This window comes from Nomascus leucogenys, chromosome 10 (assembly GCF_006542625.1).
Source record: "Nomascus leucogenys isolate Asia chromosome 10, Asia_NLE_v1, whole genome shotgun sequence".
Taxonomy (NCBI): domain Eukaryota; kingdom Metazoa; phylum Chordata; class Mammalia; order Primates; family Hylobatidae; genus Nomascus; species Nomascus leucogenys.
Genome location: NC_044390.1, coordinates 81,533,537 through 81,604,856, shown reverse-complemented (window position 1 = coordinate 81,604,856; position 71,320 = coordinate 81,533,537). Strand labels below are relative to the sequence as shown.

Sequence of the window (71,320 nt, the reverse complement as noted above, 5' to 3'; positions counted from 1 at the left end):
AAGTACAGTAAAAATACAGCATTATAATCTTAAGAGACCACTGTTGTATATGTGGTCCATCATTGACCTAAATGTCTTTACGTGGCATATGACTGTACTTTATTATATTATTTTTCCTCTCAACAACCACCTGAAGCTGATATTCTTATGAAACCCATTATACGGATTGAGAAACTGAGGCTGAGAAAGGTGAAGAGACTTATGTTCCCTAGTTCATAAGTCCTAGTTCTTAAAGTTCATTCAATTAGGAAGTGGCAGGGCTAGGATTTGGACACGTGGCAATGCCAAAGGCTTAACCACAATTATCCGGCTGCCTCTCTAAGCAATGTCCATTCCATTTGTCTACTCTCTCTTCAATTCCGAGTCACAATTTGGGTTTAGGTCTGCTCAAGCTACAATACAAACAAATTCTTCTACACGAGCCCAAGAGAGGGAAGTGGAGAGACTGGAGTTTAGAAAAACCGGTTTGAGAAGAGCCCAGCCAATGCTCCTTTTAAGTTGGCTTTTTCTCGCCTCCCTGAATCTCCTTTTCTGCCAGGAATCCAGTCCTTCTCCCTGCTCCTGGGAGCCTCCACCCAGGGAAAACAGGAGGTCAGAGTGTGGGCAACAGGCCAGCAAAATCAGCTAGAAACAGCTCTTTCTTTTCTACCAGTGACGGGTCCACACCCTGGATGCATAAATCCTTTATTTTATTTTTATTATTATTATAGCTCAGGGTCTAGCATGGGCCATAAACGGATTTAAGAGGCTGCTAGAGTATAGAATTTAATATAGTTAGCATCATTAAATAGTGGCACAGCAAACCCACTTGGGAAAGTCTGGACCCCACTATCCCTCTCCCCATCTCTTCTCACCTCCCTCCTGATTCCTCAAATTCTCCTGGCATACATTGCATAGGGGCAGCCCCTCTCTCCCAAAGGCAAAGGGCAGGGAAATTAAACAGGGAGGCAAGAAGGCCAAGGAGGGTGGCCTGAGTCACGTTTCCCTGGTGTCTGCAGCCCTGGTGGAGAGGGCATTGGGCAAATAATCAATTAGGGACACGGGGAGATGGGACAGAGCCTTCTAGATAAGCATGGGTTTTATCAGCCTATAAAAAGTACCACTTTCACTTATCTGCTGGCTCCTTCTCCAGGCTCCCGGGAAGAGGTGGAAAGGTAGGCAAAATAAAGGCCCAGGGGACATGGGAGGGGTAATCGGTGACGGGGGCCACTTGGGGCAGAAGGAGAGGAACTTTCTCAGGGAAGCAAGGCTCAGAAAGCCAGAAAACATGCTGCGGGGGAGGGGGATACTTTCCCCTGCAAACTGATCGCCATTCAGAATTATCTTCTTATTTTTATCGCCCAGAGAGAGGAGAGCTCCCTGGTCCTATGCACTTTATTGATTCCTTATGCCGATGGTCCCTGACTTATAATGGTTCAATTTATAATTTTCCAATTTCAGAATGGGTTTATCCGGGTATTAATTGCACTTTTGACTTGACAATATTTTCATCATATGATGAGCTTATTGGAACGTGACCCCATCTTAAGTCGAGGAGCATCTGTATATGTTTTGCATATGTCTCCCTGGGTTCGAGTCCATCTGCTATGACACCATTATATATTTTGTTTAACACATGTTTAACTAGTGTCAATTGCGGGAAGGGCATAATCCTGGATACTTGGGATGCGGTGTTGAAGGAAACAGCCATGACCTCTGTTTTTAGCAGCTTAGATTCCGAGGTGGAAACATCATAACTAAGCACATAACAAAAAACGACAGCAATACAGTGTGCATATTAGACGCCAAGTATTTTCTAAAAGCTTTATCTCTAGAAATTCACTTAATCCTCACAAATGCCCTAACAGAAGGGAGGACCACTCTTAGCCCCATTTTACAGAGAAGAAACTAATACATAAGCAAAATAATTTAGAAAATGTTTTTTTTTAACTTCCGGGGTACATGTGCAGGATGTGCAGGTTTGTTACATAAGGTAAATGTGTGCCACGGTGGTTTGCTCACCTGTCAATCCATCACTTTGGTATTAAGCCCAGGATGCATTAGCTCTTTTCTCTAATGCTCTCTCCCACCCTTGACCCTCCCCTGACAGGCCCCAGTGTGTATTGTTCCCCTCCCTGTGTCCATGTGTTCTCATTGTACAGCTCCCACTTATAAGTGAGAACATGTGGTGTTTGGTTTTTTGTTCCTGCGTTAGTTTGCTAAGGATAATGGTAAAATAACTTCTGATAGTGGTCAGTGCTATGAAATAAATAAAACAGGGTGATGAGATGGAGAGGGGTAATTTCAACGGCCAGTGGTCAGGGCTGGCCTCATGGAGGGGTTGGCCACAGAGGAGGCAGTTGTGAGGGGAGCTGGGAGTAGAGGGAACGGCATGTGCAAATGCCCTGGGGTAGGAGCAAAGGCTGGTACAAATGAGGATCAGAGAAGGAGCTGAGTGGAATGGAGAGGCAGAAAGGAGGGCAGGATGAGATAAGAGGGCAGGCGGGGGCCAGCTACTGCAAGGCCTTCCTGATACGGGAAAGAGTTGGGGTTTTATTCTAAGACTTTTTGTTTGTTTGTTTTGAGACAGGGTCTCACTCTGTCACCCAGGCTTGAGTGCAGTGGTGCAATCCTATCTCCCTGCAGCCTTGAGCTCCTGGCCTCAAGTAATCTTCCCACCTTGGTCTCCCAAAGTATTGAGATCCCAGGCATAAGCCATGGTGCCTGACCTTTGGAGGGTTGTGAACAGGATCAGGACATGAGCTGATGCTTCATTTTTGCTCAGTGGCAGGTAGCTCAGGCATCCTTGGGGGCTAGATGGGACCACTGGGTGGAAGGATGGTGATGGCAGTGGTGGTGCTGTGAGGAGAGGGAGTTAATGGGGTACAGGAATCTCCCAGAGGTCACTGTAGTGTGGTTTGCACTGGAGGCAGAAGAAAAGGGTCCCACTCTCAGCTTGCTTCGAACTCCTGGAGAACTGTAGCAATTCCCTTCACTCTCTGCACCTCTAGATCTCAGTTTCCTCATATATAAAATTAAAGAGTTGGACTAGTTACTGCTAAGGGACTATTCAGGTCCCACCCTCAAGGATGGGGCTGTGTCGAAGCCCTGGGACCTGAAGGGGTGGGCTGAGGACTGAGGATATGGCTGGAGATGGGCTTTTCTTCTGCCTGCTCCAAACCCACGTCTTTTTTCCTCCTGAATTGGTGGTTTCTAGTCTGAGTGGGACCTGTGGAATCAAGGGGTTCGCTCCAGGCTAACCTCACCATGCCAATGGGGAACAGTCTCTAATTGTGACCACACAATTCCTTCTGCCAGGCTGGGCAGGGGCAGCCCGCCTCCAAGTGTACCGGTGTGTGTGGCCACATAAGAGGATACATGAGGGTCTGAGGCTGATGCGTGGGGGACCCTGGGATGACGCAGTGACCGTGTGAATCCGGAATGAATGGATCTGAATGCGACCACGAGGGAATGCGTGGATCCAAGAGTATGCATGGGCTAGTGTCTGTGACTCAGGGGGAAGACCTGTAATTATGAGTGTGGCTGGTTTGGGACTGAGTGTGTGAGAGTGTGTGTGACTGCACGTGCACAGCTATGCACACAGCTATGAGTGCATGTGAGCTACTCCATGTAAGATGGGACCACGTTCCAATAAGCTCGTCGTGCGATGAAAATATTGTTAAGTCAAAAGTGCACTTAATACCCGGATAAACCCGTTCTGAAGTTGGAGAATTGTAAATCGAAGTCATTGTAAGTGTGCATATGCATGACCTTGGTTGTGGTGTGTGTGCCTGACACTGAAGGGGGATGGATATATACCGGGGGTGGAGGGCAGTGTGTGGTTATGAGTGAGGGTGGACAACAGGGAGTGTAAATGTGACTGTGAGTGTGTGTGTGACTGAACTGATGTGCATTTATGCACAGCTGTGAGCCTGTGGGTGGTTGTGTGACCAGGATTGTGTGTCTGAATCGGTGTGTATCTGTGGGTGTGTGCCTTTGTGTGACAGTATGTGTATGTGGCCAAAGAGGTGTATGTTTCTGGGTATTTGCCTATTGTGTGAGGCTGAGTGTTAGAGTATACATGTGTGTTTGTGCATATCAAAGATTCAGTGTGTTTCTGTGATGTGTTGCTGAACGTGACCATGAGAGCAGCAGTGGGTTTGTGATCAGGCCATATGTGTATAGGGGTGTGTGCATGTGTGGTTGTGTGTGACTTGGAATACTGGAATGTGCACGTGACTGTGTCTACGCATGTATGAATTCATATATTAATATATACATGTATTTTTACATATGTATAGTATATATGTTTATATGAATGTGTGATGAATATGGTGGCAGCTATGTGACAAAATTGCTGAACCTAGACACGTGGTGGGTGGCTGCCTGGCATGCTTGTGTGTGTGAGATAGAAAGGCTGCACCCGTATATAAAGTGGGTGGCTGTGCACGGCTGTGTGTGCTATAAGTGACTCCCAAGTGGCCGGGTCTGGGGCATCTCACTGCTTGACCTCTTGGGAACAGAGGGCTGAGGCGGTGGTGTCAGTGAGGGGCTGGGCCACCCGAAACAGGTGAACCAGCTTTCTCCCAGCCCTGTGGTGTCATAGGTGGCCGAGACCAGAGCATTGCTGCTGCTTTCAGCATGTGGCTGGTGGCTGGCAGAGGGATCAGCTCAGCAGTCCAGGTCTTTACCTAGCCCAGGAAAGATTTGCTGCAAGCAGCTGTCTCTAATCATGCCAGCCCTGGAGCTGTCACCCTGGTATCTATGGAGCAGCAGAAGCAAACCCTCCCTGGAGTCCACCAGGTCTGCGAACCCTCGGGGACAAGGTCAAAGGCTGCTTTGGGCAAAGGACTTGTGGGTAGCTAGACTGGTTCATCTGATCTCCTGGAATCAGCTTCCAAGAAGTACACGTAATCAGGATTTAGAGTCAACTCTCCTGTCCTTCTGGGACTGGGGAAGGCCCAGGAGGTGTGTGCAGGGGGAGCATGTGCACAGCTGGGGTGCAGGTGCTCTGCATGCCAGTAGGTGGGTTGTGCTTGTATATCACCTACTCACGCCTTTCACTCCACCTATGGAGGAAGTAACTGTGCCTCCAATACTGCAAAGGGTTGCATTTCTGCCCGTGTTCGTGCCCAGCATGGATCTTGCACCTGCTATTTCCAACCTGCTAATAGGAGAAGCGCTGTGGGGGCTTCCCCTGAGCGCTCGGGGACAGGGATGAAGTTGCACTGACAACACTGTCCTCTCCAATTCCCAGGCACCTTTTTCCCAGTTCCCAGGAAGTGGCTGTGGAATTTGCTTCCAAATATAGACTCGGGTGGCCCAGGCTGCTGCAGACAGCCCCTTTGGCCTCCCAGGCTGAATGGCAGAACAGTGATTGCCTTCCAGGAGGCCCAGGCCCACAGGCCTCGGCTTGGAGCTGTCGGTAAAAATAATAATCATAAAAGTGGCCAATAAAAGGGGGGGGCACTGAGCATTAGGTTATGAGCCCAGAAAACCATCTGACCCGAGGTGATGTTTGGGCGGTGGCTGCCCCACCCTCTAAACACCCACATACACACACACTCACACACACTGCCTTCCACAACGACACACAGGCTTACACAAACTCCCACCACACACATGCACAAGACCCCATGTTCCATAGGCTCACAGCTGTTTTCACATAAGGAGGTCCACAGAAAAAGTGCATAGGTAACAATTTTCGAAATGCCCCCTCTCAAGGAAGCACATGTAATGACACAGACACACGCAACTAACACAACAGCACAGAGACACGTAAAGCTCCCCCTCAAATGACTCAGTCCTATAGAAAGACTCCAGGACAATGCCATATTCGGCCACACAGAAAGCAGACACACAAGCCCACCTCTCCAGCTGGGCAGCCTGGACCCTCTGGTTTTGTTAGAAGGTGGAGATTGGGAGCATGGGCAGGAACGCTATAGGACTGGCCCTTGTCTTTAAGATTCAGTCTCCTGGGTCCTGGGCACTCATCAAGACTCACCCACGGGGACCAGGAACCAGGATGCGGGGCTCTTGTGGGAGCCGTTGCTAGTGAGCAGAGCAGGCTGAGAAATCTGGCAGGCACCCCAAACTTTGAGCCTGGTGTCTGCTAGCATGGGGGTGGCCTGGGCTGGGGGGTAGCCAGGATCCTGGAGATGAGGAAGGATCACCTGAGGGTGCCTCGGAGGGGATGCATTCTACTTGGAGGGGGAAAGACTCAGGCACTAAAAAAATGACTCCGAAGCAGGGAGGACACAGGTGGAGAAGGGTGGAGGGAATCGAAGGGAGGGAAGTGAGAGAGTGGGGATCCCTTGCACTTCCCTTTGAGGCGCTGCTCGAGGGGTTTGGATCTCAGAGACCCCCACTTTCTGAAGAAGTCATTTTCTTCCTAACTTGCAAGTGTGGCAGCCAGCGCTGCGCCCTGAGCAAACAGGCGGTGGGAAGAGCCTGAAACACCGGGAAGCGAAGGGAGCGCCTGGGGAGGCTGCAGGAGCGGCGCCAGCGGCAGGTCCCTCCGGGTGCCGAGTCTGGAGCCCCTATGAGGTCTGGGACTTTCTTGTCACCAATGGGGCCTGAGGCGGCAGGACTCCTCCGGCCCCAGGGAGAGCCACAGAGCAAAGACAGAAGAGCCGCGCCTGGCGCGTGCTGACCTGGCCGCAGAACGCAGTGCCCGGGAGGGGAAGGCCTGGAACCGGGAGGCCGAGCGGCCGCGTCCGACTACGAACTCCACACTTCACCGGGGCGCCCTCCGCAGACTAAGCCCGCAGCCGCTCCAGCACGCCGGGGCGCAGCCTCCACGTGTACTCGGGAACTGCTGGGAATCCCTTAAACGCTCTACCTGAAGGCGCGGGAGAGTAGGGAAAGGGAAGGAGCATTTCCAGCAGGGGCTGTGCGCATTTCCAGCAGGGGCTGTGTGACTTCGGGCAAGTCCTCACCCTCTCAGAGCCTAATTATTTGTTTTAAAAAAAAAAGTGGAACCGGGCACATCTCTGCCCGGCTCCATCCCACCCACCCATCTTCCTCCCTCAAAGCCAGGGGACAGTGTGTACTGGCCTTGAGGCTGTGATGAATGTGGGCCAGGATTTGGGAACAGAGCAGTGAGGTTTGGAAAGGAGAACATGAGCATCTTTCCATCCTCCCCCTGTCTTGCTTAATGCCAGTGAATCTGGGCTGTTTGCCCCCAGGCTCTCTTCTGGGGCCTCTGCTTCCTCAGTGGGAGTGGAGAGAAAAGACTGAGACATCACAAATGATCTGAGCCTTCACTCCGTGAGAGAAGGAGCCATTCCCCCAGGTTTTCAACTAAATGTGCTTTTCGATGCTGAAAAAGTGCCCTTTGCACTCCCCCAATCCAACAGACCTCTCCCCGGTTCCCCTTCCTGCCTTGATAGAGGAACCCTGACTTCTGATGGGTTCGAATCCCACCAGAGTGGGGCGGTGGCCAGAGTGCCAGAAACCTCTTCTGTAAGGTTGAGGAGAATTGAGTTCCCTTCTCATAGAGCAATTCAGAGCTAAATGTGTGAGCAAACCCAGGTTACAATGGCTCTTTCCTGGCCTGCCATAAATGTTAGCTATTATTGCACCTCAAATGCTAACAGATTTGTGAGCCTAAAATGCTCACGTTGCTCTCTTGGTGGCTGTGTAGACATAAGTAGGACTCTTCTAAAATATTAATGCAAAAATGCTGGGGAGGGAAGGAAACAGGAGGCCTTGGGTTAGAAACGGGAGCCTCTGTAGGCTGCCTGGGCTCTCAGAAGGGAAAGGAATGGGTGGAGGCACTACAGAGCCAGCCAGTGGCTTTGAGGGACATTAGATGTCCTGTCGGAAATACGGGGAAAGAAGTTAAATTTCGTCTTTCCTGAGCAGTCAGGAGAAAGATGGGGTTGGCAGCAGAATGGAAGAAAGCTGAGAGAGGACCCAGGGGAGGAGCCGCCCCCATCCCACCGCCAAAGACCCCTGTCGGCACCCGAGGCCTGGACGCCTTCTCTCTGTCACCCTTTCATTGCTGCCAAACACTGCAGGCGCAGTGCCTCTGAACTGGACACAAGAAAATCAGCCTGTATTATCCACTGTCCACCTCAAAATGAAAAGATCCACTTCCCCCTCCCCTCTGATAAACATTCAAGAGGAAAGCAATGCAATTAGAAAGATTATTTTAATGTTATTTCTATTACATCCACAATTGAAATTTCTTTTAAAAAAAAAGAAAAGGAGAATAATGTATTCTTTTCACTCCATTATCCCTTGCAGACATTAATGCCACAATTTCTAATGCTCAGGCTTTTCTCCTTCCATTTAGGAGAAATGGCCCCAGGCAAAGAAAAAGGTTGCCTGGACTGATGTGGGGAGCCTCCTATGCAGATAGGTGTAGTTAACAGATGTGAAGAGATTAAGTGACACCTAAAGTCCCAGGCTCCTGGCTGAGATGTTTGGGCCACGGGTTTCGATTAAGATACACCATAGGCTCCACACGATCGGCTCTGGGGTCAGCATTCTGAATTCAAAGACGGGGCTTTTGTTCAAGACCTGAACCCACCTGGTACAAAACCTCAATTTTCTCCCCTGTTTAAAAAAGGGGGCAGTTTTAAAAATCCGTGCTCTGTTGAACCCACTAAGGAGGCTTCAGAAAGTCAAGAACAATGGGCAGAAATGCTTTTCTGCGCAGCCAATTGCACGAATGTCTTCGGGGTACCCCATTGTTAAGAGCATTCGGTGGGACTTCCAGGTCGTCATGGTGACCAGGAAATTCAAGGTCCTTGCGGAAATAATCATCAGGAACTTTTCCACTGGAAACTTTGGTCAGTTGCTCGCCACAGAGAGCCTCTGTCAGTTGTTCCACCCCAATATGTTTTGGGTGTGATTTGGGAGAGGGAGCAAGGTGTCTGGGGTCCCTGCTTCTGGACCCTTCTGTCAGGATGTCACCAAAGGCCAGAAACCCAGCACCAGGGAGCCATAGGAGACTGGCTGGAGAGGAAGAAAAATTAGAGGTCTCGACCAACCAATTGTTTCAGTGACAGATCCTTCCAGATTGGGGTTTGGCCTCCCTCATCACCCACACCCCCACCTACCTCCCTTCACCTCCTCAAGATCATTACTAGAGTTTTCACTCACAGTTCCAGGCGGGGTGGCGGCCTCCACTCCCACCCATGTATACCAGAGCTCTGTAGCTGAGACCTGTAGTGTCCTCTCTCAAGAAAGTCTCTCCCCAAAAGAGAGGCATGAAGGATGTAGAGATTAGCTGTCCTGATTAAACTGGTGATTTCAGAGTCTCTTGACAACAGCATTTCAGGTTCTCTTGACCCAGCTGGGCCCAAGTCTGAAAGCCTGGTCAGACCTTAGGAATTTTTTAAAACAATGGCCTGGATGATTTTGGCCATTGCTTGAATATTGCCTGAATTGTTGGGTTGATGTGGAGGACATCAAGATGAGTTTTCATAAAGAGGGTAATTATGATTACAATTGCTATCTCCTTTGTTTTCTTTGCCGCTACAAATTCTGGATTTCTGCAGCATAGACTTGGAGACAGACCCACACCACTTCTCTTTAAATAAAGTGCTTTATGAAACATCAGATCGAATTCTCTCCAGTGGGGATGCCTTGCTCTGTGAGGCCTGGCTGGTTGGAAAGAGGCCCGCGGGCAGCCAGGACTGGAGTCGATGTTTCATCTCTGGTTTTGACTCTGGCCCTTTGAGCGAGCTTAACACGTGTGGATTTAATTTCCCTTTCTTTCTTGCTTCCTTTTCTTTCCCCCCACCCCCACCTTGTGAGGGAACAAGAAAAATAGTCTGCTCTGTCGACAGCGCGACACTGTTCCGTTTGCCAAAGAAAATTTGTCTTTCCAGAGTCCCAGAGAGCAGTGGGCTCCTATGTTTCCAACGAGCCCTTCAATTGAGGGAGGAGGTATCCAGACAGGCCCCCCACCTTCACCCCAGACCTAGACATATTAGTTCGAGTCTCTCTCTTGCAGGGTTACAGAGCTGGAATGCCCTATGTTTCCTCCCCCTACCCCAAACATTTTGGGAGACCTATCAGTGGGTTTTGACCTGCAGGATGGTTGAAGTTCTTAGGCTCAATGTGACCCTGGGGGGACTCCATGGTCTCCCAGATGGGACCCTCACCTTTCTAGGCTAGGCACTTGCCGAACTGGAGGAGATAAGAACAGTGGCATCCTTGTGTCCAAGCACCACTCGCTTCCACCTTTCTGCTCTTTGAAGTGTGTAAATTTTTAGCATTGGGATCCTTCTCAGCTGGGCCTCGAAATGACATCCCCTCTTCCAGTTCTCATTTCATTACCCTGAACAGGAAAAACAAAAAACAAAAACAAAGAAAAACCCAACCACCACCACTACCACAAAAAACCCTCACCCTCCAAACTTGGAGAGTAAAGAGGGCGATTATCATCTAAAGCACACGACGCAACACTAACATGAATGAAGAGAGCAGCAATAATAATTCTTGGTGGAAATATTGGAGGAGAGTATTGGATACTCCATAATCATAATAATAACAGCCAGTATTCTTCCCACATACTTCCGGTCAAAAGTGGGGAAACCAGAAACCGAATAAAACATTGGGAAGAGACATACTGTGTTCCTGGAAAAAATATAACTGAGCCAGATTTAACTGGGTGAGAGGGAAAGTGGCCCCCTTGAGAAACCAGGGAATGTCTCACCCTCAGACCGACCCTTTCTTTTGCAAATTGAATTGGTCAAAGTTTATTTTTGTCATCATTTCTATTGTTGTAATTCTTATTCATTTTCCCAGCCCCGTCCACACTTCTATTTTTCACCACCCCCACACCCCCAAGTTGCCACCGGGTCAGGTGGGGACATATGGGGACAGAAATAGAAGGGGATGCATTTTAAAGCGAGTTCTCTTTTGAGAGGAAAACAATGGGTAGTTTTGGAAGTGTCTTTCTTAAAAACGGAAGGAGAAAGCGAAGAAAAAAGTTATCAACAGCAATGGGCCCCTTTGGTTTGGGTTTTGACTTTTTAAAGAGGAACCTCTGCTGTCCTGTTGCAGTATTAAAATCAGAGCAGGAATTTTGCAAAATGAGAAAAATAAACTTCGGGAGGAAACCCAGCTGGGAGCAGGTTCGGGAAAGCGACAGTTCTCCGAAAGGCGGAAGGGAGGATGCGCGCTGTAGCCGGCTCCGGAGTTTACTGCCCAAACGCTTAGGGAAAAGAACGAGGATTCTCAAATCTAGTTGCGATCTCTCGTCTCTCCTTTATTCTGTTCGTGGTGCGGGCTTCGGAACGTCTGGGAAAGCCAGTATGTGAAGCTGGACTTGCAGAATCCTTTGAATGCCGGTCCAGGTGGCTGCAAGGCCCGCGGTCCGGGATGCCAGAGAAAGGAACCACACGGAAAAGACGCTACGCTCGGAGTTTCGCCTTTTCCTTGCAGCCCCAGCGGGGCCTAGGCCTCGGTTTCCGGCCCACCTCGGCTCAGAGGTCAAGTAGGAACTCATCTCGTCGAACTAGGGTTTGGGAGAAGGATTTCGGGTTGCGTTCTTGGCATCTGGGAGCAAACACGAGCCTCGGATTTGGGGACATATCGTTATTAACAACTTGGGAAACGAAAGCGAAGCTTGGGGCAGCCACTGCAGCCTGGCTGAGAGAAAGGACGCGGGTTGTGCTCTCTGGAAGCAAAGGGGTCTGCAGCCCAGCTGGCCTGGGAGCTTGTGGCCGGCGCTGGAAGCTGCCCGCTCTCCCCGCGGGCCTGACCTTGGCTCCCGCCGCAGCTCTGCCGGCCGACTGCCTCCCTGCACATTTTGCTGCCGTTCCAGGCCCGACAAGACTGGAGCCAGGCCACGCTTCGGAAAGCCCTGGGGGTTGGGGACGCGCAAAACCCAGAATCGAACTCCGAAGCTGAGGGCAAGCCCAGATTCAGACGTCCAGCTCCCTCGGGACCCCTTGGCGGAGAACTTACCCTTCCGGAAGGCCCGACGCTCTCCGGCTCTGTGCTGGGCAGGCCTAGCTCTTCTCTCGGCGCCACCAGGGGCGTCTACGCGGTACGTTTTGCAACTCAACCTAGTGGGTTTCCAGCGGTGCGCAAAAGTTTGCGCGCATCCACCACTGCGCTGCTTAGAAATTGTGCCCATTGATCAGACTAAAAATAATAGTCGTCGTGATTACAAAACAAAATAGAGTGCCTCGTGCCTCGGCGGGCCCTGGTGCAATAATTATTCTTTACAGAAATCACCTCTCTCCACTCCCACCCCTACTCCACCACCCACTCGCACCCCGCCCCTGCCGGGCCACTCTGGGACGAATTGCGTTCTTGGACCTTTCTCTCAGCAAGACACATTACGGAGAACTCCCTCTGTCTCGTGTCCCCTCCACGACAACCCAGTAATTATTTCTATGCAAGTCTGCAAGAGGGCACTGAGTTATCGCATTCCAAGCCTAACCAGCTAGAGCGGCGCCTCGATATTCATTTGCCAAGAGCTCCTCCGCGGGGGATTTTTTTTTTTTTTAATAATAAGTATCCCCTGCCTTATGCACGAGACCTCAGTCGCCCGGAACAACTCGATTTCCTTCCAATAGAGGTCTGAGGTGGACTCCCACCTCCCTTCGTGAAGAGTTCCCTCCTCTCCCCCTTCCTAAGAAAGTCGATCTTGGCTCTATTTGTGTCTTATGTTCATCACCATCATTTCTCCGGAGAAAGCCGGGTTGGTTTATGTCTTTATTTATTCCCGGGGCCGAGACGTCCGGGACTTGTGGCTGCGCAGACCCGGCACTGATGGGCGAAGACGGAGAGAAATTAACCTCTCGCCGCTTCCCCTCAGGCAAACGTGACAGCGCGCGGGCCGGTTGCGTGACTCGTGACGTCTCCAAGTCCTATAGGTGCAGCGGCTGGTAAGATAGTCGCTATCGCCTGGTTGCCTCTTTATTTTACTGGGGTATGCCTGGTAATAAACAGTAATATTTAATTTGTTGGAGACCACAAACCAACTTTGAGCTGGGAGGTACGTGCTCTTCTTGACAGACGTTGGAAGAAGACCTGGCCTAAAGAGGTCTCTTTTGGTGGTCCCTCTCAAAGTCTTCACCTGAGCCCTCCTCTCCAGCGAGGCGCACTCCTGGCTTTTGCGCTACGAAGAAGAGGTGGGATAGCTGGAGGTGAGTTTCGCCCTGGAGGACTAAGGGGGGAAATAGGTTTCTCTTTGCAGTTGGCCCTGCTTGGCTTTTCACCCCGTCTTGGTCTTGCTGAATCTTTCCTTGCTGTGCTGCTACTTTTCATGAATGAAATAAGAATGGCTTCGTGTGTCACCTGGCAAGAATGGATTCTCTGGAAAGGTTTGAAAATCCCTATTTTGCTTGGTGGCCCAGACCATCTGTGCTCAATGAACTAAGCAAATCTGGCTGGGCTATTACCTGGGAGAGTCCAGATTTTTCCTCTCTAGAGGGGCCTGAAGATTATTTATGGGAATTAATTTTATCCCCAAATCTCTGAGAACTTAAAGGGATTGGGAAGGTCTTTCTGAATTTCCCTTTCCCTCTACCGGAGATGTAGCAGTTCAGCCTCCTTCCGATGCCATGTTTGTTTTTTGTGTCTTCGGCCTAAGGTCGCCTTGTTAGCAAGCCCAAAGGCCTCCAAGCTGACCTGGAGGGTGAGGGTGTTTTCACAAATAAATAAATCGCCTGGGCAAAGATCTGTTTGCAAACAAACCTGGAAGGTGGAGTGAGCACCATAGCAAAGGAGGGCTGGCTTTCTCCCTGGTTGCCCCATATTTAGGGTTGGAGATTCTCCACTTTATCATTTTGCAGCAATGGCCTGGCCTGGGATTTTAGCAGAACAGCCACGGAGGGTTACACAGCTGCTGATCTCGGGACATTTCTCCTCCCTCCATCCCTTTCTCCAGACCTTGACTTGCAGGCCCAAGTCTCTTATCAGAACCCTAAAAAAATCAGGATGATGGGGGTACAGGAGGTAAGGATGGGAAACAGAACAGGACTCCTGACATTTACTCCAAGCACCAATATTTGGTGTCCCAATCTGGGTCTGCTCAGACTGAGACCTACTGACTGTGTTTATGCTTTTATTGACCTCTTCAACTCACCCTAAAAAAAAAAAAAAAAAAAAAAAAAAAAAAATTTCAGAGAGGGGAAGGGCAAGGAGAGGAGACCAGTGGAGATGAAAACCCTAGCCAGTCCCCAGTGACTGTTTGATTATTTTAATAAAACTGGGCACTGCCTTGTGTACACCTGGAGCAGGGGAGGTCTGGTGGCCCTACTGGGTGGGGGGTGGGGGCCCGCAGCGATTTCTTAGCATCTTTGATCTCGGCCCCCATCCCAATGCACCTTTACCCTGCCTTCACCCCAGAGTCGTTGAGAGTAGGGGTGATGAGTAGGGGGTGGAGGGGAGATGTCAGGAAGGCGAGCGCCGGCCAGGCGGGGTCAGGCAGCTCTCCTTCTCGAGGTCAGCGTTGGAGAGAATGTCTGCAAGGCTGCGGAGGCCCGCGGTGTGTTTGTGTGTGTGCGTCCAGACTCGGTTCTCTGCACCGCCAGCGTCACTGAGATTACTTCCCGGTTAGAAGCCGACCGCGTTTGAAATGATTTGTGCAGGAGTTTTTGCAGCCACCGCTTGCTCAGAGAAGCAGAGATGGATGGAGGTTGGGAAAGGGGTAGAGAGGAGGGAGTTATTGCAGGTCTGGGTTGAGAGTCGTATTGTGATTCGAGTGTTCGGGAAATCTAGTGGAAAAGTTGGGGGGGGAAGGGAGGACGGGAGGGTGGGAGGGAGAGAGAAGGGGGAGGGCGGCAGAGTGCAGTGGGAGCTAGTTGGATAGGCGATTTCAGTACTTTGTGAGCATCGAGGCAACCCAACGTCACTGTGCTCAGCTGAGTTGGCTTGTATTTCAGAGAGAGAGAGAGAGAGAGAGAGAGAGAGACTGACTCTTACCTCGAATTCGGGAACTTTAATCCTGAAGCTGCGCTCAGAAAGGACTTCGACCATTCACTGGGCTCCCAACTTTCCCTCCCTGGGGGTGTAAAGGAGGAGCGGGGCACTGAGATTATATGGTCCAGTGCTCTTGGAGGCTATTTTGTGTTCTTTGGCGCTTGCCAACTGGGAAGTATTTAGGGAGAGCAAGCGCACAGCGGAGGAGGTGTGTGTTGGCGGTGGGCAGTCGCCGCGGAGGCTCCAGCGGTAGGTGCGCCCTGGTAGGCGGCAGTAGCCGCTATTCTGGGTAAGCAGTAAACCCCGCATAAACCCCGGAGCCACCATGCCTGCTCCCCCGCCTCGCCGCCGGCTTCCCTGCTAGGAGCAGCAGAGGATGTGGTGAATGCACCGGCTTCACCGAACGAGGTAACCGTCCCGGCAGATGGCCCGGGAGGCTCAGGAGGGAGCTCGTCGGCCGAGTCGGCTGGGGCAGCGGGAATGGCGGATTCCAGCCCGGCTTTGCATTCTGCAGAGCGCAGCTTGGAGAGATTTTGCGCGGCTCGGAGCTCCCCGGCCAATGGAGTCCGGGAGGCCGCCGCGGCTGGCGGAGCGGCATTGAGGTTTGCAGAAGCACGGCCTGGTTCTGTCAAACCGCATCTTGTTCGCCTCCGCCAGCCCGGAGCTCCCCGGGACCCTGGCGAGGACGCGGGGTAGGATTCTCCCGGCGGCCGGCAGTGAATGGGAGCGCGTATGGGGGCGCCAGCCCTGCTTTCTTTTGTTGTGAGTAGGCTGCGGGGCTCCAGTCGCCGCCTCCCTGAAGCCCCGAGAAAGAGGCGAAGAAAGCTGCTTGCAAGTCAGGCCTCAGAAGCTGTCCTTCTCCTCGGCCCCATTTCTAGATCTCTGGCCACTGCAGATCAGGGTGGGATCTGGCCCCTTGCTTAAGCAAGGGGGCTAAAGTTTTGGAGGACCATCGCTTGTGCCCGCTTCCCAAAGTCTTCCCGTTCTAGGCGGAATTCCTACTTGAGTATAGAGGAGATTGGAAGGAGATCAGAGAGCAGGAGACAGGCTCATCGGGCTTGAACAGCTCTGCGGCAGTTATTTTGTGTGTTCTAACCTCATACGCCTGCAAACCCGGGCCGTTCTATGCATTGCGGGGACCCGGGCCGCAGATTCAATGTCTCTAGCCTAGGACTTAGCCGAGAATGATTTTGTCCTCGCCAATCCTGAGCCTGAGCCTGCAGTTTTAGCAAGCCAGGCCTGGCTGAAGTTCAGAGAAACCCCCTTCGGCCTGGTCACTCCACAAAATGCCCGTTATCCCCCGCCCGACATCAGAGCGCTGGTGGCGGGCACCCAGTGACGAGCCTCCCTCGGAACCGCTGCACGGTGGCTTTCTTCATCCAGTCTTCTGTTTGGCTACTTTTTATCTTTTAACGAATCTTACTTAAGGTTGGGGTAAAGAAAAGGACTTTTAATTTTAAAGGACTTTTAATGTTAAGGCCTGTAACTGATAAAAGATGTATATGAATTCTCTTTTGAACCTAGTTTCAATCTGCCCAACCTTCCCCTTCTGTGTTTTTGTTTTTGCAAGAGGCGGGTTATTTCAGACATTTTTGACTGCTGCAGGAAACTATTCCTCTTGTGAGGTTTAATAAAAAGAGTTTTGACGGCATGTTGTAATTTGGCGAAGAAAGAAATTCTCTAAAGGACACTGGGTTTTTGTTTTGTTTTGTTTTTGGTTCCTACCCAGTGGCTTCCAAAAATACCCACGCCTTATCTTTATTGGCTCTTCCAGAAGTCCAGACAAATTTGACGGGCAGCTTGCTTATCACGGAGAGCCTGCGCAGGGGAGATGCGGGCCTCGCCTCCTCCGGGTCTGACGCGGGTCTTTTGCAAGAGGTTGTGACTGCTCATAAAGTAATAGTAATACTACTAGGAATACGAGTAATAGTAATAATTCTAGGGCCTTCTGCAGTCACCTTCAGCTGGGAACGGAGGTGCTGGTAGCTGGAAACCGGGGGCCAAACTGCTCCCTCCTGTCACTAGAATTGTGCTCTCCAACCTTTCTCTCGTTCTCTCTCTCTCCTCCCCACCCCCATCTCCCCCTGCTTCTTGTCCTCAGAGCAGAACCTTGCGCGGGCACAGGGCCCCGGGCGCACCATGGCCGACGCAGACGAGGGCTTTGGCCTAGCGCACACGCCTCTGGAGCCTGACGCAAAAGACCTGCCCTGCGATTCGAAACCCGAGAGCGCGCTCGGGGCCCCCAGCAAGTCCCCGTCGTCCCCTCAGGCCGCCTTCACCCAGCAGGTAAGGAGACCTCGCGCTTCGGGTCCCTTTGCAGAGATCAAAGTCAGAGTCTGGCTTCCCTGCTCCGCTCCTCTTGCGGGGACAGAACAAAAACAAAATAAAAAAAAAAAAAACCAAAACGAACCCACCGACTATAATCATCCCTTTTCCTTTTTATTCCCACTCAGTTCCACCTTTCTCTGCCCTGACTCCCCAAATACTAGCGTATTGCCGTCTACTTTATTGTGACGGTTATCTTTACGGCCAAAGGATTTTTGAAATCTATTTAAATTGTTCGAGAAATCTCAATTATCCGGCTGTTTGGGGTCAGCTAACAATGGCCTAGATAATTCCTTTCTCGCTGCGCTATGTGTAGAATCGGCCCTCAGCATCTTAATAAGGGCCAGGTCAGCGGCCGATTCAGGCCGGCATGAGCGATGGCTTGACCCCTCTTCTGATCTTCCGTAGCCTTCGCCTCCTCCTGCCTCCTCCTGCCTCCTCCGCGCCGCCGCCTAGACCCGCGCGCCGCACCATTTGTCTTGCGGTCGGGGCCTGGCTGGCTGGCGCGCCATCACCGGCCGCTGGGAGCGCACAGGGCTCTGCCCGGAGGGCACCAGGAGCCTCGGGTTCGCCAGGCTACAACCTGGGCCCGGGCAGAGGGAGGAGCCTCACCTTGCGGTCTGCGCCCAAAACCCGGGATGCACTGGGCGCTCAAGTCGGCCCCTCAGTAGACCCCGGTGATTTTTAAATAAGATGTCACACGGGGTTGAACGGGGTAACGACCAGAAGAGACACTTGCACATGGCTAAAACCCTGCCTTGGGATTTCGATCCCTTCGTGGCTTTTCCCGGCTTCTCTCTTTGGCCTTTAAGTTTCAGGAAAACGTGTGCATATTTGTAAAGAAGCAGAGAGCGTGAACACAGTTTAGGAAACTTATACAGATTTTTTTTTTCTTTTAAGGAAAAGCAAACCCACTTTGTAGACTGTTGTAAATTATTCCAAAATGAAGAGTTTGTGTGTATGTATGTGTGTGTGTGCACATATGTATATATGTGTATATATATATATATATATTTGCATCGGTTCTGTAAATTTAGTTTTAGCTGAAAGCCAAAATTTGAAATGGCATCAGGCGTGTCCTATAATCCAAATAGCTGGATGTGAATGGAACTACTTGTAGGGAGAGGCTGGAAGGTTTGTTAATATAGATATTTAGGATTAATTATCTTTCTGGACTGTAAGAACATATGATAATACAAACATTTTTAGGTTTCAAAATTCATATATGTTCAGGTTTGCACTCGCCATGGCCGAGAATAAGCAAGTATTTGCATATCTGTATGTCTGATGTGTGGGCATCTGAGTGTCTACATGAGAATATTCTGAGTGGTTTTCTAGATTAGGTTTCTAGTTTTTCTGGATTAGGCTTTTTTTGTCTGTTTTTTTGTTTTTGTTGTTTTTCCCCTGTATCTCATGTGAAGTGGATTGAAATTGGCTCTGGTTTTTTTTGGTTTGTTTGTTTGGTTGGTTGGTTGGTTTTTGCTTATTCCGGTCCTCCTCAGTGACATTCCGGAGCACGCTGATGGTGGGTGATCATTCCATAGCCTTGTGCTGGTGGCATTAGAAGGAGACAATACAGCACTGTGGGTTCAAGTGGTTGTTGCAAACCTCAGGGATTCAACTTACATAGGGATCCCTGGGTGCTCCAGATAATTCTGCAGTGGGCTGAGGCCACTTTTTACCCTCTGAGACCACAGGCTCCAGCGGGAAGGAGGAGCAGTCTCTGTGTTTTGGGGGAGTTTGGGGAAGAAATGACCGCTACTGCCAGGGCTTGCCAGGGTGACTTTTTTCTCCTTCTTGCAGGGCATGGAGGGAATCAAAGTGTTTCTCCATGAAAGAGAACTGTGGCTGAAATTCCACGAAGTGGGCACGGAAATGATCATAACCAAGGCTGGAAGGTGAGATGGTTAGTTGTGTAGAGAGAAGGACGAAGAGAAATTGTGGGAGAGGTGAAGAAGAAAAGGTGGCTTGGAAGAGAAGAGGAAAGGAAACGGGCAAAAGGAGAGGGAACATAGAGAAAGAAGAGAATAGAGGAGAGGAGAGAGAGAGACAGAGAGAGAGAAAGAGAGAGATAGATCCTGGTTAAAGAGGCACAGGGAGATTCCTCCATTGATCTCTCCTAGGATGGAGGAAATACTCCAAAAGTTCAAGTCCGGAAACTGGGCATTTCTCCCACCTCACGTATAAAAACAATAAAGAGCTTGGGAGGCCGTGCTATCTGGATTCGTAATGAGGGAAAGAGAGAAGAGAGAAAGGAAAACACAGAAAACAGAGACCCAGAGAAGACAGAGTCTAGAAGGTCTTCGGGTTTCAGGGATCTTGGACTTTATCTTTACTCCTACCCTCATTCCCACCCTCCCTGACCTTGAAGTGGCTCCAGGGTCCCACCCGATTGTCAAACTCTGAATCGTTGAAGGTATTCGCTACCTCTTTCATTGTTTATAGAAAGCAGGCGAAGCCTTTGAAACTGAACCGGGGCTCGGCCGGGCTCCATATACAGACACCGATAAACACGGCAGCTTCGCCAAGACACTCGCCCCAGAGTTCCCCTTAAAAGCTCGCAGAGTTTTAGCTAGAAATGCTAGACTTCTTGGGGAGGAGGAAGGAGAGTGGTGCAGCTCTGTATGTCAGTGTGTGTGAGAGTGTGTGCACGCGCGCGCCCAGGTCTCGGACGTCCTGGCCACATCCCTACCAGTGCTGGACTGGTCTTCCGCGTCCCGCAAAGCAAAAAGCCAGAGGATGCCCCGAGCAGGCGTGTGGAGCAGGCGACCGGTAGGCCCAAGCCACCGAGTGTGTGAAGGGGGAGGGTGGAGCCGCCTTTCCAGACGCCCCCGCCCCCGTTCTCCAGCCGAAGCCTCCCTCAATAAACTGACAACAGTGACATTTATTATTATTTAAAATTAAACAAAGTCTGCTCCCCGCTCGACCCAAGGCCTGAGTGAACTAGGAGGCGCGTTCTGTTTATATCAACGAACTGCAGTCCTCTTCCTATTCCCCCAGGAAGGAAAGACACGTCCGAGTCCCTCTTTCCCCCCGAGCCTGAGCCGTGAGGATTTAACTATAAAAGGCCTGCGAAGTCTTCTGCGCCTCCGCCTCCGGGCGCACTCGCTCAGGCTGATAAACACTGCGAGGCTTTGGCTCCAGGGCTCGGAGGGAGAGGCCTCCATTCGACCCTTCCCGCCATCGCTGAGTGAGCCGAGATCTGCCAACTTGTCTTTTCGCCCCAGGCCAGGCTTGAGAATCTTTGCTTTCTGGGGCATGCTCCTCAGAAGGTGGAGGGAAATTTGGAGTGCGCCAGGGCGCAGAAAGGCAGCAGAGACGGCACAGTTCCGGGCCATCGGCTTGATAACGACTGGATCTTAGTTCAGGCCTCAGCTTTTTCTGAAACCAGACCTGGAAGGGTCTGGAATGTCTTTGCTGAAGGCCAAGGAATGTCGACTCTCCAAGGAAGAGTGCCAGGCGCCTTGGAGAAGTTGTGGGGGCATTCAGGAATAAACTCCTGCTAGAGACCCGTGTCAGAGGTCATTAACCGAGTTATACTGGGAACCGCGGCTTTCCCCCTCCTCCAGGGGCAGAGGACCAAAGCCAGGTCGGAAAGCCTGTGCGCACCCACGCGTGTGCGTCTCTGGGGCGCACACACCTTGTGTACACGTGATACCTTAGCACCGCGAAGATCGGCGGAAGCACCTGGCTAGACCGATCCTCTGGGATCAACGCCTAGCTTTGTACCTAATAAGCCTCCTCTCCCCACAAATATTAATAGTCGGTGTCTGGCTCTGAAAAGGGCGGTTAGCAAGAGTTGAAATGGAGGTCCCTTTGAAGCATCTTCAAAACCCGTTCTCTAGAGGCGCATGCGTCCTGGTTTGTTTTCCGCTTAGGATACCTACAGTTGCCCGCCTGCTGTTACCTCCTCCCTTCGCCTTTCTCCTCCCTATAACTTCAAGGGAAACCCGGGATGGATCTTGCGGAGAGCGGAACGGGCTAGTTTCCGCTTCCACGTTTCTCCAGGAATCGCTTTTTCCCTTAAAATGGATAGAGGCTGCCTTAAAATGCTGGCATTAATTCCCGCCCCCCTCTCTCCCTCGTTCCCTCTCTCTTAGGCGGATGTTTCCCAGTTACAAAGTGAAGGTGACGGGCCTTAATCCCAAAACGAAGTACATTCTTCTCATGGACATTGTACCTGCCGACGATCACAGATACAAATTCGCAGATAACAAATGGTAGGCACTGGGGTGGCAGGTGGAGCGGGGTGAGAGAAAAGTGGAACCTTCTCCAGAAAAGTTGAAATGGAATCAGCGAACTTTTTTTTTTTTTTTAGTTCCTACTGTGTGCTAAAGGCGTCTGTCCTCCTATCCCATTGCTTTTTACTAATCATTCTCAGACGAAGAAACTACAACCATTAGCTCCGGTTTTCCAGATGAGAAAACGGAGGCTCAGAGGAAGTGAGGTGCCTGTGTCTATCGCTGCACCCACAGGTTGTGGATTTTTACAAAGGGTATTGTTACCAAGTGCTGGAGGTATTTCTGGGGGCATAAAACGATTTATAGTTATTTTTTATGAGTTACCTGCTTTGAACATGCATTTTTATGAAATTGCAAAATCGGCTAGTGGTATTCGAGTTAAACAGTTAGGAGAGGCCCATTTCTTGGGTAGAATTGTTCCCATGGCTGCCAGCAGTGCAGAGGCCTGAGGATGAAATCCCCGTTGAAAGCCCTCAAGGAATTTTCAAGGCTTTTTCCACGTCCAGACCTCCAGAGCCCGTCACTTGTTTGTGGGATGCAAGAGGCTGTAAGAAGAAAGGGCTGGGCCAGGGGCTTGCCTGGACGCAGGCACAAAGTATTGTGGGGCAGCTGGGATTGCAGATACCTAAGGGAGACGGGAGGGCCTCCAGATTATTTCCAGCTACTACTCAACAACCCTCACCTGGTGCGTGAACCGAAGCACGCTTCGGTGCAGTGCGCTACCTCCAGACTCTGAGCCAGGCCTCTAGTACACCTCTCCTTCATCTAGGTCTGTGACCGGCAAAGCTGAGCCCGCCATGCCCGGCCGCCTCTACGTGCACCCAGACTCCCCCGCCACCGGGGCGCATTGGATGAGGCAGCTCGTCTCCTTCCAGAAACTCAAGCTCACCAACAACCACCTGGACCCATTTGGGCATGTGAGTACCGTGGCCTGGATTCCACGCCTTGTCTCCCTCTTGTCCTCTCTCCCTTCTCACTGGGTTTCTCTCTCTTCTTGGCTCTGTGTGCCCACATTTCTCCTTTTCTTTCCTCCATTTTCTCCCACTTTCGTCGCTTTCTGCCTCTACCTTCTTGATCTGGCCTTCCTTCCTCTTCCATTTCCTCCCCTCCGTCTCAATTCTCTCATTCCTTTCTCTTCTTTCACCTTCTCACTCGCTTTCCCTTTGCTTTCTTTTTCTTCCTACTACTTCATCCTCTGTCTCCACTACTCTCCTACACAGATATCTGCCCCTCTGCAGTCCTCCCTGTGATCCACACTCCCCAGGTCTGGGTCTGTCGTTCCTTGGTGGCTGGAGATATGGCCCCCGGCTCACCTGGTCTGGGGCTGCCTCCTTGCCGCTAGGGCCCAACCCCTCTCCCTTTGCCTAGGGATGGAGGAATGACTGAAGCTGCTCATTCAAGGCCTGGAGGGTCTGTGAATTCGATCTGTGGTTAGGAGTGGAGGGTTGTGTTTCAGTCTTGCAGAAAATATGGACCCCCTAGCCCAGTGGATACCCAGTATAGACTGCACAAAGGCTGGACCACAATGAAAGCCATATACCTTCCCTCCCCACTTCCCAATCCTGCCTTAATTTTGGGATGTTCCAGGGGAGAGGGAGAGCCCAGCTCACCTGCCCCCTCTTTTCCAGATGGGAAATGAACTTATAAGAGGCGAACTCTGGTGCCAGTGCCGCTTTTTAGCTTGATACTCCTGGGGAGATCTGTTTTTTCCAACAATCAGCTTTCTCCCTTTCCACACTGTGCCCAGAACAGGCGAACCTAAACCAGGGTCCTAAACTTGGAGTCTGGATTGGACCCAAGAGAGGGGACTGGTGAATTTCCTGAAACTGAATGCAGGGTATTGAATGTGCAGCCTGCCCACCACCCAAAAGAATGTGTAGGTTTTAGTGGATTCTTAGTAGGGTCATCACCCCTCTTCTCCAAAGAAAAACAAAACACAAAACACTGATTTTTGAAAAAATGTCCCCAAATCTCATTGTAGAAGATAATCACGAGAACAGAACATGGATTCTGTATTCACGTTTAGAACTTTTAGCTGGATGATTCTGCCATACAAGTGGGTACATTCGTCTTAGGGCATTTGATTCTCATGGCAGCCTAGGAGGAGGATGGAGAGGCATAGCTTTTGCACAGGAGAGTCCAGGGGACAGGGGGTGACTTGCCAAGGTCCTACAGCTTGTATTTGGGAGCAGAGATTTGCCGCTAGGTCCCTCTAATTACAAAGGAGTTCCCCGTCCTGGAAGGTTGTAGCTTCAAAGAGGAGCAACAGATAGGCACATGGTCGCCGATTTCAGGGAAAGGAGGGAGCTGGGAGGGAATGAATTTGGTCAAGGGGGCGGGGAGGATGGTTTATGAAGGGCCAAACGAGAAATCTGCTCCTTTGAGGCCTCGGGGCTGAAGCACTGAAGTCCCCAGGATCTGGGATGGGAAGAGGATCTCAGGTGTCCCCACTGATGGGTAAATGCAGCTCTCAGCACGTGGGTGGAGAGCAGACAGAATCATTCCGTCTGTGCAGCCTGCTTGGAGGGCTCGGAAGGCATTCCCAGGCAAATGCAGAGCCACTCTGTTAAACCCGGGTGTTCTGCCCACGAGTCCTTCTTGCTGGGCTTCCCAGGAGGTGCTCTGTAAATTTAGCTTGCGTAGGCATTGGCTGACCCGCCCTGGCTGTGTATCTGCCAGTCCCCAGCAGATGCCTTACCAGCACCGGAAAACCGGGGCCATTTCTAAAGGTTCCACATGCATCTCTGGGCTGGCTCCTTCTGGAGGATGGGACCCTCGGGTGGGGTCCTGCGTGGTCCTTGACACTGGGAAGTGGGACGGTTCCCCAGGCTCATTTCAGCTCCTAGCTTTTTCTCTGCTCCTCTGGAGTGCCTTTGGGGTGTCTCTGGGGCGGATGCCTGCGGAAGGTGCACAACCTCACCACCAAATTCCTGGCATCCCTGCCAGCTTCAGGACCTTCCCAGATGGGGAGAGGGGCTCGGAGCTGCTCAGAACTGCCTAGAAGCCAGGCATTCCCACCCCAAACTCCGGACTTTTAATTCAGAGCCGCCCTAATGAAATTAGGAGCCATTAGATCGCCCTCGCGCTGATGTCTCCACACTGTCCCCAGCCGTCAAAGCAATTTGGCTAAGCCGGGCCGATGGCCCCGTCGGCCGGGGACTGTGGCGGCCAGGGGGGCCCCGCTGCGTCTCTCTGTCGCCACGCCGCCCCGGTCGGCGTCGCTATCGGCCGGGGAGGCGGCCGGGCCACGGCGGGCGGAGATTAGAGCCGCGCGGCCCGGGGTCGGGCAGCCGCGGGGCCGGCGAGTTCCTCGTCCCTCCCCCGCCCGGGCCGCGGCTCCCCTCCCCCAACTACCTCCACCCACTCGGGGCCGGGCTCCGGGGTTGGTCCAAGAATCTTGCCCCAGGGTCATCAATGCAAATAATCAAAGTCACTGAGACAACCTCCGCAGCTCCCGGGAAAAAGCAGGCCAGATTTTCAGGCTGTTAAACGCGGCGATTCGCACGTTCCGTGGGGATGTTTCAGAGCATTTTGGTAAATATTAGCGTCATCACAACAACAAATCCAGTTTTATTGGTGAGGATGCTCATCTGTGACTAGCCCTGGCTCCAGCAAGAACGTGCAGGCTGGAAGTCCTCCTCCTCCTCCTCTTCCTAATGATAATGGTGATTGGAAAAATAACAGCACAACTACAGCAGTTAGGATCCCTCTTGCCCCTGGGAGCACCCCTAAATATGGGGAAGATAGGAAGTAGAAAGTGAATATTCGCGAAAAAGCAGATGTAGCCGTTCTGTCTGGGGCAAGCCTGGAGATAATTCTGGTTGTGGATCCTGAAACGTGATAAAGCTGGAGAAAGGGAGTTTCCAAGGCAACCAGCCTCTTCTTTGAGAGGTGTGGGGGGTGCTTCCTCCCCACACCTTATGAGCCGACATCCTTGGAGGACAGATCACCCGCGACCCCCAAATATCTTCTCTTTTCACGAACTCTACTTTGCTTGTTCTCCAAACAAAGGCCCCACATTTGAGGTCTGATCACCCACCCTAAGCCTCAGAAAAAGGGTGTGCAGCGAACTGGTGATTTTTTTTATTTATTTCAGTTTTCCAAACACTTAGTATCTTCTCTTGCATCCCTTAGAGATTTGGGGAGTGGGGGTTATTTCTATATTTGTTGTTTGTTTGTCCCCGTGCCCCAGCACCACCTGTCAATCCAAAAGTGCCGTTCAGGCTTCCCTCCAGACGCGGATTCCTCGATGCAGACTTGCTCAGCTCCCGTTGGGGGTGGGAAGTGCCCTATGCAGGGAGTTAATTTATTAAGCAAACTTTATTAAGAATTCTGATTTACTGCTCTGTGTGCCTTGGGTAGATTCCTGGAATATTACCCTGGCTTTTTCGGTTGGAAATTGTTATTTTTGAAATGTTTCTTTTTAATGAAATCCCTGGCCCCTTTTCAAAACAGAAGAAAAATATCTATTTTTCGAGAGCCGATATAACAAGGCGAATTTAGAGGGTGGGGAGCAGGGTTTTATCTGGAGACAAAGGGAGTTTTGATTTTCTTACAATCTCATTTTCTTTATTATTTTTAGATTATTCTAAATTCCATGCACAAATACCAGCCCAGATTACACATCGTGAAAGCGGATGAAAATAATGGATTTGGCTCAAAAAATACAGCGTTCTGCACTCACGTCTTTCCTGAGACTGCGTTTATAGCAGTGACTTCCTACCAGAACCACAAGGTAAGCCTGAAGCCCAGGAACCAGCGCCTGGGGCCGTCTGCTCTTTCTTTTGCATGAATCTACAAGGGTTTCCTGCTGGAACTTTGCTCCTCTGAATGGCAGCAGTCACCAACTTTGATCCCAGGGTGCTGGGGTGGGGACAAAGCTGCAGCCTAAGAGTTTCAGCTGTTTTTTTACTACATCCACGGGCTTGGCATGACAGTCACAACCACACATATGCACCCACACCAGTTAGAAACAAACTTGTCAAACCATAGATGGGCCACACACTCAAATGCCACAAGAAGGCATCCCACTGAACTTATGAAATGCCTAGTGGGAAGAAAGGTTGCTTAATGGCTCTCGTGCTGCCATTTCATTTCTGGGGCAACCGTTTCTGCTGGGGTCAGTTTTCTCCTCTCTGCCTTTTTAATTTTTTTCACTCCGAGACAGGGTCTCACTCTGTCACCCAGGCTGGAGTGCAGTGGCACAATCATGGCTCACTGCAGCCTTGACTTCCCAGGCTCAAGAGATCCTCCCACCTCAGCCTCTGGAGTAGCTGGGACTATAGGCACACACCATCATTATGCCCAGCCAATTTTTAACTTTTGTTTTTTGTAAAGACGGGGTCTCGCTATATTGCCAGGACTGGTCTTGAACTCCTGGCCTCAAGCGATCCTCCCACATTGGTCTTCCAAAGTGTTAGTATTACAGGCATGAGCCACTGCACCCAATTTTGCCACTGAACTGGCAATAGTGCAGGTGGCAAAGTTGCCGGAATCCTTAGGATTGGACTTTCCTGATGCTTCCCTAATTGTTTCAGAAATCACTGACTCCAGACCACATTCTTGAGCAAGGTTTGCCTTGTTAAAATGAAAACAGGGCAACCTGCACCACCGGCAGCTTGGGATAACACTCCCAAGCTGGACTTAGACAAGAGCCTGCAGAACCACAGCTTGGTGAGGGGAGGCACACCTGCATTGCTTGGGAGAAGGTGGCTGCAGTTTGGTGTAGGGGCGGGATGCTGCCGGATGGATTGTGTGAAAGTCAGACCTCATGAGGTTCAAAACCCAGGAGCTGGTTTCGGCATTTCAAAGCTTGGCAATGACTTTGGAGCAGGCTGCCTATAGCGGCAGGTTGGAGGGTGGGGGAGGATCTTCTCTTTTTCCTCAGGAGAAAGCTTGTCTCGACTTCTCAGGAGTCACCTCTGTTCCTTAGATACCCGAGTGTATGTGGATTCGTTTTATTGCGGGTGGCAGGAGGGATTTAATGTTTCCTAAGCCTTGGTATGAAAAGTTCTAGGATCTGGAGAGGCGAGCAATAGGTGCTGGGGGAGGGGCCCCTGCCCTCGTGCGGTTGTAGACTGTTAGAAGTATTAAGCAGTGATTTGGGCTTAGAAGGCTGTGGAAGGGCAAGGTAGGAGGAGGGTCCATATGGGATCTGTGAGGGCAGGTCACCTAGATGGATGTGGAGATGGTGTGCCCCTCCCTTTTCTTAGCTACTGTCCCCACCAGCAAGGCTGGGGTAGAGGGAGAACTGCAGGAACTGGGGACTGGACAGGAGACGCCAGAGAAGGGTGAGAGGAAGGCTTAGCACCCCAAATCCTCCCATCCCCCCTCGAAGGTCATTCCGGTGCAGGCTGGCTTGGCAGAGAATACCCCAGCTGAGGCCAGGACTGTTCCAAAATGCTGTGGGCAATCTCCAAATCCAGATTGTGAACAGGCCAAGCTGTGATAGATGGTCCTTTCCAGGCCACAAGGCCTGTCTTGGAACCCAGGTCAAGAGAGAGCTTCCTGCCCTCAGAAAGAAAACTCATTCCCCTCAAAACACCATTCCTTTTTAAATGGGTAGGAGGATTTTTCTGAGTATCCTTCCACTTGTTGAACCAGCAAGAGCAAAACTGAGGGCCGAATGCCCTGAAAGATGCAAAACTATTTCAGGCCAATTTGATTCTGGCTCCTTGAAACCTGTTTCCCTCAATGGTTGCTGTAAACCTGTGTTTAGCTTTATGGTGACGGTCACCACAAAGGAAAAAAAAATAGCAATAAGGAAGCTCAGTTCTTCCTATATATGTGTATACTTACATGCTCTCAGACCAGACAGGGGTCCAAAAATATATCACATCTTTCCCCTCTCTACCCCAAGAAAGCCCAGGCTCATATAGGAGGATAGGAAAGGGTAGACATACAAAAGTGACCTGCTTAAAAAACCATCTGAGTGCTCAGGTCCTTTGGAAGAAACACCCTAAATTCTGTGTAGTTATGGTCTTAAGACTCATCAGGTGTGGATAGATGTGAGAAAACTCACTCCCTCTCTCCTTCTCTCTGTTGACAGCCTTATTGAGGCATAATTGTCATCTAATAAACTGCCACATTTGAAATAGACAATTAGATAAGCTTCATGTGTATGTAAATGTATACCTGTGAAACTGTCACTGCAACCATTTGTGAATATGCCCAACACCCTTTACATTGCTATTTAAAAAATTTCTTCCCCAATGCACATATTTAGTGACTGATGTGCATGAATGCCTGCCTGCCCAATGGGGTGTGTATGTGTGATTCTTTTTTCTTTTTTTTTTTTTTTTAGCACAATCGAGGGAATCGTGTGTCTGAATGCTCACAGGTCTAAGAATGTGTGTCTCCAAATATGCATTTGGATATATGTGTGTTTCAGTGCCACACTAAGTGTTCACACACAATAATTGCTTTTTTTCTGTATTGATTGAGTCAGGGAGCCCAGCTGAGCTGTGCATAAAGTTCTGTTTAGCCAGCCTGACAGATTCCTTGACATCCGGGAGAGAAATTTCATGGGAGACAACTTTCTGTTACCCTCCCCCACTTCTTACTTTAGAGCACCAAAGACACCTATTTTCTTTTTCAGGAGCAAATCCAAAACTGTGCACTTTCCTAGTCAAGTGCAGGGCCCCTGCAAACATTTCCCACATGGATATATGATGTGTGATTTAAATAAGTGGGCCAGGGTTGCATGTGATTTGTGGACTCAGTCTTGCTACTTTATTGTCCCACCTGGACTGGGTGTTGAGACTTCTGACTTCATGCGTAGAAGCCAGCTGAGCTCACCATCGCATAGGGTTAAGGTGGAGGACTGTGGAGGCTGACTGCTTGGGTTCAAACCTATCTGACTTTGGGCAAATGACTTAACTCCATCTCCCCACCTGTAAAATGGGGATAATAAGAGAACTCACCTCATAGGGTTGTTGTGAGGATTCAATGAGATAATTCCTGGCAAGTGTGTCATGCGGGACCTGGCAGAGAGCTAGCACAGAGCATTAGTAACGATTGATGGACCATTGATTGACTACTTAGCAGATCAGTTTATTAACAGGGCGACTCCATCCAAAACACAGACTTCGGAAAACTCTTTGTTTACTCATTCTAACTTCCTGGCTAGTTTAGAATCTGAAAGACTGGGAATTTAAATAAGTTCTTATTCCTGTGGTTGAAAAACAACTGCAAATATTAGTCATTGTGGTTGAGTTGGCTCATTCCCTGATCATGTCATCAATTCAAGGACTATTTGTCTAGTGTTTTGCCTTGGATAAATGATCAGGGAAAAGAAAAGCAATGCATGTGATTAAATTGCCAAGACAATTTGGAAAAATGAGGGCCACCGTTTTTATGGTCAAAGGGCCCAGTGCCTTCAGAATGATCTGTCTCTGTTTGGATGTTGGTACCAGGTGGAGGTAGGTATGCTACAGGGTTCATTTCTTAGGCTGCAACCACATACCCATATACCACTGGGCCCCTAATGACGAGACACATTTCCTCAGCCCAGCTGTGATCTCGGGCTGGATTTGGGACTTATTTCCCCAGATGGTTGACAGCTTGAAAAAGATATTTAAAAACTCAAATCTTCCCCAGGAACGTTCATTCTGTGAAACACGTTTTTGTAAAGTTTTCACTGCAGTTGTCAGCAGCTCCCAGGGCAATCCCTAGAAATATTTAGGTGTTAAAAAAAAGGTCACGTGGGCATTTCATTTCCCTCTTCTTGCAACAATGGCTGTGTATGCAAGCAATGTCTATCCCCAGATATTAACTTAACTTTGCCATTAAAAGGCATTTTCCTCCTGCTTAAATCATTGTGTAAAGAGTCTATATTTATGAGGTATGAGCTTTCTGGTTCGGACCAGGAAATGAACCCTTAATAGAGAGACATAATTAAGATTTTTGGTCCTCGTGAGGGTTTTAAAAAATTTTTTTTCAAAAGCAAGAATTCACAACAATTATTCTCATTAATTTTTACAACCTCTGTCTCAGTTGGAGCTGGTATTTATGTTTGTTTTTCCCCCACTCCCAAATCTCTCCCGGATATCCGGTTTTATGTTGATTTTGAAGGGAGTACATTTGCATGGTGAATAGAAGTCAGTTTCAGTGAAGCCTTTTGGTGGAACTGGGAAATCCAGGTGTATCAGTTTGTGTGCCCATGATCTAACACACAGCATATTAGGAAGGGAATTTTATAAACACGGTTATAGTATGTGAGTGGACAGATATTTTGACCTGCAGACAATGTATGTTGTATGTTGACATTTCTCAAGGGTAATTCTTAGGTCATATAGGCATCTATAATCAGTTTCCAAAAGAAGTTACGTGTAAAGATCAACATACCTAAGTGAATATATAAGAAATTGTGCTTATCCTGTGCAATCATATTTTTGCAAGCTATGATGGTAAGTGCAAGATTAGGTAATAGCCAATCTGTTTGAGGTGCAAGGAATGGATTTGAGCAAAAGGGTTTTGCTGATAACATAAAATTCACCCTTTTCTTCTTTCCTTGGGGCAATTTTTTGTTCTGAGCTCCTTGGTGGAGCAAGAACATTATGGACTTGAGCACTAATTCTCATGCTCAGATCCTCACTAAATTCTGGTGTCACAGCCTCACCATCTTCGACATTTACTTCTGAGACTGTGGTGGGGCAGGCTGGGAGGTGGGAGGAAAAGATGTCCTTCATCCACTTTTAAATGATTTATTTCTCCTTAACTTTTTGCAAGTCCATTAAAAGATTTATGGTCAACTGGGTGAAATTTCATTGTGATAAAGGCTGAGTGAGAAAGAAAATCCCCATTAGGTGTTGGGTTTTTAGACTCTTAAAATACAAGTGAATACAGGAGTACACACCTTAAGATGACTTTCCAAAAGGATTTTATAGATTTTTCTACTCATTTGGAAGAGTCAAGAAAAAATCTGAGGCCAAGCGTGGTGGCTCCTGCCTGTAATCCCAGCACTTTGGGAGGCCGAGGTGGGTGGATCATTTGAGGCCAGGAGTTCAAGAGCAGCCTGGCCAACATGGTGAAACCCTGTCTGTACTAAAATACAAAAATTAGCCAGGTGTGGTGGTGGGCACCTGTAATCTCAGCTACTTGGGAGGCTGAGGCAGGAGAATCACTTGAACCTGGGAGGTGGAGTTTGCAGTGAGCCAAGATCGTGTCACTGCACCCCAGCCTGGGTGACAGAGTGAGAATCTGATTCAAAAAATAAAAAATAAATAAAAAATCTGAAAGCTACAGGAATAGACACAGTTAAACAAAAATGGGCTGGGTGTGGTGGCTCACACCTGTAATCCTAACAATTTGGGAGGCCAAGAGCTGGAGGATTGCTTGAGCCCTGGAGTTCAAGACCAGCCTGGGCAACATAGTGAGACTCTGTCTCTCCGAAAACCTAAAAAAAAAAAAAAAAAAAAAGGTTGGGGGAGGGAGAATGTGTACATACATACACACATACACACACACATGTACACATACACACACGGATACTTTAAAAATATTTTAAAATCGACTTTAGGGTAGGCATAGTGGCTCATGCCTATAATCTCAGCACTTTGGAAGGCCAAGGTGGGAGGATCACTCCAGCTTGGAGGTCAATGCTGTAGTGAGCTATGATCACTCCACTGCACTCCAGCCTAGGTAACAGAGTGAGACCCTGTCTCAAAATAAATAAATAAATAATTAAAAAAAATACTTGGCTCAGCTAGGCATGGTGGCTCACGCCTGTAATCCCAGCAGTTTGGGAGGCTGAGGCAGGCAGATCACCTAAGATCAGGGGTTTGAGACCAGCCTGGCCAACATGTTGAAACCCCGTCTCTGCTAAAACTACAAAAATTACTCGGGTGTGGTGGCAGGCACATGTAATCCCAACTACTTGGGAGACTGAGACACGAGAATTGCTTGAACCCAGGAGGTGGAGGTTGCAGTGAGCCGAGATCGTGCCAGTGCACTCCAGCCTGAATGACAGAGTGAGACTTCATCTCAAACAACAACAACAACAAAAAACCTGGCTGGGCACAGTGGCTCAGCCTGTAATCTCTGTACTTTGGGAGGCCAAGGCAGGAGGATTGCTTGAACTCAGGAGTTCCAGACCAGCCTGGACAACATGGCAAAACCTCATCTCAACAGAAACTAAAAATAAAAATAAAAAAATTAGCCCAGCATGGTGGCGCATGCCTGTGGTCCCAGCTGCTTGGGATGCCGAGGCAGGAGGATTGCATGAGCCCCGGCATTTGAGGCTGCAATGAGCTATGTTCGCACTGCAGCACTCCAGCCTGGGTGGTAGATTGAGACCCCATATCCAAACAAAACAAAAAGGCTTCATTTTTTAGAGCAGTTTTAGGTTCACAGCAAAGTTGTGCAGAACATACCAAGATTTCCCCTATAGCTTCTCCCTACCACATGCACAGCCACCCCCACCACGGACATCCTGCACCAGAGTGGAACATTTGTTGCAGCTGATGAGCCTACATTGACACATCATCATCACCCAGAGTCCATAGTTCACCTTAGGGCCCACTCTTGGTGTTGTACATTCCATGGGTTTGGACAAATGCATAATGATGTGTACCCCCCTTTACAGCATCATAGGGAGTAGTTTCACAACCCCAAAAATCCTCTGGGCTCTGCCTATTCATCCCTCCCTCTTTCCAACCTGTGGCCATCACTGACCATTTAACTGACTCCATAGTTTTGCCTTTTCTAGAGTGTTGTATACTTGGAATCATATATCTTAAAATATTAATTGTATGTATATTTTTTATGGTGAATACACACAGGTGCACATACATATAATAATTTTATTTTCAATAATTTTGGGGTTAGAGGTAAACCCCATAGGTCATCTCTTCCAGAAGGCAGAACAGACAAGAATTCCTCTCTTCAAATGAAGAAATTAGAGGGTACATTCATTTATCAAGCACAGTTTCTCAAATCTGTAACTATACTACTGTGAAAGACTTGAGATGATTTTTAGGGATACTTGAATATGATGAAATCACAAAGAAAGTTTTTTTTTTTTTTTTTTTTTTGAGGTGGAATTTTGCTCTGTTGCCCAAGCTAGAGTACAGTGGTGTGATCTCGGCTCACTGCAATCTCTGCCTCCTGGGTTCAAGTGATTCACCTGCCTTAGCCTCTGGAGTAGCTGGGATTATAGGAGCCTGCCATCATGCCAGGCTATTTTTTTTTTAATTTTGTATTTTTTGTAGAGATGGGGTTTCACCATGTTGGCCAGGCTGGTCTTGAACTTCTGATCTCAAGTTATCCACCCACCTTGGCTTCCCAAATTGCTGGGATTACAGGCGTGAGCCACCATGCCTGGCTGAAAGTTGTTCTTTTTAAAATTATCTTTCTAGTCTTCTATTAGAGAGGGAGTCTCAGTTCAGTACTGGTTTGTGTTAACTAGTTCTCTAAAAGTGTCTAATTCCCACTTGCAACAAAGAGAAGGCAAGCTTTGGATATGAGTAAAGACAATTTCAGATATTTGTTTTCTTCTTATTGAGTAGCAAGTGATTCTAGTTTGTCATACAAAGAAGTGATATCATATTTGTGTGAAATAAATGTAAATTAAAAGTGGTTTGATTTAAATGAAAATATTAAGCCAGTGTACAGGTGCTGTATAGATATGGCAATAATAGTGAAAGAAAACCCTGAATGACTGAAGTTTGAGTCATGCTGCTCTTGTGTCTATAACATGATTCTCTATGTTCTCTATGAAAATTCAGTTCACACGCAATTTTTAGGAAATACTTCTAGCAAACTCTATCCATATGGATGCATTCTGTCACCTGGGTCTGCTACTGTACATTCACACTAATATAATGTGTTGATGGATTAAATTAAAGTTCTGGGCCTGGAACCAAAACGTGCAAAAAGACCCTGTTCTGTAACTATGCCTTGTATGTTGCAACACAGATTTCTAAGAGAGAACCCTCTCTTCTTTGCTTAGGACATTAAAGAGGTTTGGTGCTGTTCAATAGCTATTATATAAGTTATCTTTATGTATATTGGCTTTTATTTCATTAGGCACCATTTTCCACCAGAACTAGGAAATGCTATCTGCAAAACTATGAAATGAACATGAAATAAGGCATAATAGAATTTTTGAATGCAATAATCAAGACATGTTTTCTGCAGAAAACAATCTCCAAATGGAGATTACCACGCTGCCTGATGTGCAACGATCATGTCAACATGCACAGCTTTCCAAAGGGGAGGGAGTACTGAGTATTGAGGCCTAGATGGTGTTTAAAACACAAAATGCGAGATTGGAAAAAAAAAAAAAAAGAACCCGGCTGGAATGATGCAGAGTATGACTCCAATTAATGGGCAAACCAAATCCACGTGTTTTTCCCCTTTTAAAAGCAGTCCAATGGAGGACATTTTTCAAAGCCTCCACTTGAATGAAGTGGTGGGTCCCGTTGACGTGACTGGCTTAATTTGCTTCTTTTGGTTGCCAGAGGCTGCATTTCCATGACATTTATTATTAACTCATGTCCCAAGGTGGTCTTGCAGCAATCAAGTGAAAACCAGCTTGTTTTCTCTTCCTCTTTCCTTCAGATCACGCAATTAAAGATTGAGAATAATCCCTTTGCCAAAGGATTTCGGGGCAGTGATGACATGGAGCTGCACAGAATGTCAAGAATGCAAAGGTAGGAAAGTGGATTCCTCAACTTTCTCCTCCACACATACCCCTCAAATTACCCAGGTAAGCCAGCAGCAACCCAGCACCTCCCTCCACCAGCCTTCCTGCCCATAGAATGCCAGGCACGGGGAAATGGGGAGAATGAGCCCCTCTGTCCCATTTTTTGACAACCCTCACATGTGGTTGGCGCCATTGGGCAACCTGGAGAATACATTTTCTAGTGGAGAGAAGGTACAAAGAGTTCGGCATTCTCCATTCTCCCAAGGAACAAAAGACACAGCTTTCTCTTATTTCTCTGCTGTCTCTCTCCCTGTAGAGAAACCCTTTCTCTTTTTCTTCCCATAAGTCACAGCTGATGAATGCATTTTTTTTTTTTTTTTTTTTTTTGGCAACAGCTCTTGGTAAATGAAAGAGAAGTTAATGACTTGATTTCCTGAGGGTGAAATACAGACAAACTTGACACCGTGTGGTGTCCAGGGCACTGGAGGATTGGAAGCTGGTGCTAAAAATTGCTCGGTATTTTTACATATCCTGTGGTCATAGTTGCTGATATGATGAATAGAACGGGGTGTAGCAAATGTACATAGTGGGAATTTGGTCTGATTTGAAAGGATCGTACAAGCATTGCCAATTTTGTGGAACATTCTCTCTACCTCTTGATGTGCTTCCAAAATAACTTACCATATGGCAAGCGAATTAGAAATACATCTTGATCCCTCTGACCAAGAAGGTTTGTGTGTGTTATGTGTGTGTGTGTGTGTGTGTGTGTGTGTGTTTTCTTTTTTTCTGTTTGGTGAGTTTAGTGTTTCAAAATAAAATGAGATCCTTTTGGATGTTTTCCTTATCCTTTCTGGAAGATGTGAAAAGGGAGAGTCAGGCAGATAGACAGATATATTCATTCAAAGAAAGATAAAAGAGACCTAAGAATAGAAAGGGAGAAAGAGCTTAGATCTGTGGTTTTAATATTAAGTTTAGAAATACATGCAATGGAAAAATTGTTTTTAGATAGCGGGCTTATCAGGTCAAATTTTGCATGCTTTTTAAAAAATAATGCTAGCCCAGGTGGCATGTTCCTGTAGCCCCAGCTACTCAGAGGGCTGAGGCAGGAGGATCTCTTGAACCCAAGAATTCGAGGCTGCAGTGAGCTATGATCACACTACTGCACTGCAGTTGGGACAACATAGCAAGACCCTGTCTCCAAATATTAAAATAAAACAAGACAATGACCCTGTTTCCAAACATTAAAAAAATGAGGAGTGTGGTATATGTGTACACACGTTCCTGTTTTCATAAATTGGTTTCCTTCAAGATTGTGGACTCACAAGGTACTTTTTGTGTCTAAAATAGGCAAGTTCTGAGTTTGTTATTTAAAATTTGTTTTTAGTTTTAAGTATCTACATTTTGAAATTGATTGGGCCATAGGGTCAGTGGAAAAGATGACAACAAGTATAATGTTTTAGCTGAGAGAGGTTCAATTATTCATGGCCCTGGGCTCAGAATGCCAATTTTCTGTTCATATCCCATTCTGATGGTGATGTGCCATTAAGGTGGCTTAGTCATTGCCACACAAAGTCACCTCTCAGTCCTACAGGCAAAGTTCCTGCTGTGCAGGTGGGAGCTGAAGTGAGATCGCCTGTTCCAGCCTGCAATCAAAGGGTTTCATCATCTCTCACTTCTTCCCTCCTGTTTACAAGGTCAAGAGCAGGGGGTGAATAATAGATTTAAGGTGTCTTGAATCATCCCTTCAAACTTTACCAGTTACCACGTCCTACTGATTATACCTTCCAGCATAACTCAGAATTCAGCCCCCTTCTGCCAGGGTGCTAATTCTAGCCTCCACCAGCCTTCTAACTGATTGAGACCTAAATTCAGTCCTGGTCTCCTCCAGGGACTTTCTTTAGGCAGCCACCAAAGAGATCTTTGTAAAACACAAATCAGTCAAGGTCTCTTTGCAGTGGAGAACTTCTCCAAGCTCCCTGTTGCCCTCAGTATAAGGTTTGGACTCTTTTGCCTGCTTAGCCACGCCCTTCCCATCTGGCCTGGCCACCCCCCTAGGTTTGTCCTTCACCGGTGTCCCCCTAATATGTGTCAATCATGCTAAAGGAAAGGCTTGAAACCTGTGTTCTTTCCTTTATTTTTGGCCCTTCGAACACACATTTCATCTGCGTCAAACTCTTTTCCCTCCTTCTCACCAGGCCATCTCCCAACCATCACTGGGTCTCCTTGTAGCTTTTCCTTCCTTCAAGAAGCTTTCCCTGGCCACAGACTGTGTGGTCAGCCCATGTCTCCCCCAGGACCCCTCCTGGGAATCAGCCCCTCAAACTTTACCAGTTGCCCTCCAGGCTTTTCTGTGTCCGACCCAGGCCTGGAACTTTGGAAGCTGATTGGACAGATGACAGCCAGCTATGAAAGGAGAGACAGGTGGGCACGTGCAGGTGTGTGAGAGCTCAGATGTCAGTCATCAAGGGAGTCTTTCCTAAAGCTCTTTTTTTTTTTTTTTTTTTTTTTTTTGGAGACAGGGTCTCACTCTGTCGCTCAGGCTGGAGTGCAGTGGCGCGATCTCACTCACTGCAGCCCCGACATCCACAGGCTCAGATGATCCTCCCACCTCCCAAGTACCTGGGACTGCAGGCATGCGCTGCCAGGCCCGACTAAATTCGCATGTTTTTATTTTATTATTATTACTTTTTTGAGGCGGAGTCTCCCTCTGTCACCCAGGCTGTAGTGCAGTGGTGTGATCTCCGCTCACTGCAACCTTGGCCTCCCGGGTTCAAGAGATTCTCCTCCCTCAGCCTCCTGAGTAGCTGGGATTACAGGCGTTCACCACCACGCCTGGCTAATTTTTGTGTTTTAGTAGAGACGGAGTTCACCATGTTGGCCAGGCTGGTCTCAAACTCCTGACCTCAGGCAAACCACCCACCTCGGCCTCCCAAAGTGCTGGGATTACAGGCGTGAGCCACCACGTCTAGCCTAAATTTGTATTTTTTGTAGAGACAGGGTTTCACCATGCTGCCCAGGCTGGCCTAGAACCCCTGGACTCAAGTGATCTTCCTACCTTAGGCTCCCAAAGTGCTGGGATTACAGACATTACCCACAGCCCCTGGCCAACTCTCCTAAAGTTCTAAACGCATGTTCATTTGTTTGTTTACTTACTTATTGATTGATTGATTGATTGAGACAGGGCCTTACTCTGTTGCCCAGGCTGGAGGGCAGCACTGCGATCATGGCTCACTGTAGCCTCAACCTTCCAGGCTCAGGTGATCTTCTGGCTTCAGCCTCCCAAGGAGCTGGGTGTCCAGGCACACGCCACTGCATCCAGCTAATTTTTGTATTTTTGTAGAGGCAGGATCTCCCCAGGTTGCCCAGGCTGGTCACACAGCTGTTTATATATTTAGGCAGATGACTCCTCTTTGGCCTGAATTGGCTGTCCTAAACGTCTGTCAAGGTATTGCAGATTGCTTGAGGCCTGGACTAGGTGTCCTTAATGAGTAGGAACTTTGCAGATGGAATGGAGGAAAAGTGTGGCTAGTCATCGGTAGAAAGTCGGTAATTGACATGTTGAGTCAAACCTCTCAGCCTAAGAGCCATGTGTGTCTTTGTGGCCATGTTAGCAGTCGCCCTGGAAACCAGAGGGCTGAACTAACCACTGATGAAATTGGGGGAGTAGACGAGGTCATTGGCCAGGGTCTCCGGACATGTCCTTGGGGAAGGAGAAAGAGTGAAGAAGAGTGGTTCCCACAGAAGGCTTTGGAGTCAGACAAACCTGGGGTCAATTCTTGCTCTACATTTATCAGTATGTGCCCTGGGGTAAGTGATTTAACCTCACGGAACCTCAGCTTTCTCATCTGCAGGAGGGGCATAGATAGCCTCTACTTTCTAGGGTTCTACTTTATAGCCTCTACTTTCTAGGGTTCCTGTAAAAATTATATGAGCAAATGCCTACAGAGTGCTTGATTCCTAGTCTATATGTTCAGTAAAATTTAACTAATTTGGGGGAAATCTCCCCAGTACTCCCAATTTTGCCCTTATTCAGAATTTATTTTGGGTCATTCTCCCAACCCCCAGGTTGCAGTCAGTAGTGACAAGTGGGGAATATGGCTCTCTAGAGTCAGCCTTGATAACAGCCAGGCAGGAACGGCAGGCTCACTGCTAATCTTGTAATCCTGTTTCCTGTCCCCTACACACCCGGTGACAGCTGGCTATGGGAGAAAAGCAGGAGGGATGAAATATCCTCTAATTCCAACAATTGGTAGAAGGGAGTGAGGTGGGTTTACAGAGAGTTAAGCGTTACCTTGCACTTATTCCACAGAAATAACTTTTGGATTTGCTTGGCAAATGTCTGGCTGTTCCGCCCTCTAGCTCTTGGCCTAACTCCCTGTGTTTGGAAAACGCAGATGATATCTTCATTATTTTCCAAGATTTTTTAATGGTTTCTAGTTACAGGAGCAGTCACTGCTTATTACAAAAATTTGGGAGCTATGGGAAAGCACAAAGCATAAAGTCATTGAAACATCCTGTCTCAAGCAGACCAATTAAAGGGTGTGCCAAGGTTATTTAGAAAGGTTAATCAATCTGTGACTTAAAAAAAAAATCTAATCCTAAAAACTAATATTTCCCCAAATTGAAGTACCCTTAGATTGGTGACAAAGGAGATTTTTTTTTATACAAACCATTTATTTATTTATTTAGGACAGGGTCTTTCCCTGCCACCCAGGCTGGCATGCAGTGGCACAATCATAGCTCACTGCCGCCTTGAACTCCTGAGCTCCAGCAATCCTCCTGCCTTAGCGTCTGAAGTAGCTGGACTACAGGTGCATACCACCATGCCCAGCTAATTTTTTGTAGCGATGGAATCTCACTATGTTGCCCAGGTTGGTTTCAAACTCCTGGTCTCAAGCAATCCTCATGTCCTGGCCTTCTAAATCATGGGAATTACAGGTCTTATTTAGTTGGTGCACAGACCCATGGACACATCAGTCCTGTGATTTCATAGATATTATTGCTCAGAATGAGACTGAGTTATAAGAAAGGAAGAAAAGAAGGAAGCAAGGAAGGGAGGGGAGTTAAGGCTGATTAAAGAGGAAATATTAACTGAATAGCAGAATGGCTCATATGAAGATTTGGGGAACATTGTCAAGATAATATGCAAACCACAGAAATTTGAGAAACACACATAAAAGCTCAGCCACCTACAAAGAAAGGCTTGAGAGTGCCATTGCTGTTTGAAACCATCTAGGCCCTGGTTTTTTATAGAACAACTCTTTCTTTGGACTTTGCTTCAGTCTTCAAGATGTATTCAAACAAGTTCTGAACTTCCTGGGAGCCAAAGGGGCTGGAGCTGGGACTGAGGCAGAGCAGGCTTTATGGAGAGGGTAAAAGTAGGCCTCATAGAGAGAATGGGACTTGAATCTGTTGGGAAGAAGGGTTTTCTGGGTTGAAGCAAGGAAGAAGTGGGCAAGGGTCTAGAAGTCTAGGGGGCTGGAGTAGGGGTCAGATTCTGAAGATCTCTGAAAGCCAGCTGGAGTGGCTCTATGACAGGTATGAGGAGAGCTGCTCCTAGAAGCGTGGAATTGTAGAGATAGAAGGGATTCCAGGAAACAGCATCTGACCCACCCGCTCTCTTTCGCAGAACGGGAAACTGAGGCCCAGAGACTCATTTACTTATTCAGCTTTTGATCCATTGGTTTGTTTATGCAACTAAAACATTTGTTAAGTGTTTCCTGTATGCCAAGCACTAGGCATACAAGGATGAATGAACACACAGGGGACCAGGGTCCACGGATGGAAACAGGCTCAGGAGCTGGGGTCCAGGCTGCTGCACTGAGCAGCTCTGGGGCTTTTCTACTCCACCAAGTGTCTGTTTCCTCATCTGTGAAAAGGAAATCATTACAGAGCCTACCTCCAGGCCTGTTGCAAGGATGAAATGAGGTAATATGTGTGTACTGATTATTATTGCTGCATAACAAATGACTCCCAAGCTTAAGCTGGGCTGGCTGGGACACCCTGGCTTCCAAACTATCCCATCTGTTCTCTGTGTGTGATGCTAAATCCAGGCCAGCCAAAGTGGCTCACCTGAGACAAGTTTCCCCAACAACACATTGGGAGTCTTCTAACAGAGGAAGGAAGTATATGCTTCCACAAACAGCTCCTAGACCATCAAAGTCCCCAAGTTCCCTACAGTTGCAATCTGCTAGCCCCCAGTAACGTCCCATAAATGTTGCTTGTGGTGAAAAGACAGGTCGCCATTGTGTGCAAGGGGAAGCAGGAAGCACCAGGGAGGCACTTTTATTTTGTCTGCGATTGGTGGGTCATGCTATTTGGAAGGACTCAGCTGTGCAGTTCTTGCTGGCCATCAGATGGTGGCTGGGCTACCAGTATCGGAAGGCAGGTCAGGCAGGATGTCCAGCTTGGCACACTCCTGTGACCCACAGTTGATGCTGCTTTTGGATGGGACCTCAGCTGTTGTCCACTGAAAAATCAGAATGTGGCCTCTCTAGCATGGCAGACTCAGGGTATTCAGACTTTCTCATGGAAGTAGAAGCCACTTGGTCCTTGCTGACTGCACCTTGGAGGTCAGGTAGTGTCACTTCTGCTGCATTCTTTTGGTTGAATGTGACTCACTCAGGTGGGTTCAGATTCAGGGAGTTTGAGACCAGCCTGGACAACATGGTGAAACCCCATCTCTACTAAAAATACAAAAAATTAGCTGGGTGTGGTGGCACATGCCTGTAATCCCAGCTACTTGGGAGTCTGAGGTGGGAGGATTGCTTGAACCCTGGAGGTAAGGTTGCAGTGAGCCCAGATTGTGCCATTGCACTCCAGCCCGGGCAACAAGAGTGTAACTCCGTCTCGAAAAATACAAAACAAAACAAACAAAACAAAACAAAACAAAACAGAAAACAGATTCAAGAAGGGAGGACAAGTTCTTGCCTCTACCTAGAAGGAGTGTCAAGGAATGCGTCGACACGTTTTAAAACTGCCTCAGCAGGCACGGAAGCACACAGCACAGTGTCTGGCCCAGAGGGACGCTCGATTGCTGGTAGGTGTTAAGACACGGTCCATGTTCTGTTGAAGCCAGATGCCAGGTTGACTTGCCCAAGGTCACACAGTTAGTTTGGATGAAGGGGCCTGCCTGGCTGCAAGCTTGCTTTCTTCAGGATGGAGAGAACCCCCTTTCCACTAAACTGGGCTTCTGCTCCTCTTCTTGTAACCATAAACCCCAGAATATGAACAAGCAATAGCAAAGTCCTTCATCTCAGTATTTCTTACCTCACCTCACACAGAATGACCATGAGCAATGACTGGTCTTTTCACCACAAGAAATATTTATGGAGCATTATCAGGGGGTTAGCAGATGATGGATTGGGAGACTTGATTGGCCTCAGAGTTCTTCATGGAAGAAATGAAGCTCCCTTTACTTCCTTGCTCTTTTAGTGTGCTGCAGACAGCATCAGGGAGTGTGGTCCCTGAACCTAAGGGGTACCTTGAGGCTCTGTTTTGGGTGGCTGGGATCTGAGCCACCCGATCAGAAAGTGGATGGGAAAGTTTGGAGTCCAGGATGTCTCAGCCAGACTGAAGCCCACCCATTACTCGGCTCCAGTTTGGTTATTGAAAGGACTCTACACAGCCACATTGGGAATTGACCAACCTCACCCACCTCTGTGGGTGCTTATTTTCACCCTCTCTACCTTGTTTCTCTAGGATAGGGCTTCTGAAAATGGGTGCAAGACTCCTTTTGAAAATCTAATTAAAGCAAGAGACCCTCTGAAAGACTCACAATATATGAATAGAGAAAAAAAATTCAGGCTAGGTGTGGTGGCTCATGTGTGTGATCTCAGCACTTTGGGAGGCTGAGACGGGAGGAGGATTGCTCAAGATCAGGACTTTGAGACCAGCCAGAGCAGCATAGGAAGATCCTGTCTCTAATAAAAAAGAAAAAGAAAAAGATAAAAAAAAAAAGATTAACTGCACGTGATAGCATGTGTCTGTTCCAGTTACTCTGGAGGCTGAGACAGGAGGATTGCTTGAACCCAGGAGTTTGAGGCTGCAGTGAGCTATGATTATGCCACTGCATTCCAGCCTGAGCAACAGAACAAGATGCTGTTTCAATTAAAAAAATTCAAACAATTTCAAGGGATGTATGAGGCCTGGGTCTCCTAAAAGGTTAAAATTCTTCTGTTTGAACCTTCCCTCTTCTATTCCTTCCTTCCTAATTTTAAATTAATTTTCAGCTCTTAACCTCAAATGATCATTTTTCAAACTGAAGGCTTAACACCCTTGTGTTCTCACACTTGTGGTTAAAGGTAATCTGAATGCCCAATTAATGAGAAGTGGTTTTCGAGACAACGTTAGACAACCTTCTGGAGATGGCATTAACTCCCCTGTTAGGGTTGTAATTTACCTAGCCACATGGCTTCCTCCAGGGAAGCAGTGCATTTATGTAAAACAAGAAAGGGGTTGTGTCTGGGGAGCTGAGACAGCCTAAGGGAAGCTGTAAAATTGAGATGTTTTTCTGAAAGGATCTCATCTTGGATCATGGCTATTTGTCAAGGTATGGATGCTCAGAACCCACCCCCGCCACGTTCCCACTTTCCCACTCAGGTGCCCCCACCCCCAACCCATCCCCAGCATATCTGCTATTCAGGAACAGGGTTGGGAGAAACTCACTCACCCCTCTGTGTTTTTCCTCATCTTTAATGAGGTATAATTGACAAAAAGTGTATATACTTAGGTTATACAACTTAATAGTTTAATAAATGTAAATGTGAGATAATTACCATGATCAAGCTAATTAACATATTCAGCACCTCATATAGTTACCATTTTATTTTCTGTGTGTGTGTGTGTATATATATGTGTACATATATATATAAATATTTAAGATGTACCCTCTTAGTTAATTTTAAGTACACAATACTGTGCTGTTAACTGTATTCACATTGCTGTACATTAGGTCTCCAGGAATTATGCCTCTTGCATAACCGAAACTTTGTACCCTTTGACCAACATCCCCCATTTCCCCTCTCCTCAGCTCCTGGCAACCACCATTCTCCTCTCCACTGCTACAGCTTGACTATTTTAGCTTACACCTATAAGTGAGTCAGGTCATGTTGATCTTTCTGTGTCTGGCTTGTTTCACTTAACAATGTCCTCCAGGTTCATTCATGTTGTCTCAAACGAGAGGATTTCCTTCTTTATTTTTAAGGCTGAATAGTATTCTAGTGTGTGTGTGTATGTATATATATATACACACCACATTTTCTGTACCCATTCATCCACTCATGGATACTCAGGCTGATCCCATATCTTGGCTCTTTTGAATAATGCTGCAGTGATCATGGGAGTTTAGATATCTCTTTAAGATACTGATTTCATTTCCTTTGGGTGTATATCTAGAAAAGGGATATACATATATCCCTGGGTCATGTGATAGTTCTATTTTTTGGTTATTTATATATTGTTTTGTTTTGAGACAAGGTCTTACTCTGTTGCCCAGGCTGGAGTGCAGTGTCATGATCAGGGCTCATTACAGCTTCCACTTCCTGGGCTCAAGCAATCCTCCCACCTCAGCCCTCCAAGTAGCTGGGACTACAGGCACGTGCCACCATGCCTTGCTAATGTTTTTCAATTTCAGTAGAGACAAGATCTTGCTATGTTGCTCAGACTAGTCTTGAACTCCTGAGCTCAAGTGATCCTCCTGCCTTGGCCTCCCAAAGTGCTGGGATGACAGACATGGGCCACTGCGCCTGGATGATAGTTCTATTTTTAATTTTTTTGGGAACCTCCATACTGTGTTCCATGGTGGCTACACCAACTTGCATTCCCACCAGCAGTGTGCAAGGATTCCTTTTTCTCCACATGCTTGCCAACATTTGTTATCTTTTGTCTTTTTGATAATAGCCATCCTAACAGGTGTAAGGTGATATACCTCATGTGGCTTTGATTTGTATTTCCTCAATGAGTAATGAAGTTGTACATTTTTAATATACGTCTTGTCTATTTGTATGTCTTCTTTTGAGAAATATCTATTCAGGTCTTTTGCCCATTTTTTAATGGGATTTTTTTCACCACTATTGAGTTGTGTATTTCATTCATCCATAATTGAGCAGTGTTTCTCAAACTTTTGATAGACATCACAATTACCTGGGGGGCTTGTTAAAAATATTTCTAGGTCTTGCTTTCAGAGGTTTGAGTCAGTGGCTCCAGGGATGAGTCAGAAACTGCTCTTCAACAGTTTTCTCCAGTGGCTCTGATGGAGGTGTCCCCTGGTCACACTTGGGTAATCCCTTGTTTCTAGAGAGTGAGTGAGCACTAGAGAATGCAGATGAACATGTGATTGTATTTCTGCAAACAAATGTTTTACATAAAAGGCAACCCTTTTCTCTACTTAGTACTCACCTCACACTGAACATTAGAATTACCTGTAGTCCTCCCCCCAGTGTTCTATTAAGAAAAATCGAAGGCGTGTGAGAAACATGGAAGAATTGTACGATGAGTGCCCATGTACTCACCGCTTAGAGTCTTCAATTAAAATTTTGGTATATATTTGCTCTACCACATATCTCTCCATCCGCTCATCTATCCATCCTTTCATCTATCCACCCTTCCATCCCTCTCTCCCTCCCTCCTTCTTTTTATTGATGCATTTCAAATTAAATTGCAGACATGAGTACATTTTACCCCAAACTCTACAGTGTGCACATCATTAACTTGGACTCAATTTTTGTTCACACTCCTTTATTTTAGGTTGAATTTATAGAGGGTGAAATGCACAAATGTTAAGTACACCTCTCACTGTTGGGCACATGCACATACCTGTGAAACCCAAGCCCCTATCAAAATATAGAACATTCCCATCACCCCAGAAAATTCTCTCATTTCTTGTCTCCTTAGTCACTCCCTGCCTCCTTCTCTTCACCAGAGGCAATCAATGTCCTGACTTTTTTTCACTATAGGTTAGTTTTGTCTGTTATAGAATTTCATATAAATAGGATTATCCAGTGTGTACTCTTTTGTGGAAGACTTCTTTCTCCTGGGAAGCTTTTAAAAACTCCCAGTGTCCATACTGTTCCCCAGAATAATAACATCAAATTCCCTGGGGGTGAGTTTGGGTGTCAATATATATATTTTTAATTTCCCAGGTGATTATGGTATGCAGCCAAGCTCGAAACCAACTCCCCTAGAGGAAGTTCCTCGTCTTTGTCCATCCCCACCCTAAGCCGTGTCCGCCAACCACCCAACTCCACTAATGAACATCCTCACATTAAAATTTTATTTTCCAAGAGACCTGCTACCTTGTAGTTGTTTTGAGCAGGGAAGGAGGCAGACTTGTATATTAGCACACAAAACATTTAGCATTCCTTCGGCAATAGTTGCTTTGGGTAACTTTGCCAAGGTCATCATCAGAAGCGAAGGTCACCAGGAAGTCCTTGGCTTACTTCTGAATGATCAACGGCCTCCACATGATTTTCCCCAGAACAAAGGATGCCCCAAGACAGTCCCTTTGGTACAGAAAGCAGTTTGAGAAAGCTGTAGCATTCCAGCTTCCAGAAGGACTGAGGCCTTGGAGGACTCCTTCTCACCACCCTACCCCTGTTCCAAAATCATGTAGAAGAAAAGACTAAACCTAAGTCATAGTTAAGCTGGTTTAAATGGTTAGTTTTACAAGACTGGACTAAAATATTGAACTGTTCAATTCAGTACTAGACTATTTGATGAATTATTACTGTAAATTCATTAAAAGTTTAGCTTGAGGCTGAGTGCGGTGGCTTACGCCTACAATCCTAGCACTTTGGGAGGCCGAGGCTGGCGGATCACAAGGTCGGGAGTTTAAGACCAGCCTGGCCAATATGGTGAAACCCTGTCTCTACTAAAAATACAAAAATTAGCCGGGCCGTGGTGGTGAGCACTTGTAGTCCCAGCGACCTGGGAGGCTGAGGCAGGAGAATCGCTTGAACCTGGGAGGCAGAGGTTGCAGTGAGCTGAGATTGCACCACTGTACTCCAGCCTGGGCGACAGAGTGAGACTCCGTCTCAAAAACAAACAAACTTTAGCTTGAATTGTCCTTTTATGTCTGTAGTTTTACAAAGTTTAGCTTGAATTGTCCTTTTTTGTCTGTAGTTTTACATCTAGCTTTTACCCACAGAATCCACACCTACCCTGTGAGATAGGCCTTTTGTTCTCCGTTACGCAAACAGGGAAACTGAGACAAAAGGTGATGTCATGGATTGTCCAGGAATTTTCCCCATGATTTCCAAACCATCTCTATAGTTTGAGTCAAAACCGTTTTTTGAATCATAGACCCTTTTTGAGTAGCCAATGCAAATGTGAACCTCTTCCTAGAAAAAGTGACCAGCTCTAAATATTTGATATTTTTGAGTGTTCATACCCACTTGAAGCACTTGCTGGGTAAGAACCTCTGCTCCAAAATGAAGAATTCAAATAGTTTTTTTTTTTTTTTTTTTTTTTTTTTTTTTTTTTTTTTTCTAAAAGAAGAACTAGCCAGCAACGTAGTGGTCAAGTTGCTGGATACCGAAGGAAGGCACATTCACCTGGCCTGACTTCGGAGCCTGAGCTTGATGCTACCACTCTGACACTATATTATCTACAGATTTAACAAGGGGGACCCAAGGCCCCAAACCAAAATTTTTACAAGTGGTGGGTGCTTAAGGCCAGAGAGAGAAGTGCCTTTGAGTTTCTTGGCACCCCTCAAATCATATAGCCCTGGATGAGTCAACAATGGGAAATTTAGGCCTTACAAGGTGGCTCATGCCTATTATCCCAGTGCTTTGGGAGGCAGAGGGGAGGATCACTTGAGGCCAGATCAAAACCAACCTGGGCAATATAGCAAGATTCCATCTCTAAAAAAAAAAATACAACTATTGGCTGGGTGTGGTGGCACATGCCTACAGTTCTAGCTACTTGGGAGGCTGAAGCAGGAGGACCCCTTGAGCCCAGGAGCTTGAAGTCACTGTGAGCTATGTTCATGCCACCTCACTCCAGCCTGGACAAAAGAGGGAGAGTTTGTCTTAAAAACAAAGAAAAGAAAAAATCAACAATGGGAAAGTTTTATAACCTCTTTGTGCCCTCACCCCCATTCTTTTTTGAAATTTGTATAAATTTAGAGAGTACAAGGGTAGCTTTTATACATGGATCTATTGCATAGTAGTGAAGTCGGGCTTTTACTTTAACTATCACTTTAATAGTGTACATTGTATCCATTAAGTAATTTCTCATCCCTCACCCACCTCCCACCCGTCCGAGCCTCCAATGTCTGTTATTCCACACTCTATGTCCACGCCCAGGTTGTACACTTTCTTTAGATCCGCTTATAAGTGAGAACATTGCGTCCCCTTATTCCCATCAGCAACATGGTACCCAGCGCCCTTCTCCAGCTTGCTGGTGTAGTGTAAACTGAGTAAGCACTTTGCAGACTTGAAGAAGCCAGTGATTATTTACTATTTGCACTAGGCTAGATCCAGCCTTGGGTGTGCCCTCTGCAGTCCCCGCTGTGTCCATGCATGTTAGATCAGAACAACTTCCTCAAGTGTATTAGAATGTTAATAAATCAAGAAAGCTTTCAAGGGGTGATGTGGGCCCCTTTTTAATTTTAATCACAGATTAAAATGCTATCGAGAAGAGGAATTTGCTCCAAGAGAAGAGGGATTTTACAGTCCCTCGCCTTGCCCTGCTTTAGTTGTTTGAAAAAGGCTGCCAGAAATTGGGTAAGGATCACCAGGGGAAAACAAACAAACACAAAAATCCGAACATACCAGCGCCCCTGCCACCTGCTCCCGTGAAAAGGCCAATTCAGTCGGCTGTGGTGGAAAACGTTCTCCCGGGTGTTCATTAGCTGGAGGGAGGCTGAGGATGCAGTTTGGCTGTGGATTTCAATATTCCCTTGTAACGTTTTACAACCCAGACCCGGCGACAATGGCGTCATTCATTGCACTCGCTCACGTGGAACAGAACGTGAGAGAAGGGCAGAGCCGGGGAGAAGCTGGTCTGTGGGCGCTGATACCCAAGGCCAGCTGAGGTAATCAGGACTCCCAGCTCGTGTTGGGGTCGGGGGTCCCAGACTCTTGTCGGAGCTTGTCCATGGGATGCAGGTGTAGCTGCTTGATACAGCGGAGAGCAGTGAGATTTGACTGTTGCAAACTAAAGTTTCTGCAAACAGTAAGATCAATCAGTAGATCTTGATATTGCCCGGGTGGAGCCAAAATCCAATTCTCTCATTACTGGCATGCTTTATAAAGTGGCATTTGCCAAGTAGTTGGCATGGAGGTAACAATTGCTTATTATTAAGTATTAGTTAGGTGGCTGATATAATGGGCTTATGGGGACTTTTATCACTCACCCCGTCCCACCATTCCCCTTGATATAGGGACTTGGAGGGAAGGGCGGGAAGGGGATGAGGGATAAAAGGCTACGTATTGGGTACACTGTACACTGCTCGGGTGATGGGTCCATCAAAATCTCAGAAGTCACCACTAAAGAACTAATCCATGTAACCAAACACTACCTATTCCCCCAAAACAAAAAATTTTAAAAATGTTATGTGAAAATAATAAACATGATAACTCATAGGAAAAAAAAAAGGTTAAATGAGGTCATAAGTGTGGGGCTTTAATCTCACAGGATGGTGGCCATATAAAAAAGAAGAAGATAGATAGATAGATAGATAGATAGATAGATAGATAGATAGATAGATCATCCCCCACTCTAACCCTCACTGCCTGGCATGTGAGGACACTGAGGGAAGGCGGCCATCACAAGTGAGGAAGACAGGCATCACCAGAAATTGACCATGCTAGCACCCACATCTCCAGAACTATGAGAAAATACATTTCTGTGTGTGTGCTTTTTAAAAAGTATTAGGTGGCATAAGTTTTGGAATAGGACTGACCCTGGGTGAGACTCTGCTTTGCCTCTTAGCTATGTGGTCTGGGACAAGTCACTTGACCTCTCTGTACCTGCCTTTTCTTTTCTTTCTTTTCTTTTTTCTTTTCTCTCTTTTCTTTTCTTTTTTTTCTTTTCTTTTCTGAGACAGAGTTTCACTCTTGTCATCCAGGCTGGAGTGCAATGGTGCGATCTTGGCTCATTGCAACCTCCATCTCCCAGGTTCAAGTGATTGTCTTACCTCAGCCTCCCAAGTACACGCCCAGCTAATTCTTATAATTTTGGTAGAGACAGGGTTTCGTCATGTTGACCAGACTGGTCTTGAATGCCTGACCTCAAGTGATCTGCTTGCCTCAGCCTCCCAAAGTGCTGGAATTATAGGCATGAGCCACCGTGCCTGGCCCGTCTGCATTTTCTTATCTCTAATGTAAATCTAACTGTACCTGTGAAATTAGGTTCTTGCCAGGATCAAATCAGGATAAGCATATAAGTCAAGCAGTACAGTGGCTGGAACATTAGGAGGCACTTGAAGAACAATGTAGATGAGAATGATGATGATGATGATTAAAAAAAGAGTAGGCTCCTTTTGCTGCCTGTATTTCCAGAGACACAAGGGCTTTTCAACTTTCACTTTAATTCTCTTGTGTCCTTGCTTCTTCATGGATGTTCTTAAGCTGTAGAAGAAGATAGTTTTATCTTCTCATCTGGAGGGCTTTAGAGATTTCTGCCATGATGATACTAACCATGTCTCTTTGATTGACCGTTCCTTTGATCCATGGATGAGCTCTGTGAAAATTGCCCCACTGTTGTTTAATTCTAACATTTTCTCTCCTTTGCCTGTGTAATTCTATAATGATTGAGAAGTCACTTCCCCATTCCATGCCCATATTTTGACACCTGTCAGAGGGGTTTGGGGATGTTGTATTTCAGGCATTAACAGAGATGTTCATGATCGGTGATGGGGATGATGTTTCAGGCTCCTTAGAGGGAAACAAGCTGTGAGGGACAAGTGGTTATTGGGATAATATTGCTTTTCCCACTTCTGTGTTAGTAATCAAAAGCAGGACTTGGCCTTTCCAGAGAGCAGTTTTGCAATTTGGCTGTACTAGAACGGAGAATTCCACGGAGTCCATTGATACATTCTCTTGTAAATTCTCTCAGCCAACATTTTTTGGAGGTTATTTTCTTTAATTAAAAAGAAAAACCGTTCCTATTAAAAATATAAAACCAAAAGAGATTTCCCCCTTCCTCTTGGAGCTCTGACAGCAAAATATTGGAACTAAATAGATCTAAATGGAATTGCCAGTGAGTTTTGACAACTTTTATAATGTTTTATTGTTATTATAATTTTTCTTCTTTTTCTTTTTTTCTTTTTTTTTCCATTACGTAGCTTGAACCACAAAGCAAGAGCTATAAAGCTAATTCCATTCCCTTCAGCCTCCTGGCCCCAGGGGGAGATTCAGACTGGTGCGGCTGCTCAGATGGCTCCAGCTTTGGTTCTGAGATGGCACAGGGAAGCTGGGCTAGGAGAACCCTGGGTGTCCTGAGGGTGTCTGTAGCCTCATGGAAACTTGGCAGATGCTCTGTGTTCCTGCCTGGCCACTCCGACGTGCTTTCACATGATAAACAAAGGCAGGGACATAGGGTGGAGGCGGTAGAAGTACAAAGAGTCTTGTGCCCCAAAACCCTGCTCCCCTAAAAGCATATTGTGTTATAAAAATTGAAAGACATCATTAGGAGACAATGCAAAAGTTATGAGGAAATGATTGGATTAGAATTCTAGTTGTGTCTCTTTCTAACTCTGCGATCTTGAACAAGTTGTTTCATCTCCCTGGGCCTCAACTTCCTCATCTGTAAAATGGGATCAAAAATAATACCTACTACATAGAGTCATAGAAAGGATGAAATGGACAAATTCAAGATCCTTCAAAATGCATTATGTGTAGCTCTTTGCACATGAGATTATTTCAGGTATACTCTTTTATTTTAATAGTTAAGCACTGATTGATTTGATTGATTGATTGAGGCAGGGTTTCGCTCTGTCACTCAGGCTGGAGTGCAATGGTTCAGTCATAGCTTACTGCAACCTCAAACTCCTGGGCTCAAGCAATCCTCTTGCCTCAGCCTCTTGAGTTGCTATGACCATAGGCACATAAACATTTGTCTTAATTGCATTAAAAGAACTATAATTAGCACCACAAGCCTGTAATTTCACAGATATGATCACTTATAGTGAAGCTTAACTTATTTGGATAAATGATTAATTTTTAAAATGTCATAAGTTAAAGAATAGATGTTCTAAGTCATGGTGAAAATTGTGTCTGACTGAAGTTTGGGATTTACTGACACATGCTCCTTCTAGGATAGGGGTTCTTAACCTGTTTGATGCCACGGGCCTCTCTGGCAGTGTGTTGAAGCCTATGAATCATCTCTAAGAATAATATGATTAAATGCACGAAATAGAATACATAGGTTACAAGAGAAGCCAATTATATTTGAAAAATAGTTACCAAAATATGTTTTAAATGGCTGTATAGCAATATATGCAGTTTGTAAATGCCATGCCCAAGATTCCCTATCCCCATCCTAAATGCTGGGTATGGGATGTTAGGGGTCAAGCTCTTCTTCTCTCACATACTTGGATATTTCTCTCTTTGTCCCTTCTATCTTGAAGCGCCCCCCGCCACCTTCTTTCTACTCCTCTGCAAGCTTCCACATCCCATCCATTCCCCACTTCTCTCATTTCCTTTGAGCCTCCTGGTGCTGCACAGCACGACTTTCCTTCTTCCCAGGAGAGGTTTCTACTGAGTCCTTCTGAGAAAAAAAATGGGAACACCTGGTATGAAATCTGAAGGTAAGGGAATGTGGAGGACCAATCCTAAGAGTGTGAGGGGCCAGATTTTGAGAGCATTGATGGATGCTATACCTATGATGTCATGGAATTTTTATTATGCTCACTTTGCCTGTGTGAACCCTGAAGCTCAGGGGAGGGTTGTGTGTCAGATGGACACATAGCCTGTAAGGGATAGGGATGGGGCCTGAATTGGGAGCTGCGTAATCTTAGATCCCATGCTGTTTTTCTTTTCTTTTCTTTTCTTTTCTTTTCTTTTCTTTTCTTTTCTTTTCTTTTCTTTTCTTTTCTTTCTTTCTTTCTTTCTTTCCTTTCTTTCTTTCTTTCTCTCTCTCTTTCTTTCTCTCTCTTCTTTCTCATTCTTTCTTTCTTTCTTTTTACTTTCTTTCTTTTTAAATCTTCTATGTCCTTGTTCCTCCTTCTTTCTCATTTTCTTTCCCTCTCTTTTTTCCCTTCCTCTATTCTCTCTGCCCAAAACAATAACAGTAATGATGATGGTTGCCGTTTGTTGAGCATTTACTGTGTGCCATGTACCTTTCTGAGTCTTTTCATGGTTAACTCATTAAACCGTTTCTTCTATCAACAGCCCTTTGAACTGGGGACATTCATTATCCCTACTTTACAGATGGGAAAACTAAGGTATGGAGAAGTTAAGTATATCAGTGGCCACAAGGACAGAAGCTCAGGAGGAAATTCTGACACTAGCAGCAATCTATCCAGATGAGAGTAACTTAGGATTATACCTGACCTTCCTAGGTGGTTAGCTACCAGTTTTTACTGACTTTGGGCAATGACCTGAGCCCTACCTTAAAAATAGACACCCACAGGTTAAGTCTGAATAAATACTCAGATTAATTAGCTTTCAAATTAGGGAATTTAAAGACTTACGTAGACTAAATTGACATATTTCAAAATACCATGTGTGTTTATTGATTGTTAAAAGGGGTTCTTAACTGGGGGTGTTTATTTACCTTTCTGCTTAGGTATAGAACTGTTGGTAAATCTACTTGCCTAATGTATAAGGCATGAAAAATTAGTACCCAAATATACATTTGTGAAATATGATGGACATGAATATAACTGGATCATTTTATTCATCAAAGACCCCTTTTTTTTCCTTATTCTGTGACTTTTCTGGTGGATTCTCCCACGCCTGGTTCAGCCACTCAGGAAATCTGTATCAGGGCACTGATAAGCATTATCTCCCATCTTTTCTCTTTCAGTAAAGAATATCCTGTGGTCCCCAGGAGCACTGTGAGGCAAAAAGTGACCTCCAACCACAGTCCTTTCAGCAGCGAGTCTCGAGCTCTCTCCACCTCATCCAATTTGGGGTCCCAATACCAGTGTGAGAATGGTGTTTCCGGCCCCTCCCAGGACCTCCTGCCTCCACCCAACCCATACCCACTGCCCCAGGAGCATAGCCAAATTTACCATTGCACCAAGAGGAAAGGTGAGTGTGATCACCCCTGGTCAATTCACTTTCTTTCTTAACTTTTCCTTTCCTTGGGTTGGGGGTGAGGGGGTGAGGAGTATGCATTTATTCACTTTATTTATTTAAAAATGTAAACAACACAAAAATACATGGAGATAAGAAATTTAAACCATACAGCTAAAACTAAAAGTTCCCTTGACATGTTCCTACCCCCAGTTCCAGCCCCTTCTTTGGAGAAAGCTTATTTGAAATGTTCAGACCTATTGTATTCATTTATGCACACACACACATGTGGAGAGTGCAGAGAAAGAACTAGATTTATTTTTCCCTTTTTTTTTTTTTTGAGACAGGATCTTGCTCTATCACCCAGGCTGGAGTGCAGTGGTGTAGTCATGGCTCACTGCAGCCTCAACCACCTGGGCTTAAGTGATCCTTTCCCATCAGCCTCCCTAGTACCTGGGACTACAGGCATGCGTTCACACACTGTACTAAATTTTTGTTGTTGTTGTAGAGACAGGGTCTCACTATGTTGCCCAGACTTGTCTCAACCTCCTGGGCTCAAGTGACCCACCTGCCTTGGCATCCCAAAGTGCTGGGATTACACGCCTGAGCCACCACACCCAAAATTTTTTAAAAAAACGTTTAATATAGATGAAATCACACTGTATGTATTCTGTAACTTGCTGTTTTTTTTTCTTTTAAACTTTAGAATGTGTTTTGGGTATCTTTTTATGAACCTAGACTGCCTTATTTTATTTTTAACTGCTAAGGAGGAAGAATTGACTGGAAAGGATAAAATGGAGTTTATTTTGCCACCCCCTCTGGTAGGCAGGGAGGTTGCTTGAGTGGTCCCTGATTGTATTACAAGCCGTGATGTAGGAAAACCCCTTGTGACTGTGAATGCTTCTCTGGCATATGTGTCAGTGTTTCTCTCAGGTGGATTTTGAACTCTTTTTTTTTTTTTTCCTGATCAACACCAACACACACACACACACACACATCACAAGTGATTTTCCCCGTCTCATCCCCCATTTAAATCTACTAAGCTGAAGCATTCTGCGGTTTTCTTTGCCACATGAGAAATGAATGGCTTTTTTTTTCTAAGTCATCCAAGTCCAAAGGGGCTATGCTAAAGAAAGAATTTTCTGGTGGCCCTTCTTGTGAGCCAGAATAGAATTGTTTGGCACAGGTGGTGTGGTGGAGTTCAGCTCGCTAGAACCATTGCTTGGTGTGAGCTATAGATGGTATGATGGGGAGACTGCAGCCTTTGGGGACAGAGAGATGCGGGTTTGAATCTCATCTTTGCTCCCTGCTTCTTGTGTGACCTAACTCAGGTGTTCTAGCCTCTCCTAGCCTCAGTTTCTCACTTTGTAAATGATGATGTTTCCTAAAGCATCTGATAGTTAGCAAGTACCCAGTAGGTGGTAGCTATGATTGGGTATGTGGCAGATATCACTCCAGAAGGTGATTCCCAGGAGGAATCTGCCTCTTGTCTTTTGGACTGGCATTAATTTATCAGTCTTCCCAGAGAAGACTGCCTCTCTAAGTGAGAGCTTGAGAAGACAGATACAGAAGGGATGGGGTAGGCTAAAGTTTACATCTGTGGTCTGCAGAATCAATCAGGATGAAGCTCACCTTTGCAATTTAAAAATTTTTATAAGTAGTGACAAGTTGCTTAACTTTTCCAAGCCTCATTTTAAAAAATCTGTAAATATGGGCTCAGGGTACAACTTGTCTCATAGGCTTGGTGCAAAGATGTCAAAAAATCATACACATCATATGTTATCTCAGGGTTGACTCAGAAAGTAGTAGCTGTTTTGCTCTAAAAGACACCAATTTTAATCTACAAAGTGGCCTGTTGAAACTCACAGCCTCAGTGGTCAACACAAGCCTTTGTGAATCCAGTGCCCAGTGCCTAGACCTTTAGGAAAAAACAACTCGCTAACAACCAATGGGAATGGATGCTTTGGTAGCTTTTTCTGGAGCTGGGGTTACATGAGGAAAGTAACATAGTTTGACTATTTGACATTTACCAATCTACTATTTGACAGGGAAGAACTGTCATTGGTATTTACATGGGGCTAGGAGCTGACCTGGGTGAGGCCTGACTTCCAGACTTACCTGAAGCCAATCCAAACTCCTTGAATCTCAAAGGCCTGAACAATATCACTCCAACAGGCCCCCTAGCATGACATCCGGCACATCTGCTGCCGGATGGACTGGAGACCAGATGCCTGCAAATATGTCTGCCTCTTTAGGCATGAGCAGGAGGTTAAGAATGTCCTATGCGACACAGGTCCCTGAATAGAGATTCTGTTTTATATTGTATTTAAGGGTGCCCTTCCTAAGTCCCAGACCAAGCTTTTTCGACAACACTATGGAGTAGATGCTATTATTAACCCACTTTATCAATGGGGAAACTGAGGCTCAGAAAGGTTCCAAACAAAAACTGCCAGTGGTTCTTGAACCCCAGCCTGGTCTGCAGATTCTATACCTGTGCGTTTCACCACCACTCTATACCATCTTGGTTACCTTTGCTCATCTGCTCAATCTCAAAATTTCATTTTCCACTGAAGATCTGTCTTTGAGACTGGGTCAAACATGCTGATTAAGAGCTCACCAGGTTTGAATTTGGGAGCTCTAATCGATTAAATTAATGCCAGACCAAAAGATAGGCAGGAAGAAGTTAAAAAGGATCATGGTGCTTTTTAGGTTCAATATTTACAGCAGCATCCTTATAAATGCATTCCTGAAGGATGCGGCGGGGAGGCTTTGAATGCACAGTTCACAAACCTCTTAGGTTATGACTTGACTTCCATAGAGTGTTTGATGGATCCTTGGATGAACTTAAAATCAACTTGGAGTGGCCACTGGGGAAGCTGGAGTTGGGGGCCGATCCACTGCAGTAATACTCACAGTTGACGACACTTTGCAGCTGTGTGCCTGTGGGCGAGTGTCTGGGCCTCAACTATCTTTTGTGCAAAATGAGGATAACAATAGCACCTGCTTGATATGGTTGTGATGAGAGGAAATGAGATCATCCACAGAAAGCACCTAGAACGGTGTCTGGCACCTACAAGTGCTCAATGAACATGTGCATGCCACAGGCCTGCCCTTATGAAGCTCACGCTGTTGCAAGCAGGTCGGATATTACACAAGTAATTATAAATTGCTGAATTGAAATTGTGAAGCCTGGCACTGTGGCTCACACCTGTAATCTCAGCATTTTGGGAGGCTGAGCCTGGAGGATTGCTTGAGTCCAAGAGTTGAGACGAGCCTGGGCAACATAGTGAGACTCCATCTCTACAAAAAATAAAAAATTAGCCTGGCGTGTTGGCACATGCCGGTGGTCCTAGCTAACTCAGGAGGCTGAGATGGGAGGATTGCTTGAGCCCAGGAGTTCAAGGCTGCAGTGAGCTGTGATTGCACCACTGTACTCCAGCCTGCGTGACAGAGAGAGACCCTGTCTCAAAAAATAAAATAAAATAAAATAAAATAAATGATTGAATGCTATTAAGGAGATATGCAAAGTGTTAAGGAATATCAAACTGGAGTGTCAGTCTAGGGTGGGAGATCAGGGAAGCATGGAGGCTGAGATCAGAGGAGAGTGAGTGTTGGATAGGAGAAGGGGGAGGTGTGAGGGTATCCACACAGAGGAAAGCATGCATGAAGCCCCTTGGCTGAGGGACAGCCTGCCCCCTGGGGAGTGAACAGAAGGCTGAGATGTTGGCACTCAGGGCAAGGGCAAAGTGGTGGGGGATGAGGGCTAGAGAGAAAGGCAGGGACCAGTGAGATGCCAGCCTGTATAAGCCATTTTAATGAAAGATGTCAGATTTTATCCTACCACCAGTGCACATCCATTGGAGGGATTTACATGAGTAACATGCCTAAGTTCTTTATTTGGAAGCAGTCACTTTGCTATGATAGCACAGGACTATTTAGTTGGCACCAGACACCCATTGAAAGGCCGTCGTGGGGTCTGAAACAGGAGACGGTGGCTCCGATCATGGTGTGGGGAGAAGCTGGAGTTGTGGGTGGAATCAGGTCTTAGTGGCTGGTTGGCGATAACAAGGGGAAGAATTACCCCCCTTCTTTGTGGATTTGGAAACCAACACTGGGGAAATTACCCAAAGTCACCCAGCTCGTGAGTGGCCCAGCTCGAGATGTACACTGAGGCCTGTGGGCTCGGGGTGAATGGGGTGTGCACCCTGGAGAAATTCTTTCACCTTTCCAGAAACCTCTGCCCTTCTCACCTCCCTCCGCCCCCAAAAGGGAGCTCCCAGTGACAGGGAACATTCCAGCCGAGGGCTCTCTGTCCTGCCTAGGAGACAACAAATAGCAATTCATCATCAGCCTCCACATTGTAAAGTGATAAGGAATCAGCCAAGGTTTCCTTCCAGTTGGGATTCTCGTTAAGTGATAACTCCATGGGTGGTTTTCCCCCTGGCCCCTGCCTGCCCCACTATCTGACTTCCCCTCATTGTCTGTCTCCTTTCCAATGAGCCCAGGAGTCAGGCCCAATGAAATGTCAAAGGGCCAGGCAGGCCGGAGGGCTCCTTGTGTTTGGAACCAGCTGTCTCCAAACTATCTCTCCCGATGGATTGAGCCAAAAAAGCCGGGAAGGTCTTTTATCAATGCCACTCAATCAAATCCAGGACCTCAGGGCCTGGGAGAGCACTTGTCTGTCTTTCTCCCTCCCACCCCTGACTCTCACCCCCACTCGCATTAGAAACTAAAAGCAACCCAAATAAAGATTCTAGCAAAGCCATGAGCTGAATCAGATATTCAAAGGAAAGTTAGAGATTGAGAGGGGAAGGGGAATTAGATGTGGAAAAGGGCTTTGCAGGGTGCATTTTCTCAGTGCTGTGTTTGAAAATGTGATTTCACATCCATTCCTTTGCTGATTCTCCAGTTCCCTGCAGCAGTCTTTGAACTAGGGGAGATGCCACCCATCTCTGTTTTGCAGGCCTCTAATGGAGGACCAAGAGACAGGGTTAGATTTTAAGCTTATGTGGCTGATTAGTGGCAGATCTGGGATGGATGCATCAGATTAATCTTTATTTATTGAGCACTTAATGTATAATGGACACTGTGCTAGGTGCTTGGGATAAGTGGAGGACATGGTGGAAAAGGCTCCTGCTCTCAAGAAACTTGAATTCTTACTGGATGAGACATATAATAAGCCAGTAAGTAAATTTAATGGTTTCAGGTAGTGACTAGGTGATGTTTGAGTCTTTTGATTTCTAGTTGAGAATCTTCACACGATACCATTCCAACCCTTCCTACTTTATGCTAAGAGCTAAGAGCATGGGGACACCAAAAACAAATAACAACAACAACAACAACAAAAAGTCATCCACCCACTCATTCACCCACCCACCAATCCATCCACCCACCATTCACTCGTCCACCTACCCATCCACCCACTCATTCATCCATCCACCCATCCATCACTCATCTATCTATCCACTCACTCATCCATCCACCCACTCATCCATCCACCCACTCATCCATCTACCCACTCATCCATCCACCCATCCCCCCACCCATCCACTTATCCATCTACCCACTTATCCATCCCCCCATTCATCTATCAACCCATCCATCCACCTACCCATCCACTCACTCATTCATCAACCCACCCATCCATTCACCCGTCTACCCACCCACCCATCCATGCATACATCCACCCATCCAACCACCCATCCATCCATCCACCCACTCATCCACCCACTCATCCACCAATCCTCCCACTCATTCATCCATCCACCCATCCACCCACCCATACATCTACCCACCCATTCACCCACCCATCCATCCATCTACTCATCCACCCACTCATCCATAAGAGTCAAAGTTTGCTACCTTTTCATGTTGGCTGAGCATGTAGGGTTGCATGAAATGGAAAGCCTGGGGCCATCTGTCAGAATGAGCACAGCTTTGTGAGTCAGAAGACCTGAATTATAGCCACCTTCCCAACTTGCTGAAGGTCACTCAGCTAGAAAGATTACTACTCTGAGTCTCAGGGTCTCTGTCTGGGAAGACTCGCCAATGGTTCTTCATCTGAATGAACTGAATTGGCAAGAGAAATGACCCATTTGGGAATAACGACAATATTTGCTCAATAGGATTAGTATTTGAAAGTACTCTATGAGCTTTCCAGCTCTGTAATCTACCCCAAAACTTTTAAGTATGGGACAACTTTCAGAAAGCTATCTGTCCAGTCTTCCAAAAGAGAAAGAGGGAAAAGAGAATGGACCCAGGTCATTTGGACAGACAAGATTTGAACGCTTTATGTGCAAGGAAGATAAAAACTCAACTGCCCTCAGTATTACCTCAATTAAATCTCATAAAAAGTTCAGGTATTATCTCCATTTACAATCAAGAACTGAGATTGGAATGACCTGGTGATTCATCCACAGTCACATGGCCAGCAAGCATTAGAGCTGTAACTCTGTGCCTTCATATCTGTGCCCTGGATGCATTACTAAAGTCACTTTATCCAGAATCAAAAACATCTAGAAAAATCAAAAGTACTAGGGTTTTCTACAGTGCCATGCCATAATGAGTGGTGAGAATTAGGAAGAATTTACTGTTACCTAAGAGACTCATTTGGGTTTAGGATAGTTGCAATATAATTGACCACTCTTAATATGCAACTTTCTGAAGCCAAGTTGTGGACTCATCTCATTAGAAGACTTGATACTTAAATATAGCCCATTTACCAACCCGGAAAGTTAATCATGACTTGGCTGGAGATAGGTCTTTGCTGTTGAACAGTTATTGGGCTCTCAAAGAAGAGAAAAAAGATAAAAGAAAGAAACTGAGCCATAACCAAAATAAACACAGAGATTACATCCAGAGCATTTATCATGACTGACCTGAAATTTGGATCCTTGAGTTGGAATTTCTTTACAATGTGATCAGGCCTGAGAGGAATTTGAGAATGTTCAGGACTTGCTTTCATCAATAAGCCAAGATTGAGTTTTTCTTAGTGCTCTGCATTAGATCTTTGGGGTATTAAAGACTGGAATGTATAATTTTACGATTTTCCAAAATGTGTTCCGGCCGTTTTCTTATTATTCTTCCTTTTTTTACTTGTAACGAATCTGGAAGGGGATCAGAAACTTGAGAATAGTTAGTTTGCCTTGTTTTTTTTTCTCTTGCCAAGGGTACCCTGCAGCTGTACTTTCTATTATTGAAAAGGGGAACACCCTGGTTAAATGGAAAACCCAAAGGTTATGATTCCAGCAACAATGGAAACACGCGGGTTTATGAATCTGGGGGAAGGAAGGAAGAATGGAAGGAAAGGAATCAAGGGAGGAGATGGTGAGGACAAAAAGAAGCTGAGTATAGCAATGTCTTCAAGCCTCCAAAAAAAAAAAAAACGCACAGTTAAAGGGTGAAAAATGTGGCCATTCACTCATCTGGATGTTTTCAAACATCTGCATGGTTGGCATGATGTAGATAGAACACCTGGAAGAGTGTGTTTTTCTTTTTTTTTTTATTTTTGGTACAAATTTTTTGGGTATCCTATAGGTCCCAGATGTGGCCCAGAAAGAGTCTAGTGGAAATAAGTTTGCTTGCCGTTAAGTGGGCACAACCATAAGAGATATGTTTTGTTTGTGGATACTGTTGGCTTATCTGTGGGTGTCACTTGGACATTGATACAAATGGAGCTGATTGGTGGAATCCAAACCCAAGCTACTCTACCTGGGTTGGGGAGCTGTTTTACAAACCAGTCCAAAGCCAAAGGATTTAGTCTTGAGTCAGTGGCTTACTTGTGTCTTTATATCTGAGGACCACCTCTCAGTCACAGAGTGTAAGCCTCCCTCACTTACTGCTCATGGTAGGATAGACTGGGATTGAGGACATGCACCAAAAACAGGATCAGTCTACCCTGTTCACCACTCTATCTCCAGCACCTAGCACAATACCTAGCACTTTGGAGCAGCTCAGTAATTATCTGTTGTATGATTGCATGAGTGGCACTGGATATTAGAAATCTAGAGAGTTTGAAGCAAGGTGTGTAGGCAAAGTCAATCCAATCTGGCTTGGATTCCAGCCTCTGTTCCTTCTCAGCCATGTGACTTTCGGCAAGTCACTTCTCTGAGCTTTAGTTTCTGCCTTTATGAGACGGGAATTACAGCAGATACCTTGAGGAATTACTGTGAGATGAAGAGTAAGGTCATGTAGTAGGTACACAATAAATAATAGCTCTGATCATTTCCTCTCATTATTTAGTTCAGCATTCTGTTTTCATGGCCATGAGCCATCACAGTGAGTTGCATGGATGCCCCAGTGTTTCATTTTTCTTCACTTCTCCAAAGACAGACATAATTTCTTAACATGTATTGACTAGAAAGAGACAGAAAGATGAGGAAAGAGAATTTTCAGTTTGGAAGGTAAAATTTCAGATAAGTAATGAGTCTGTGTTGAGGTTTATACTTTGGTAGATATCCCCAAGTATTGCTTCCCCTGAAGGGAATACTTTGAGGGTATTATTGTGAATTATGTCTGCCATGAGCTTGACTGGTGGTGTTACCCCTGCAACAAGAGCTGTTCGTGTTGACAGAAATCAGGAGACATACATGCTCAATCTTACTTAGTTCTTAGCTACCCAGTAAGGTAAGTATTACTCACTTTGATTCAGAGATGATGATGATGAGGCTCTGAGCGTAGATGCCCTGCTGGTATCACACAGACATTAAGTAAAGGAGCCTGATTCAAATCCAGACATGTCAAAACCTGGGGTCTGGGTTTTAGGGAGTCTTTGAACCCCCTAAAATTATATGCAAAGCCTTGTATGCACATGCAGTTTTCAAAACATTGTGTTTCAATGTAGTTTTCTAGGAAAGAGCCCAGCACTTTTGCTTGTTTTCAAAGGGGCCAGTGGCCCCAAAGTGGTGAAAGGAGACCCCCTTTCAGAGATAGAACTATCTCCATTTCCCTACACTAGGAAATAACTAGTACACAGGGAAGGGAAGGGACTTGCTCAGCAGGAAACAGCAACACATTAACTTGTACCAACTTAACAAATACTAACTAGGCCCCTGCTTACATAAGGCATCAGGAAAGGATTTGAACATTCATTCAAGCTCCCTCCCACTCATCCATCCATCCATCCATCCATCCATCCATCGTACAAATATTTATTGCATGCTTTCTCTGTGTATCCAGACAGTGAAAAACAAGGACTTTGTGGTCAGACTACTTGGATTCTAATCCTGGCTCTACTGTTTATCAGCCACGTAAAACCTTGGGCAAGTTTCTTAACCTCCGTGAGTCCTTTTTCTCTCATCTGTAAGATGAGGATAATAGTAAAACCCACCTGGCAGGGTTGTTGTGATTAAATGTGTTACTTCATGGAGAGTGCTTAGAATCGTGCTACGCAGAGTACACACTGTATATGTTTGTTGTGACTTATTGTTGATGCTATTGTTAATAGTAGGTGTTTACTAGGTTCTGGGAATATAGTCATGGATAAGGCAGACAATGTCCTGCTTTTATGAAATTTACATGCTGGAGAAGAGGAAAGGTAATAATAATTGCTATTTATTTATTTTTGAAATGGGCAGTCTCACTATGTTGCCCAGGCTGGTCTCAAACTCCTGGGCTCAAGTGATCCTCTTTCCTCGGTCTCCCAAGCAGCTGGAACTATAGGCGTGCACAACTGCACCTGCTTAGTTGCTATTTATTGAGTGTTTCTGGGCTTTGGACTAAGTGCTTCATGTATTTTCCCATTTAATTCTCAACACTGCCCTTTGTAGGAAGTGCTATTTCCTACCCTTTCCATCTTACAGATGAAGAAGCTGAACCCAGAAAGGTCAAACTGTTTGCATAGTACTCCATAGCCCAAGGTCTTAACCATTACAGTCCACCCCCACCTTTTTTGTTTTCAGAATGGTGGTTAGGGCTAACAGTCTCTCAGGCTTTATTCTTCGTACTTTGGCCAAATAACTGTCTGCACTTTTAGCTGCCTGGTGCCTGCTTCTGGCCTCACTGCTGTCTCTCCTGTCTTCACAGAGGAAGAATGTTCCACCACAGACCATCCCTATAAGAAGCCCTACATGGAGACATCACCCAGTGAAGAAGATTCCTTCTACCGCTCTAGCTATCCACAGCAGCAGGGCCTGGGTGCCTCCTACAGGACAGAGTCGGCACAGCGGCAGGCCTGCATGTATGCCAGCTCTGCGCCCCCCAGCGAGCCTGTGCCCAGCCTGGAGGACATCAGCTGCAACACGTGGCCAAGCATGCCTTCCTACAGCAGCTGCACCGTCACCACCGTGCAGCCCATGGACAGGCTACCCTACCAGCACTTCTCTGCTCACTTCACCTCGGGGCCCCTGGTCCCTCGGCTGGCTGGCATGGCCAACCATGGCTCCCCACAGCTGGGAGAGGGAATGTTCCAGCACCAGACCTCCGTGGCCCACCAGCCTGTGGTCAGGCAGTGTGGGCCCCAGACTGGCCTGCAGTCCCCTGGCACTCTTCAGCCCCCTGAGTTCCTCTACTCTCATGGCGTGCCAAGGACTCTATCCCCTCATCAGTACCACTCTGTGCACGGAGTTGGCATGGTGCCAGAGTGGAGCGACAATAGCTAAAGTGAGGACTGCTTCACAACAGACATTTCCCAGAGAAAGAGAGAGAGAGAGGAGAAAGAGAGAGAAGGAGAGAGACAGTAGCCAAGAGAACCCCACGGACAAGATTTTTCATTTCACCCAATGTTCACACCTGCACTCAAGGTCGCTGGATGCTGATCTAATCAGTAGCTTGAAACCACAATTTTAAAAATGTGACTTTCTTGTTTTGTTTCAAAATTTTAAAAAAACAAACACGAAAAGATGAGTCCCACCCCCCACAACCACCACACTCATCAACCAGCCACATTCACGCCACTCCCCAGATCTCTTCCCCCATTCCTTCTTTTGGGCTCTAGAAAGTCTTGCCTCATTGAGTGTTTTTCCCTAGTGAGTAGTTGGAGTCTGTCCCTGTCTTGGTGTTAATGTTGACATTGTTATATAATAAATGATAATATATTTTTTTTCTTTCAATTTTCTTAATGGGACCCAGTCCCTTATTTGGGGGGAGGTCTGAGGCAAGTATATTTCAAAATATGTACCTGCGGGATTCCCTTCAAGTAAACCATCCCTGAAACCTAAATTCACGTTTCCCCTTGACTAAGAAAAGCACCTACCTCTGCCATGTGATGTTTCTGAAAAGTTCTTTGGTTTGTCCTGCCCTCTCCAATATCACGTGCTCAGTTTTGCCTCTACTTACCCATGGAGTCAGGATAACACTGACGCTCCCTGGCATCCTATCTTATTCAGCCCTACCGTCTTGCCAGCTCTGTCTTTCCAGCTGTCTGTCGCTAAAACGTGGCCTGTAGCTTCCCTTCCGGAAAGCTTGCTTTGAAAAACTTAAAAAGCCCCCGTTTACATGCAGGCGGGACTGTGATAACAGTGCAAGCTCTGTGCTGACAAGAGTTGTGGACAAAAAGCCAAAATAAATATTCTTCCTGATTAAAAAAAAATTTTTTGTAAAAAACAAGGCCAGCCCCAACCTTCCAAACCTCTATCACCAACAACCCAAACTGGTTGTCAAGCAAAATGCACAATTCCTACAGAAGAGGCAAGACACAGTCACCGATGATAACTCTCCAAAGAAACCACGCCCACACCAATGCCGACACAAAACTGTGCTTACCGAAAGCCGAAAACAGTATTAAAAAAAAGTGTGTAAGTAAAGTGTTATGGTAGGGTTCTTCAGATGTAATATTTTACTGGTACTATTTATTTATAAATAGGAATTCTAATTAAGTAATAACATGAAATGAAACCCAGCATACGAGCTGGCCAAGAGCTTTTAATTTTATTGATACTCAAAACCAAGTTTGTGTGTTTTTTTTTTTTCCTCTTTCGAATGTGCTTTGCTTTTTTTTGATTAAAAAGAAATTTTTTTTCCTTTTTTATAAACAGACCCTAATAAAGAGAACAGGGTAAGATGTGAGGCTGAGTGTGTTTAAGTACGTGAGAGAGTGTGAGTGTGTTTGTAAGTGAGTGTCCCTATGCGATTATGTCTCTTTATGTTGCTAAGGGGGGAGGGTGAGGATTAAGTACTCGTGCCTTATATTTGTGTGCCAATTAATGCCTAATAAATACCATGTGCTTAAACAAGTACAAGGAACTTGAACACCCATTTTTTTTTTTCCTTTTCTTTCTACCGACTGAATAGAGGGGATAGGAAGTGGAGGAAACAGGAAGAGGTTGTCTTGCATGTGAATTTCTCACCCCAAGTGATTTCTCATGCCCATCTCAGGAGAATTTGGGATGCATTGTCCTTGAGTGTGATGAAGCTGAATATATGATCCACTTGTTTGTATCCCTGGAGTGAGGTTACTTGTTTTAATGGAATTTGTGTAGGCGTTGGAGAAGAAAAGTCTTTAGGAATTCCAACTGATTTAAAATGGTATCAGTCATACTATATGCAACACCTAATGTTTGGGTTTTTCAAGAATCTCTTTCTCTGAATTAATTGTTGGAGCCAGGCGTTTTGGGGGTTCTACTGCAAATAACTTTATGAACCATCAGTGAATCAGATATTGATTTTAAATCCATGGATCTAAGATTTGTGAACTTGAGCTCTAGAACACATATGGGACAGAAGAGAGCATCAAATTGGTGAGTACACTTGTGCTGCAGATTTTTTCTGTTTTTGTAATTTTGATGCACACACCCCTCAAATTATCAAGACCTATCAAATATGCCACATCCCCTTGAAAAAGAAACAATTGGCTTTTTGATTACAAATTATTCATTTAATGAGGTCCCCTGAGACCTTTCCCAGGCAAAGAAGCCCTGAGAGGTGTGAATTAATTATAAAGAAATGACAATTCAGCTTCTTTCAAGTTCAATGGAGAAACTAGGTCAATGGCTTTCCTGTTCCCCCAAAGGACTGCATTAGTAAAGTTTCACTGAACGGGTTCTGATGGTGCTCCAAATAGATATTTATTCTGATGGGTTCAGTTTAAAAAAAAAAAAGTTGCCCTTCAAGACATTGCCTTTGAAACTAATTTTATCAACTGTATACAACAGTCAGTCTTACGCTTTCAGAGGAACATCATCCAAATCAGGAATCTGCATCCCCACCCCACCACTCAAACAGTTGCCACCATTGGAAAATCATTAAAAACATGTTCACAGCAAGTTTCACAAATCAGACAAGGGACATTGTCATTTCATAACCAATACAGGTTAATCTCTTTGGGTTCTAAACGATTGTTATAGTGGATCTTTTCACGGAATCAGTAGGATTAAGGATGCAATGTCCAAGAGTTAATGTAGTTTCATCATGGTGTTGATAAAACCATGGTAAGGGACACAGTGCCGCATTGTTACATTCCTATAATATATTTGGTGGGTGCTTGCTTTAGACTGGACATGTGGTAAGTACCGGGGACACAGCAGTGAACAAAAAGAGAGGGGCTGTGTCCTTTGGAATTTATGATTTAGTGAGAAAAATAGCCCTTAGGAAATTATGTGCATCCTCAGTGGATTACAGTGGTGGAAATTACTACAAAGACAGAGTGCACAATGGCATAAGGGGATAAGGCAAGGGGTCCTAACCCCATCTGAGAGAGGTGACTCTTGAGCACAGCCCTAATGATGAGTAGGAATTAGTCAGGTAAAAGGTTGGGAGGAAAAGTATTGCAGAGAGAGGGAACAACCTGTGCAAAGGTCCTGAGGCAGAAATTGTGATGGAGGAATGAGATGTAGGTTTGTAAGTGGGTAGTAATCACCTAGTTCACATTCCTTCATTCAGTAAACATGTAGGAAGGTTCTACTATGTGCAGTCGATATTGTTACTCATACAGGACCTACTAATTGTGATAGGCTCCTTTCCAGGTAATTTCTAAAGTTGCAGAGGACAGACTCTGGATGTGTGGGATGGTAGGTTTTTTTGTACTCAGGAGAGGAGTATTATAGCATCCACCTGGCTTTCTGGTCCTCTACAGTTTGGGACCCAAGCTTATAGGGCAGAAGAAACACAAGAACTTTCAAGAGGGTCAGCTTATTAGTATTCTTGAGCTCAGACAGGTTGAAAACTCCCCCCAGATTACACAGCTGGTGTGTTGCAGGGCTTACCATGAAACCTAAGTTAGCCCGAGCCTTAAGTTTCCTCCTCTATAAAAAGGAGATAATTGGCTGGGTTTGGTGGCTCATGCCTGTAATTCCAACACTTTGGGAGGCCAAGGATGGAGGATTGCTTAAGCCCAGGAATAAGCCTGGGCAATACAGCAAGACCCCTGTCTCTAGAAAAAAAAAAAGAAGATATTCTACATGCTTCAAAGAACTGTTGTGCATTTAAGTGAGATAATATCTGTGAAAGTTTCCAGTAAAGTATTTAACACAGTAGATGTTCAACGAATGCTTGAAAGACTTTAATCAATGAAATGCAAGTTAAATATAATTTTTTAAATCATTGACTTGGCAAATATATATTTAAAAAATAATATTACCTATTGCTAATGAGAAAGTAGGAAATCTCATAAACTAATGGTTGGGAATACAAACTGGATAAGCCTTTGGGAGGAGAGTGCAAAATGTATCAAAAGTCTTAATGTGGAAATCATTTAATCTGATAATTCTGCTTTGAGGAATTGGTCTGAAGGAAATAATCAGAGATGTATATAAACATTTATTTTCTGGGAAGTCTATCATGATTTTTTAAAATCATGCAAAATAGGAAACAGCCTTAATATCCAATAATATGGAGTTGGTTAAATAAATTAGTGCATGATGAAATACCACATGGCCATTAAGAAACACATTTGTGGGCCAGGTGTGGTGGCTCATGCCTGTAATCCCAGCACTTTGCAAGGCCGAGGCAGGCTGATCACCTGAGGTCAGGAGTCCAAGACCAGCCTGGCCAACATGGTGAAACTCCGTCTCTACTAAAAACACAATAATTAGCTGGGCGTTGTGGTGCACGCCTGCAATCCCAGCTACTCGGGAGGCAGGAGAATCGCTTGAACCTGGGAGGCAGAGGTTGCAGTGAGCTAAGATCACGCCACTACACTCCAGCTGGGATGACAGAGCGAGACTCTGTCTCAAAAAAATAAAAAAAGAAGAAACACATTTGTGGAGAAGATGTTTAAGATTGACTGCAAGTGAAAGAAGCTTCAAGTAGCTTGCACAGCAGCTTCTCAATTTTATTAAACACACCAGCATACATTCACACTTGAAACAAAAGCACTCTTAGGACGTATAACAATAACAGTGATGGGACTGTGGGTGTTCAAATTTTCTTTGTTCTTTTTGGATGTCCCAGTTTTCCTCATGACGGAGATGAATTATCTCTGTAACTAGAAGTAGAATTAGTAAATAAAATCTAGCTTGTTGTTTGTTCATCAAAATGAGTCTGTGAGGAAGATGGGACACTCCTGTCTACCTTGAGGAGGAAGGGATGAAGCTCCTGTAATGAGAGACATTGGCCCCATCAGTGACAGAGCTGGGTACTGGTACTGATCAGCCAACTGCTCATCATGGAATGTTCCATATTCAACTCAAAAACAAGGTGACGCCTGGATATTTCTCTTTGTCTTCACTTTCTGAGATTGCTACTTGTGTGCTTTCTTGGTCCTCTTGGGAGGTTAGGCTACGGTCGGTCGTGGGATGAGCTATTATTCCCTTTTAATAAACACAACACACGTGTTGAATCAGGCAATCATTTATCTCACCTTTGTTCTCTAATTGAACTGGGTTATAAAATTCACTCTGTCATTTACTGCCTTTGTGACCTTGGGCAAGTCTCTTAACCTCTTTGACCTTCCATTTGATCATATGTAAAATGGGGTTACTACAAGTATTTATCCCAGAGATTCCTCATTTGTCTGAAGATTCAATGATACAATGAGCATAAAGTGCTTAGCACAGAGCCTGGTGTATTAGTCTGTTCTCATCTGCAATAAAAACATACCTGAGACTGGGTAATTTATAAAGAAAAAGAGGTTTGATGGACTCACAGTTCCACATGGCTGGGGAGGCCTCACAAACATGGTTGAAGACAAAGGAGGAGCAAAAGCACATCTTACATGGTGGCAGGACAGAGAGCTTGTGTAGGGGAACTGCCCTTTACAAAACCATCAGATCTTGTGAGACTTATTCACTATCACCAGAACAGCACGGGAAAGACTCGCCCCCATGATTCAATTATCTCTCACCCGGTCCCTTCCAGGACACGTGGGGATTACGGGAGCTACAATTCAAGATGAGATTTGGGTGGGGACATAGCCAAACCATACCACTTGGTATAGAGAAAATGCTCATAGCTGTTAGCTCATGAAAAGATTAACTAGGATTTATAATTTTTTTTTTTTTTGGAGATGGAGTTTTGCTCTTCTTGCCCAGCCTAGAGTGCAATGGTGCGATCTCGGCTCACTGAAACCTCCGCCTCCCATGTTCAAGTGATTCTCCTGCCTCAGCCTCCTAAGTAGCTGGGATTATAGGCAGGTGCCACCACGCCCAGTTAATTTTGTATTTTTAGTAGAGATGGGGTTTCTCCATGTTGGTCAGGCTGGTCTCAAACTCCCACCTCAGGTCATCCACCAGCCTTGGCCTCTCAAAGTCCTTGGATTACAGGTGTGAGCCACCACACCCAGCCGGATTTATAATTATTAATGCTGCTTCTTCTTGTCTTTCTACTTTTTCTTCTCTGTTGGAAAATTTGCCCCTATAATCTTCTACTATTTTTGTATCAGACCTAAGCTCAGTAAAGGCTAGAAAACATCACCATCATCATCCTCCCCACCGCTGCCACCACCACTACCATCATCAGTATCATCACTTTCAACAATAATTAAAACACAGCTTTCCCACAGGCATCATCATCTTAAATCTTATTTAAATATCTGACTTTAGGCCAGGTGCAGTGGCTAATGGCTCACACCTATAATCTCAGCACTTTGGGAGGCTGAGCCAAGAGGATAGCTTGAGGCCAGGAGTTCAAGACCAGCCTGGGCAACATAGTAAAACCTCATCTCTATAAAAATTTTTTAA

The 71,320-nt window shown here is 46.2% G+C and overlaps 1 protein-coding gene across 3 annotated transcripts; it reads left to right on the top strand.

Annotated features, from left to right (window-relative positions):
* The first annotated feature begins 12,470 nt into the window (after window positions 1–12,470).
* TBX5 (T-box transcription factor 5) lies at window positions 12,471–66,442 on the top strand. 3 transcript variants are annotated; one of them, XM_030821939.1, is made up of 9 exons: window positions 12,471–13,097; window positions 16,976–17,160; window positions 19,003–19,097; window positions 21,300–21,419; window positions 22,210–22,357; window positions 26,023–26,175; window positions 35,001–35,092; window positions 54,058–54,284; window positions 64,293–66,442. In XM_030821939.1, the coding sequence occupies exons 2-9, from the start codon at window positions 17,014–17,016 to the stop codon at window positions 64,865–64,867; spliced, it is 1,557 nt and encodes a 518-aa protein (XP_030677799.1). In that variant the 5' UTR covers window positions 12,471–13,097; window positions 16,976–17,013; the 3' UTR covers window positions 64,868–66,442. The 3 variants fall into 3 exon arrangements, with proteins under 3 accessions (XP_030677799.1, XP_030677800.1, XP_030677798.1); XM_030821938.1 differs by lacking the exon at window positions 12,471–13,097 and adding an exon at window positions 14,754–15,282; XM_030821940.1 differs by lacking the exon at window positions 16,976–17,160 and having other exon boundaries at window positions 12,524–13,097.
* Window positions 66,443–71,320: the final 4,878 nt, after the last annotated feature.

Excerpts from the sequence above, each read along its gene's own strand:
- TBX5 (XM_030821939.1), top strand. The coding sequence starts at position 17,014 with ATGGCCGACGCAGACGAGGGCTTTGGCCTAGCGCACACGCCTCTGGAG. Across the intron at positions 26,176-35,000 it reads CTTCCTACCAGAACCACAAG|ATCACGCAATTAAAGATTGA; the intron begins GTAAGCCTGAAG and ends TCTTTCCTTCAG. Across the intron at positions 35,093-54,057 it reads AGAATGTCAAGAATGCAAAG|TAAAGAATATCCTGTGGTCC; the intron begins GTAGGAAAGTGG and ends TTTCTCTTTCAG.